Source organism: Pteronotus mesoamericanus, unplaced genomic scaffold (assembly GCF_021234165.1).
Source record: "Pteronotus mesoamericanus isolate MK-2021 breed Mesoamerican mustached bat unplaced genomic scaffold, CSHL_Meso_final contig_75, whole genome shotgun sequence".
In the NCBI taxonomy this organism is placed as follows: Eukaryota; Metazoa; Chordata; class Mammalia; order Chiroptera; family Mormoopidae; genus Pteronotus; species Pteronotus mesoamericanus.
In genome coordinates this window covers 3,177,261-3,249,349 of record NW_026555249.1, presented here as the reverse complement: position 1 = coordinate 3,249,349, position 72,089 = coordinate 3,177,261, and positions in this window count along the sequence as shown.

The window sequence follows — 72,089 nt, the reverse complement described above, 5'->3', positions numbered from 1 at the left end:
TTAAGTCTGATTGCTACAAAGTCCTACAGCTTTTCTAACAGCAACCAAAAGGATGAGGGCTACATTGAGAGGTCAACATAGAAAAGCCTATAGAGTTGATGTATTGGAAATAAAATATCTTACTTTTGAAGATTTTTCAAAATTAATGGACATGTACATACCTCGTAAGTGCCTCTTCAAGACCTTGGAAAAGTGAGGATTGTAACAGTTTATGCTTTTTTAGTTTCATGATAAATCCTCCTTAAGCTATTAACCACATTAGTAAGGACCTCAATTATGGAAGATTATAAAATGTTGCATTGAAAAAAAGTTTCTCTTTTTTCTCTTGTATTTTTAAATATAAATTTGTCAGAATGCCCTTTTAGAACAAAGAAATAAATGATCCATGATCTGGATTTTGTGATACTAGTCCAAATATACTGTCAATAAACAGAAAAGGATACTTTTAATTTTCAATGAGTGATACTAGTGGCTGACCTCCAGAAAATAGATTTTTATCTGTGTGCAATCCCCTTGGTGGTTTAGGTGATATCATCTATTCCAAGTTTTTATTCTGTAACTTTGTTTTTTTATGTATATTTTAATTGTACTGATGATTCAGAGATATGAAACATCAAAATTTTAATTAACACAGACTTCCCAGTTGGATGGGGGCTAGGGGTATCAAGGACAGAGATTTCTGTGTAAAAGAGAATGTTTCATTTTTGAGAGGAAATATTTGACTCTATATTGTTATGTTCTAGTTGTTAATAAAACATCTTATTATAATTTTAAAAGATTATTCATCTAAATTATATACTTCATTGCATCGTGAAGGAAATAGCTCACTCTCATACTTAAGAGAGAAGGAGAACATACAGAAAATAAACTCACTCAAGCTTAAATTTGTTAATTAAGCCTTAAAATTTAGACATTTCTGTGAGTGTCATGAGATAAATTATTGTATCATTCTGAAATATAACCCCGCCTTGACAAAAAATAATCGAGCATTCTAAATCTCTAACCAGTATTGTAATTTAATACTAGTATATGCCATCTATATATAATTTAGATTTAAAAAACAGTCTTGCCATGATTTAAAAAAAAATGTTTTCAATGTTAGTTTGAGGGCAGTGTCTTGGATTTCTCTTACCTAAGAAAATGTCATTAAGGCTCCATGAGTGAGGTTTTGTTATTTATTCACCAAAACAAATATTGCTTCAGACCAGCAAGTTGTTTTGTTAAAACAGTGTCATTTCTCAGTCATTTATCAGGAACACTGCTCAATGTCAGTTTGCTGATATTTAAAACAGATTTCACATCCTTGGGACATTTAATTTATATTATTTTATTCATAAGCTTTTTCCTCAGTTATACCAACATTTCTTTATGGGCATTATACATCACTAGATAGGAGACCAGGGGATATTAAAAAACAAACAAACAAACACACACACACATTTTAGAGGATTCTGTTTAACCTAGGATATTCAAGAAGTGATATAAAGAAAAAAAATTAAAACTGAGAAGGTCAAATCATCTTCAACTAGGTTTAAATATATATTGTGTAATAAATAATTGTGAAAGTTACACTTGCTCAAAATTTGTAATCCATTATTATTTCAGCTAGGTAGAAGATACTTTCATGGTGGAAGTTCTGATTTCTGTAAAAGCAGAATAACTTTTATCACACTAATCTTACCTCAAGTAACCATTATAAACTGCTGATAAATTACTATGAACAAGAGGTTGAAAGCCTTACGGAGGTTTTTATTAGAATGAACAGGAGATTACAAGCAGGCAAAATGGAATTAGACCCTTGAAAGAAAATTTTCACCTAGGGTGAGATTTATGTTTATAAAACTTTTGTTCTGAGTGCAGCACCTCACTGTTTCTATAGTACAAGATGGCTAGAAATCAAGCAGAAATTTGCAAGGATTTTTTTGCATAAACAGTCAGAAGATGGTGCATAGAGGCACTAATAAAATCTAAATGAGGAGAGATAATCTAGAAATGAGGGAACCATACAGGAACAATCTCCACAATCTTTATTTAAACTCTCAAAACTGTGGGCGATCCAAGAACTGTAAGAACTGAAGAACTGAAGAGAGCAATTCTTCAAAGAATCAAGGGGAAAAGAACCACTGCAAGGTTGACAGAACTGACCAGAAATTTCAGCTTCTGCTCATTTCAGTGGCTTGTGGAGTTCACATTCCTCCAAGTCAGAAAAATGTGTCAAACCCTTACTATGAGTATTAACATATGCTGGGCCTTAAAACGCTCCCAGTACACTTAAAAAGATGGGAGTAAAGAATTCATTTTCTGTGTACAATACAATTTTATATCTGTAATAGCCAAAATTGGGAAAAAACAAAATATATGCCCATCAATACATAAATGGTTAAATATTGTGGTATACCATTTAGTGATAAAAAGGAATCAACTACTGTTATATGCAGAATATGAATTAATTTCATATCATATTGTCAAAAATAAGGCATAGAAACAATACACTCTGTGATTGTATTGTATGAGATGTTTTGACAGTTAAAACTAGCTATGGTAGTAGCAATCAGAATAGTAAATAACTCTGTCGGGGTGTGGCTGTTTGACAATAAAAAGTCTGAGAACTTTTTGGAATAAGGAACATATAACATTTCTTAATTGGGATGACAACCCAAAACTCATCAAACTATATTGTATTAAGAATGTGCATTTTAATTTATGTGAAATTATACATAAACATTTAAAAGATGAAGTACAACAGAAAGGATAATGAAGGATAGAAAGACAAGGAGAATTCTAGATGAACATAAATAAATAAAGTTTATTTATAACTTTAATGCTTATACGAAGACAGAGGAAGGACTATTTACAGACATATTACTGTAAAGGTACATAGCGCGAATCATACTTTCTCATGAAAACATTTCACATACATGAAGGCCAGTATATATACTGATACAAAATATTAGTTTCCTGCTCTCAAAGTATAAATGTTATTGATGTTAAGAGATCTTTAGTTTATCTGTTTTTTAAAATTTCCTCATATTTTCAATGTGAGAGTAAATCTTTTAGGGTCGAATGTACTCGTATTACAAGAATTTGAAATTTTTGGAGAATATTAGGTGGTTAGCACATTTTTTAAAAGTTTGCCCAAGTTTTTTTAATGTGGAATATCCAGAGAAACGTTATCTTTTGTCCAGCAGCTGCACTGTCAAAAGAAAAGTAACCAATTTGTCATAAAATTTAGCCATCTGTTTTTCAAAATAGAATCACTCCCCACAAAATCTAATGTTTGAGTTTCTGCGGGGCCTCAGTGAAAGCATTCTGACAGCTATCTAACAGTAGGGTTGTATAAATATGTGAAAAGTATGTTTGATTGGAGAATAACATTGAACTTGGGGTACAAAGAGACAATAAATATTAGAGTGTAATTTTTACAGATTTTTCCAGAGTTTTATGGGCAGAACTGTGCCTTTGAGTGATTGAAAATTCTCTGAGAAATTAAGATGAAAAATAGCTTTTGAGATTAAACCCTGTAATACATCTTATCCATCTCTTCCTCTCACAGAGCTAACCACAAAAACCAGAGTATTTATTTTTGTTCACCAAAGTGGAAGTCACAAGCCGTGACAGCCCACACGCTGGCAGGTACTCTCAACTGCAAAAAGTAGCTCTCAGTCAATAATTACTGGATCATTGAAGCGTGTGCCAAGACCATCAGAGGCAACCAACTGTTAGGTTCAAGGAAAATAGACATTGAAAGTAAGGTCATTATATTTATTCAGAGATTTAAATTAGGGTGTCACTACTGCAAAGAAAAGAAATGCAATTAAGTGGAGAATTTACTGAAGATCTTGGAAATGAAAAATATAATTACTGAAATTAAAAAAACCCCTAATAGGTGGGTTAAGCAGTGGAAAGCGTATAGCTGAACAAAAATTAATGATGTGGAAAATTAGAAGGATACATTTTTCCAGCATACTAGGATAACATGGAAAGTAAAAAGGAAAAGGGAAGACAGGTAAAGAATAGATACAGAGGTGCCAATCTCTCTCTGGCAGAGTGTCAGAGCAGAGAATAAAGATAAAGATAGCAATGCAATTATTGAACTCATGAAAGCTGCTAATTTCCCACTATGAAAAGAAGATAGAATCCTCAGATAACAAAACTTCGCTGAGCAGCAATTGAGTTAATAAACAAACAACAAAAATAAATAATTATCCATTTTAAAACAGTGTGATAATTTTTTAAGACAAGGAGAAAATCCTAAAAGCTAGGGAAGTGAAAACATTAATTACCTATAGAGCAATAAGAATTAGATTGACTTTAGAATTAGTTTCACCAGTATTTGGATTAAAAAAATGAGCATCTTATAAAAGATATGAAAGAAAAAGACACTTGATTTTATAAATTCCATCCTCAGACAAATGATTTTGTATCTCATAATTCGAATAATTTGTAAGTTGTTAAATAAATATTTAGTAAATTTATCTCTACCTGGCTCTCCTTGACTCTGGAAAAATGTACTCTGCTGGAGATGAATAGATGAATGTAGGAGAAAGAAAATAAACACAAAAATAATGTTAAGTAAATTAATGAAGTAATTTTTGTACAAACAAACATTTAAAAGAACATACATTTTTGAACTAATCTAGAAACAAAAGTCAACAGTGTGAGTTAAGGGGTAGAAGGATGTAAAATTATGATGAAGTGCTCACTTCGTGAAGATAATGGTCACATGAAGTATGTTAGCATGACTACGTTGGGCTGTAGAGAAACTCCAAATAGCAATAACTAAAACAAGGAAGCTAGTTATTTTTCTCATGTGAAAGTCTGTAGTTAGACAAGTTGGCACTGCTTGATAGCTCAGCTCTGCTACTTTCCCAGGGGGTTTATTTCCTTGTCACCAGCCCCCAACTGCCCGCCCTGGCTGCACCCCCTAGAATTCACAATTTACCTCATGACTTCAGGTATTGGTTCCAGTTCCAAAAGCCACCTATACGTCATCCAGCAAAAATTCTGAAAGGACAAAGAGGTGAGAATTTCTAACCTCCTTGTCAAGACTAGGCATGTGGTTCAGCAACATAGACTTGCACTGTATAGCCTTTGGATCGTTCTTTACCTTCCTAAAAAATTAAAAGGGTTTGTTACTATGGAAGAGAAGAAGAGTTCTTGCACCACTAGCTCTCTCTGCACAATGTAAATGCCAAACAAGATGAAGTAAAAATAGAATGAAAAAAAAAAAACTTGATCAATCCAATGAAAGAATGGAAGGCAGGGTCAGAAAACAAAGAGAAAGCAAAGGAAAAAAACACAGATGGACTATGAAAATAGTCTCCATGAACATGTCTAAGTTTTTAACATTACTTGTTTTTCTTGCAGCATGTAGCATTCATTTTCCTCTATTTGTACCTTTTTATGAATGCCAGATTATTATTTTCAATTATTCTCTCTCAGTTGTGATCAATTTGGGATCAGTATTAATATTTCATTCTTCTTGCCATCATTTCTATAACACAGTGGACACTCACTATACATTTGTTTAATGATCATTAGACAGGTAATTGTTTAAGAACTTGGGCTTTAGAGTAACAGTGCTCACCGATTATTTGAAAATCTACAGAGAAGGTGCGATGTCATTTAAAGTTATTTAGCATCCAAAGTGCCTCTTCTTTGAAGGACAAATAAGATATATTTTGTAGTCCAGTGGGTACACAGGTTCTTTGATCTAGATTTTTTTAAAAAGATTTATTTATTTATTTACTTACTTATGTATGTATGTATGTATTTTTAGAGAGAAGAAGGGAGGGAGAAAGAGAGCGAGAGAAACATCAATGTGTGGTTGCATCTCACGTGCCTCCTACTGGGGACTTGGACTGCAACCCGAGCATGTGCCCTACGATGGGAATTGAACCAGTGACCTTTGCTTCACAAGCCTGTGCTCAATCCACTGAGTCGCACCAGCTAAGGCTGATCTTGATTTTAAAGTAAACACTGGACAGGAGATAGGAACAAAAAGCTATATCATTTTGGGTATATTTTTTGTAATATACCTAAACCTTGAGAGTTTGTGATTTTTCTCATTAGATATTGCTGATATAGTTCAATTTTTTGAAGCAGAAATTGTAGCGGGAAAATGTGAAATAAATTTTGAATAAAAACAATGCGTAGTGAATGAAGTAAAAATAATGAGTGAGTAAATGGCTTCAAATATTTTTACCTTTATAATGTACACAGGTGTGTGTGGGTGAATATGTGTGCACACTTCCATATACAGGTAATCTTTGCTCTGGAGAAAAAAAATACATTCTAGATTTTTGTGAAGATACAAAGGCTTATCCGTTTTTATTCCTGGAAGAGTAGTAATACATATGGCGTAAACATAAGCTGTATTCTTCAGTAATGCTGCTGAAAGTATTGCAGATGCTGTTTCCAATAAGAAAAGATTTGAAAGAGCTTTAAGTAACCCTTACATGATCAGTGACATACAGAAACACAGAGGACAGGGCTGCTTAGGCATAGTCATATTAATAGAAAGTTCAAATAGTGATAGCACACTGGAAATGGAATAGAAAAGACAGAGAGCTTATGATGGAGGTTGTGAGTTTTTCATAATTGTGGCAGTTATTTTAAGAGTGGATATATCTGTTACATTCAATGAATTTTCCAATGTAATTGGGTTCAGTTTGTTGTAAATTTTTTCTCAGTAAAGTTTTAAACAGTAAAATAAAACTTTTACTATGTCACCAAGGAGCCTTTCTTGTATTGCATAAGTTCACAGAAAAAGACAGAAATTTCTCACTCATTGTTACCCTTAAGGTGGTGAAGAGGTGTTAATCACGGATGGAGGCAGGGTACTACTTTGGTGGGGGAAGAAGGGGGCAGCCAGCCCTTCACCTGCATGGTAATACAGGGATTTAAATCTACCGTTATTCAGGCCACTCTTCCTGTTTTGTGTAACAAGAATAGAAAATGTTCTACTTAAAACATGGGCTTGTCATCCCAATGAGGCTTATTTCTCTTTAAAAAGAAATTGTTTTTAAATGCCGGCAGTTGTTTCTTTATAATCATTTTTTCTTTTCTCCTGGTCCTTTCCCATCATCCATTCCTGTACATCCTAATCTTCCCTTCCATTCCATACAAGTTTACTTTTTAACTTATATACACAAATATATTTTAAAATACTTATGACTGTATTTATGATTATGATGAGTGCATAAAAACTCATTTTTCTGGCTAGGCCTGCAGAAGATATGGAACCAAAGATCATACTGAACATACAGATCTTAACTTCTATTTATCATCCACCACTAAAATCAATCACTATTCCTTGTAGAAATATCTAACTCCAGGACTGAAGGAGAAATGCTTATTGTGCCAGAAAGGAAGGAAGTGATTAAAGAAAAATTGAAAACTGCCAAAGCTTAGAAGAGTCCTTTTGAAAGGGGACCCTTCCCACCCTAGCTAAATCTGGTACAATTTAAGGATCAAAATAAATAACAATAGTAATGGATTAAGTCCTATAGACCAAACTAGAATCAATGATTTCATACAGAAATAAATAAATAAATAAATAGGTATTGATTGTCTACGGCTATTATAACAAAGTTCTATAGATTGGGTGGCTTCAACAACAAAAATTTATTTTCTCATAATTCTTGAGGTTTTAAGTTCAAATCCAAGTTTTACAAAGGTTGTTTGGTTCTAACATCTCTCTCCTTGGCTTGCAGATGACAGTCTTCCCCCTGTGTCTTTACATGGTCTTCCCTCTGTGAAATGTCCCTGTACTAATATCCTCTTATAAAGACATCAGCAATATTGGATTAGGACTCATCTATATGACCTCATTTTAACTTAATTACCTCTTTAAATATTCTATCTATAAATACAATCACATTCAGAGATATTGAGGCTTAAGACTTCAGCATATGGATTTTGGCCACATTTCAGACCATAACAAATAAGAAGTAAAGCTCTTTAGCAGAATACCAATTAAAAGAAAGATGTATAAATAATGATAGATATAGAAAATCTCTACTTGGCTACTATAAGAGTACTTAATGATTTAGATGGTAGCTTCCAGTGGAGGTTAAGGTTGGCAGGTGCAGGTTTGATGAGGAACAGGACATTGATTTAATCTTAGAATATTTCTCCACAATAAAAATATTCAATTTCAAAGGGAGAACTGGTGACATTTTAGTGGAAAAACCTAGAGAACACCAGCATGTCCAGGTGGTCAAGATTAACACTGCTCTTGCTGGTGTTTAGCTAGGAAGAGGGGAGCAAAGGGAACTAGACACTGTGCTTATTAAAATGGTAGAACATAAGTCTGCTTGCTAGCCAGGAAGCTATAGCTTCACACCCCAGGGGATCACAGCATTGCTCAGTCAAGCAATCAAGGGATTAAGACTCTCCTTCCTTTTCAGTACACTGATTGTTGGGGGGGATAAGGGTAGGTGTTGGGCCATAGAGACCTGTCAGTCTAACTGGGAGGCAGACCTATCCAAAACCCATAAAATTTTGGGAAGCCAATTGGTTCTTTTGAAAAAGCATCTGGTCCATCCTAAACCCAAATTTATATAATCCCAAAGGAACAAAGAATCAATCTCTCTCTCTCCCCTTCCCCACCTGGTGATTAGCTCGCCCATTTGTGTGCTCCTTCACCAGGGAGCTCACGAACATTTGGGTCTAGTAGCTCCTCGGCTCACAGCAGATGGTGTGGGGACCAAAAAGACTAAGCTCTCTCTCTCTTTTGCCCACCCAGTAACATGCCTCTCCCATGTACTCATGCAGTCTCTCTCCACAGCCATGTGACCTTAGAAGTCATGGTTGGCAGCCACATGGACTGTACCATGGGAGTAGCCAAGAACATGCTAAGCTACCTGGATGGGGACTGAGACTGCGTAGCAGCCATCTATGTGCTTCAAAAGACTGAGCTTTCATATGAAGTAGAAACTCTGGACACTGGCTTTTGTGATGGCCTTACTGAGGACACAGTTGAACTTTTCCATAGTGGGAGAGAGGGAGATGAGACCCAGAAGGCAGCTTCATTTTCCACATGAATAAGCATGCCACACCACAGTCTCCCATGAATGGGTCTTTGGAATGCTTTCCTTGTGATTCTGTGGAAGAGCTTTGATTCCCACCGAAAACAATCCCACCTCTGATAGCACAGGTCAACTATGCCTGCTAAGAACATAGTGTGATTTGGTTGTATCCTTGCAAATATAGCATGGCTTGGTCAAGACTTTGGCCATGAGGAAACATTGGATAGGTGCAGTTTGAGAAACTTGATACAGAAAGTAGGAATGCATTCTTTAAAATAATGAGACATTAAAATGAGGAAAAACTGAGGGACATAATCACTTTAGAGAAAGATGAGGGACAAGACAACTAAATGCAACCTGTATTTCTGGAAGGAATATTAAACCAGAGAAGAAAATACCTTTTTAGGACCAGTGGCAAAACATTAATGGGTGCTGTGTATTGGATACTAGAGTGTATCAATATTGACTTTCTCTATTAGTAGGTTATATGTGTAGGTTATTAAGAGAGTATCTTTGCTTTGGGGGAACACTGAAGTGTTAATAATTCTCTCTCAAATGATTCAGAAAAAGACCAAGAGACGATATTGAACATGTGTATTTTGCATGCGTGTTTGTATATAAAATTTTATAAAATGTAACAAGTTGAGGTATATCAGTAAACAAAGGTATGATAAATTTATTGTATTATATCTACAAATTTTTATATATTTTACAGATTTAACAACAACACTTTTAGGTAGTATACTTTTCTTACTAATTTTTGCCATAAATTCATCAATTAATTTAAAAAATTTTGTTTTAATATATAGCTTTCTTAACTTAGAGCAATTCGGTAACTTCAATATTCTGTCCAGCTTCCTCTTAATTAAACTAATTGGACCAAAGTTAAGCACGCTTTATAAATTATTAAAATTTAGTAATAATTATATAATCATCCAAGTTGATGAGTTGTCAGTTGGTCTCAGCTTAGAACTGAAGTGAAAAACATCATAGTTTTAAATAAGTGTAACAAATTCATTTGGAAAATTAGTACCAGAATTCCTGATTATTGTTTTTAGTGGACTCATGTCTGCCTGCTCTTGGAAATGGAGAGACATCTTTTAGTTCCAGCTGCTAAATTAATAAAGATGTATGCATCTCATTAATCCATATTTACAAAGAGGTTTACTCTGGCAAATTAAGACCAGACTATTTTGGCCACCTTGATTATGAAACATTTTTAACAAGGAGGTCAAATAATGATCCTTTTACTTTGGAAGACATTCCTTAGCAGTACAGTCATATACCACTTAATGACTGGAGTATGTTCTGAGATATAAGTTGTTAGGTGATTTGTCATTGTGCAAACATCATAGAGTGTCTAACACGAACCTAGATGGTACACCTTAGTACTACCTTAGTACTTAGTAATGCATATAAAATTGCATTTTATAGAAATTACTTTTATAGAAGTGACAGTGCAGTAGGTTTGTTGACACCCATACCAACACCAACAAAATGAAATTAATTATAATATAAGCACCGAGAGTTGGTTTTTTTAAAAAAAATGTTTGTAATATAAGTGCCTGTCTTAAGCTTTGACCCCTAAGCATCTACTCCAAATGGACATCCACTTCAAAATTGAATCCACTTCAACAAAGGCTATCTGGGATAAACACATTGGCGGTCATAGGACTAGATAAGGATCCGGGCCACCTTACCCAATGCTCTTTGGTCTTAGAGATCTTGGTTGATTAAGGTAACTGACCAGTTGGACTACTTATTTTCTCTCTTCCTGCACTTTAAAGGACCACTCATGTTTTATTTTTATTTAATTAAAATTTTTAAATTACATCTTACATTCAATAATGTATTAATTTTAGCTGCACAACATAGTGGTTAGACATTTATAAAATTTACAAAGTGAAGTCTGGTAAGGTTAGTACCCATCTGACACCGTACCTAGTTATGACAATATCACTAACTATGTTCCTTATCCTATATTTCACAACCCCTTGACTGTTTTGTAACTGCTGACTTGTACTTCTATATCCCTTCATCTTTTTCACCCTGCCCACCAATGCCTTCCCATGTCAACCATCAGTTTGTTCCCTGTATCTATGAGTTTGTTTCAATTTTACTTATTCATTTATTTTGTTTTTCAGATTCCACATATAAGTGAAATCATATGGTGTGTGCCTTTCTCTTTCTGATTTGTTTCACTTAGATAATACCCTCTAGGTCAATTCATGTTGTCACAAAGGATAAGACTTCATTCTTTTAAACAGCCACGTAATATTCCATTTTATATATTTATGTACTATTCTTTATCTGGTTGCCTATTGATGGACACTTAAGTTGCTTTCATATCTTGGCTATTGTACATAATGCTACAATGAACACAGGGATGTGTATATCTTTTCAAATTAGTATTTTGGATTTCTCCAGATAAATATCCAGAAATGAAATTGTTGGGTCATATGGTAGTTTTGTTTTTAATTTTTTTTGAGGAACCTCCATACTATTTCTCATAGTGGCTCCACCAATTTGCACTGTTGGGAAACTCCCTGTCTGGTTTCAGGAACTGTAATCCCACTGACAGGCTAGAGGGCTCCAAGGCTGGAAATAATCAAGGAGACCTCGGGAAAACAGGTCACTGAGGAGACGTAACCTGTCTCCCTGGCAGGGACTTCGCCCCTCACATCACTCCTCTTGGCTGTGATGGCCAGTTTTTGACGACTGGTAAGTTTTCTCACAAGGAGAAACAAGTTAAGACAGATATCAGCTGGTATGGGCAGCAGCAGGAGAAGGACTTGGGGGACACGGAGAAAGGGCAAAAAGGCACGCACCCTTCGACTTGGCTTGGACACGGGAGTCCTCATTCTATCTGGAAGAAGTCTCCTTGTCTCTTGGAGTCCCCCTCCCCCTGCCTGACTCAGGCTCGAAATGACACAGGAGGCAGTCCTAAAATAGATCTGGCAGTCCCCAGGAGAAATCTGGCCTAAAAGTAAATTCTTTAAAGCATGCTTTGTTTCTCCCTCAAAAGCCCTAGCCAGCTCATGCTGGGAAGGAAATTTACATTATTCACCAACCCTAACCCTACACCCTTTGGCGCTCTCATGTGTACACTCTCATGTTTACTAGTCCCCTCTCGGACCCCTGTAAATCGATGTGTTCCTGCCATTTGTTTTCTTCTAAACATTATCTATTCTCTGTAAACATTAACATATCAATGTAATTAGATAACGTGCATTTCTATTACGTGGCCCCACTGATAACCTTTCAATAAAAGCCTTTGAACAAAGGGACTCTGGGCCTTCCCCACTAGAAGGAAGAGCCATGCCCCCTCTCCTGGCAGACAGAGAAGTGTTTGCAACAACTCGTGTTTATTCCCCTGCATCCTTGACAACCTTGGGATGGGCTCTGTGGGACTCAGAGTCCGCACTCCCACTTCACCTGGCCCAGGCCAGTAACCCTCAGATCGCGGGGCACTGCAGTCTCCGCGATGCTCTCCGTCTCCGTGGCAGTTGTCACCCGGACCAGGGACAAACAGCGACCTGTGCCACTCCCCCACAACATTGCACAAAACTTCCCTTTTCTTCACATTCTCGCCAACACTTGTTTGTCAATGTGTTGATGATACCCATTCTGGCAGGCATGCAGTGATGTGTTCTTATGGTTTTAATTTGCATTTTTCTCTCATGATTAGTGACATTGAGCACCTTCCCATATGTCTATTGGCTGTCTGTATGTCATCTTTGGAAAATGTTTATCAAGGACCTCTGCCATTTTTAACTGGATTTTTTTATTCTTTATATATTTTCTCATAAGTTGTATGAGTTCTTTATACATTTTGGGTATTAATTCCTTATTAGATGAATATCTTCTCCTATTCAGTAGGCTGTGTTGTCATTTTGTTCGTGGTTTCTTTTGCTGTACAAAAAAATTTTAGTGTGATGTAGTACCTTTTGTTTATTTTTTCTTTTGTTACCCTTACCCAAGGAGACATATGCCCCCAAAAATTTGCTAAGAGCAATATTAGAGAGTGTACTGCCTTTGTTTTCTTATAGGATTTATATGGGTTTGGGCCCTATGTTTAAGTCTTTAATCCATTTTGAATTTATTCTTGTATATGGTATAAGAAAGTGATCTAGTTTCTTTTCCTTGCATGTACCTGTCCAGTTTTCTCAACATCATTTATTGAATAGGACTGCCTTTACCCCCTTGTATGTTCTTGCCCACTTTGTCAAATATTAACTGATCATAAAGACGTGGGTTTATTTCTGGGCTCTCTCTTTTGTTCCATTGATCTACATATCTATTTGTATGCCGGTACCATGCTGTTTTGATTACCATAGCTGTGTAGTCTAGTTTTACATCAGGTAGCATAATATTTCTAACTTTGTTCTTCTTTCTCAAGATTACTTTTGCACTGCTCTTATGTTTTAAATTTTCCAATAAAGAGTAAGCCACCAGAAAGCTGAACCCCAGGCCTGTGTGTGCTCTTTCTCTCTCTTGCCTCAAACTTGTTGTGTATCCTTTGGCATGTTTTGTGTGCTCCGGAGCCCATAAGTAATAAACTCTTTTTATTTTCCTCAAAGGCGTCAGTTAAAATGCTCATATGTTCACAATTTTACAGGAATTTTTTATTTTCAAAACCAATGTCACATATAATGTTAAATAATGTCACGAAGTTGAATCAAATCATCACTCTTATGCTATATCACTACATTTTTAAATTAGTAAAGTTGATATGTTTTAATAAAGTTTATTTCAGGGATAACTCATAATTTATTTTTCTTTTTAAAAAATTTTATTGTATTTTTTCCATTACCATTTAGTCCCTTTATACCCTTTCCCCCTGCAATTACCACACTGTTGTCCATGTCCATGAGTCATTTTCCCTTGTTGCATAATTTCTTAATATTATTTGAAGACGATTAGTTTCCTTGGTCTGTGATAACAAATTACTATAAACTGTGTGGTTTATATCAAAATATATTATCTTATAGTTCTGGAGGCTACAAGGCAGCAATTAATTTGTAAAGAAATACTTTACCACAATCATTTGTATGTTTTGTTCTATAACTATGAAGTGCTTTTAAATTTCTATGTATTCCTCAGTTCCTTAACCCCAAAGTCCTCTATACATGATGGATTGATATTACTAGATTCCTTTATTCCATAACTACTTGTTTTGATTGTCTTGGGTTGAGGTGATAATAACACACAGCCATATTAAATGGTATAGATTGTTATTTTTCATCAAGGTTCTGACATCTTTGTATATGGTAGTATGGATATCTGAATCAAAATTTTACCATTAATTTTAAAATAATAAGATCAGTTCTCTTATTGTGATTCATTATTTTATCAGCCTATTTCATTTTTCTCAACTCAGTCCTTAGACATGCTAATTTTGAAATAAGTATTGTGTATTTTGGTTTTTAAAAAATAATTAGATACTCTGTTCTAAAGAGATAATTTTATGTTATGCTATAACTTTATTTATATTATTAATTTGTTTATCTAACAGAATGCATTTAGGAAACAAGGGGAAAAATCTGCTTTCCAAGCACAATTATGTCTTTAGGTAAGCTAGGGTAGACTGACAGTTCCCAGCCTATGCTGTGCCTAACACCTGCCATCAAAGTTCAGAACTCGTCAGTGGAGAAATAGACAAATTGCTTAAATATTTATTTCCTTTTTGGCTGATTAAAAAATTTACTGTGTATAAAGCAACACCAACATTGTTTATTTTTCATTAAATACAAAATGAATAGGTATTATTCACTCAAATTGACTGGTGAATAATGAAAGAAGTAAAAGCTTATTAGTGAAAGCTTTATTTTGTAAGATATTTTAACATAATGAAGACACAGTCATTTACATTATGCTAATAAAAATTTTAACAACTGACATAACATATAACAGTAACTGGAAGCATTTTGCCATTCATTTTTTAGAGTTCCATATTAGATTTATCAATATATCAATGAATTATACATGCATTCATTCCCTTCTCTCATTGAAAAGTATTTTTCTAATTTCATTTTCTTATTTATTGAACTGACTTCCAGGGAATATTTAGTAACTCTGAATGGCACATTATACATTTTAATTTTATAGTGTACAACTTTATTAAGCACATGATTAGTGATATATTCTATAGAATATTTTAAGATGGTCATTTAATTCTTTATTCCTAAGATCCTAGGAAAATTTATGTTCCTTAACACCACCTACTCTTAAATTTCTTATTTCCTTCAAACTAAGAAAATATTGTCAATTTATATATCAATATTCAGCAAAATTACCTTTCAGAGACCTACATTTAAAGGAAGAAGACCTAGAACAAAATATGGGAATGCATAAAACAATTGGTTGACATGTGGATCCAGAGCAGATTTGATGATGCTAAGTAATAACTGTAAAAAAGACTAATTTGAATGGTATAGCAAAAAACTGGAAAAAAAATGGAAATTAAACATTGCTTTTGAGATTAAGGTAAAAAAAAAAGAAAATATTGATTAAATATTTAATGCCAAGGTCCTCCTTGATGTAGCTTCTACACTTCAGAAGTTAATATGCTACGTGCCTCTGTTAAATAAGTTATCTAGAGAGCTTCGGAAACTTAAACTCAGAGTGCACAAAACCTTATGATTATGATTTGGCTTTATACTTTTTTTAATGGAAAAGTTACAAATGAAACTCTTTTTATAACAAATGGGAAGAAAGTATGCATATTCCAAAGAGGTATTTCTTAAGAAAACATTGCACACACACTACAGATTTTAGTTTCAATTGTCCAATGGAGGAACGCATACATAAAATTTCTAAATATAATATTAACATTGTGCCAATTTAAGCAGGAAAATGAATTTTAAGATTTGATTAAATTTATTTATTATTTTGTTGCTAAAAGAACTCTTTCATACAGAAATAAAACTAGTCCATGCATAAATACTCAGTACATGGGAGTTTCCATTCCATAGAAGATGGAATAGACACGATTTTCACTATCCTTTTGCTTAGTAGAAGTCAAATCCCTGCACATTATAGATAAATCAAACACAAGAAGACTTCGGAAAATATTTCTTGGAAAATATTTCTTGGATAATATTCTTCTAAAGAGTTTTTTTCAGAAAACAGTAATTTTCTTCAATTTGCAGAGTTTATTGATTGATGCTTTTAAAATAGTTAAGGCTTTCTATATCTTAAGATGATTTATTTACAAAATAATTAGGAAACTGGTAATAATCTTAAAATTAGATACTATTCAAACTGATCCACACACTCAAATTTTCAAGTAAGTTTTAGTTATAGGTGAAATGAGGGTGTGTAATCACACACTGAACAATTTTTCTCATCATTGATTTGTTGAAAAAGTGTTAAATTCAGGTAAGGAGCCAACCATTTATTTATTCCTCAAACATTTATTGTGTTCTGTGTGGCTTTAATATGTCACTTGTTATGCCGAGTTCTGACACAGTGGTGAAGAAATGAGCTAAATCAAATGCAATGACTAGACCTCAGGCTGCACATAGGGTAATAAGGGATTGAGTCTGAGTGAAATAAGATACGAGTGACAAGCATGAGTGAAATATTGGGATGGGTACAACTGGGCCAAGATTCGCACAGGTTGGGTTGTGGGCCTTTGTGGATTGGCTCTTCCTAAGAGACCAGTTCTAAACAGAAACAGAATAGTTTCTTTATAGAATGAATTAGGGGTAGAGGGTCAGGTACTTCAGTGGACAGCAGCAAAATAAGGAAAACAAAATGAAACAAAACAAACCTGAGTTTTAAAATCATATATAAATGCTTTCAGACTGGGAAACGCAATGGTTGGTGTAAAATTGAATGAAAACCTAGTCTTGTGTAAGAAATTTCTACTTTTATATCACCACCACCGAAAAAGAATTCACATCAGCATACAATTTTAATACTTATGAAACTGGGATTTAATGTTTTGAGGAAGAGAGTGTCACAATACCATTTCCATTCTTATCCATAGAAGGAATAATTTCCTTCTAAGCTGTAGAAATACATATTTATTCTTGCTCCTAGATTACCAGTTTTCTCAGGGAATGCACTCCTTTGAAAGATGATTATTGCATGCATTGAATGTTTTAACTCTTCAGCTGATAGTATAGCTGATAATAACCTTCAAGTTTTGGGCATTAATTTTAAATTGTCTATTAGAAAATAAATGCATACTCAGCATTGGCAGGACATCACTTCTTTATTTACACATATTTTAATTAATACAGGAAAGTCCACTCAAGTTCTCTTTATAGCCAGTTAAGAGAAATAGCACAGTGAATAGGATAATATGGAAAGAGAATACAAATTATAGGTGGTGAAATTCTCCATACTAATCACAAATACACAATTCTTCTACATCGAATTCTTAGAAATTGTAAACCAAGTCTTGAACAAAATGGTAATATGAAGTTATTAGAGACCCTTCTATTCAGACAACTTAGTAAAGGTAGTTTAATTCTGGTAAATTTTAAGTTAACCTATAGGACATTTAGCTAGTCTTAATTATGGGGCAAGGTAAATTAATTTTTTTGACAGATATATTTTTTTAATTTATAGAAATACAGGAGTAAAATGAGTAAATATAGTAATTGGCTTAATAGGAGACCATGTGCGACTAAAAGAATATACTGATTTTTTCCTATAACATAAGCCTCTGAACTCTTGACATAAAATAATAAAAGTTAATAAAATGCTTGCTTTAGATCACTGTTAAAAAAAAAAGTTTACTTTGTTGTTTTTCCCAAGTCTATTTCTTTATTTCCCAACTTCATATTGAGGTTGATTCAATTATATTAGAATGAGTACTTTTCTATATTTTGCTAAACACATACACAACTAGGTGGGTTATATTTGGTTTGTTTTAAGAGGTAAATGCTGCTCCTTTAACCAGGGCCTGAGGAGGGAGCGCGCGTCCCATGGAATGGCAGCAGGCTGAGGTGTCACAGCAATAAGAGGTAAGCTTTGTGTTTGCAATGACACTAGACTGAAGGCTTTTTGTTACCTCAGCATAATGTGGGGAAAGACAACTAGTTCATCCATTTTTCTTAGCCTGCTTTTTCCCCTCAGGATAATGACTTTTCAGTATGTGTTGGCACACGTGGCTTTAGTTCAGGGGCTGACCAACTAAAGCCCACACAGCAAATCTGGCCCCTGCAGGTTTTTGCATAGCCTGGATTTTACATTTTTAAATGGTTAAAAATAGTCAAATGAAGAATGACATCTCCTGTCAGGTGAGAATTTTGTGAAGTTGTGCTGTTAACGTCCATTGTAAAGTTTTGTTGGAACACAGCCATACCAATCTATTTACATACTGTCTTTGGCCGCTTTCATGCCGAGTGGTAGAGTTGCCTAGTTGTGGAAGCAGAGACCGGACGTGTTTCATGCCCCTCAAACCTAGTCTTCCAGTACATGTGTTCTAATTTTAACTAGCCCCTTCTCACCACATGCTTACTTACCACAAGCCTTTTGGAATCTACTTTCCTTGTCCAAACACAGCACAGCACTTGAGAAAACTCTGGGGAATGGAGTTCTTGGAGGAGCTGCTCTCTGCTGTCTTCTCCTTACTTTGTCTTGTCTCCCAGGCGTATCTCTGCTTCACTGTTCTTTCGGCCACACCTGTGCTGTCGGCCCTCTGTGCTCTCCCTAACCTAGTCCCCCATTTAGTGCAAAATTGTACTCTATTATGATTATTCTATTTTCAGTTTTGTTAATAAATATGTGGGAATTTGTTTTATCTTCTATGTAAGTGCCTATATGCTGCACCTGATTTCGCTTCTTGGATGGCAAAACCTAAAATATTTATAGCTGACCATTTACCAAAAAAAAAAAAATGCCAACTCCAAATCCAGTTCTTTCAACTTTAATTATTGCATATTTTCCACTGTATGAATACGCCTCCAGTTATTTATCTATTTCTCTATTGATGGGCTTTTAAAAAAATGTTTAATGCTTTGTTTTTAAAAATAATGCAGTAATGAATATCCTTGTTAATTCTTTTGGTGCACATATACATCTTTTGTTTTTTGTAAGTTAAAAATAATATTAAAAATAAAAAAGAATCATAGAAGTTATTAGAATAGTAATATTCTGTATATTTTTACCATATTACAAACAAATTTTCCTTTTGACTGTATATGTCATTTTACCTGAAAAAATAGAAGTTACAGTATATATTTTCCTTGCTGCAATTTACTTCATAGTGTTTTTTCCCATTTGTTTAACATGCTTTTTTCTGATGTGCAAAACTGTTTACATTTAAAATTTATATATACGTGTATACACACTCACACACCTATATACATATGTACTCATTTGAGAATAGCCATCCATTCTTCAAATTTTTCTTGTAGCTCTTAATTATTTTTAATGTTATACAATTTTAATGTGACCTTATCACTTAATTCATCTTACATATTGTTTGATCAAATATTGAGTTGGCCAAAAAGTTTGTTTTTCCCATAAGTGGCTCTAGTAGTGCTCAGTTGTCTTTAACTTCATCCAAAACGATTTTGTTAGATTGCATTGTGACAGCTGTCACATCAATGTGCATTTAAAAAAACTTATCAAAATTGGTGAATTTTTGTGTAGCCACTTCAATATTGAAGATGGAAGAAAATATGCAACATTTTCAGCATATTATACTTTATTATTTCAAGAAAGGTAAAAATATAACTGAAATGCAAAGAAAAAAATGATTTGTGTAGTGTATGGAGAAGGTGCTGTGACTGATCAAACACGTCAAAAATGGTTTGTGAAGATTCATGCAGGATGTTTCTTGCTGGATGATGTTCTATGGTCTGGTAGCCAATTGAAGTTGATAGCAAATATAATTCAGACATTAATTGAAAATGATCAAAGTTATACCACATGGGAGATAGCCAACATACTCAAAATATCTAAATCAATAAAGTTACTGGGGATGATGAAAAATGTGTCTTTTATTTTATGGAAAAAATATTGAAATTTTGGCCAACCCAATGTTTTAAAAATGTTTTGTTTCCCCTTTTATCTTAAGAAATGTGTAATAATTTTTTAGTTTTTTTTCATGCAGATGTTCTATCTGGGTATTTCTATTTTGTTTTCCAGCTCACAGATTCAGTCCTCTGCTTCATCCAATCTGCTTGTAATTCTTTCTAGTGTATTTTTTATTTCAGATACTGTATTCTTCATTTCTTCCTGGTTCTTGTTTGTAGTTTCTATTTCCTTTTTTATACTGTTATAGTTCCCACTCAGTTTCTTGTAGCTGTCAGTGAGGTCCTTGAGCATCCTTATAACCATTCTTTTGAATCTGTATATAATAGATTGCTTGCCTCCATTTCATGTAGCTCTTTTACTGGGGAATCTTCCATTCCTTTCAATTGCAGGTCCTTTCTTTGTCTTCCCATTTTAGGTGACTCTTTTTGTTTGTTTCTGCAATTCCATATGCTCTGCTTTACCAGCTGCCTTCATATGGTGAACTGCTGTGGTAGCAGTCTTGTGGGACTCAGTAGGGAGGACTCTTTGATCTCCTTGTCTGGATACTCAAGGGTTGCCCTTTCTTCTGTTTGTGTAGGCTCTCTTGTTATACTTGGGCTTCACCTGTTGGTGGCTCCTTTGTTGGTGGGTTCTCCTCTCCAGCAGCTTTACTGGTGTTCACAACTCCCACCTTATCTTGTATACTGTTGTACAGTTATTTTTGTACACCAACAATAGAATATCAGAAACAAAAATCAGGAAAAAAATTCATTTACTATAGCAACAAGAAAAATAAAGTATCTATGAATAAACCTAACCAAGGAGGTAAAAGACCTATACTCCAAAGACTATACAACACTGAAGAAAGAAATCAAGGAAGACACAATTAAATGGAAGCATATACCATATTTGTGGATTGGAAGAATTAACTTCATCAGAATGTCCTTACGACTCAAAACAATTTATAGATTCAACTCAATCCTTATTAAAATACCAATCACATATTTCACAGATATAGAACAAACATTTCAAAACCTTATGTGGAACCATAAATGATCCTGAATAGCTGCAGCAGTTATGAGAAAGAAGAACAAAGTAGGAGGGATCACAATGCCTGATATCAAACTACATTACAAGTCCACTGTAATCAAAATACTCTGGTACTGGCATAAGATCAGACACATAGACCAATGGAACAGAATAGAGAGCCCAGAAATAAACTCACGTCTCTGTGGTCAATTAGTATTTGACAAAGATACAGAAACATAAAATGGAGTAAAAATATCCTTTTCAAAAAATGGTATTGGGAGACCTGTACATTTACATGCAAAACAAACAAACAAACAACAAAAACAAAACTTGGCCACCAACTCACACCATACACAAAAATAAACTCAAGATGGAAAAAAGATTGAAATAAAATCTGTAACACCATAAATGTCCTAGAGGAGAACATAGTCAGGAAAATCTCAGATATCCCACGCAGCAATATTTTCACCAATATACCCCCTAGAGAAAGAGACATAAAGGAAAGGATAAACAAATGGAACTTCATCAAATTAAAAAGCTTCTGCATGACTAAAGAAAACATCAACGAAATGAAAAGGGAACCAACTGTATGGGAAAATATATTTGCCAATGATACCTCTGTCCAGGGTTTGATCTCCAAAATACGTAAAGAATGCACACAACTCCACTCCAGGAAGATAAAGAATTCAATTTAAAAATGGGCAAAGGACCTAAACAGACACTTCTCCAAGGAGGACACACAGAGGGCCCAGAGACTCTTCGCATCACTAGCCATCAGAGAGATGCAAATTAAAACCATAAGGTGATACCACTTCACACTGGTCAGAATGGCCATCAGAAACAAATCAATAAAAGAATGCTGGCAAGGCTGTGGAGAAAACTGTTGGTGAGAATGCAGACTGGTGCAGTCACTGTGGAAAACAGTATGGAATTTCCTCAGAAAACTAAAAATGGAACTGCCTTTTGACCCAGCAATTCCACTGCAGAGATTATACACTAAAAATCCCAAAACACCAATTAAAAAGAACTGATGCACCTCAAGGTTCATAGCAGCACAATTTACAATAACCAAGTGTTGGAAACAGCCTAAATGCCCACCAGTAAATGAGGGGATCAAAAAACTGGTACATACACACAATGGAATATTCCTCAGCAGAAAGAAAGAGGGTGCTCCTACCCTTTGCAACAACACGGATGGAACCGGAGAGCATTGTGGTAAGTGAAATAAGCCAGGTGGTGAAAGACAAATACCATATAATTTCACCTATCAGTGGAACCTAATCAACAAAAAAGCAAGCAAGGAAAATATAACCAGAGACATGGAAGTAAAGAACAAACTGTAACCAGAGGGACAGGAGAAAGGGAAAACAGGAGGGAAGAAAGGGAAGGGTCAAGTCAAGGAATATGTATAAAGGGACCCATGGACAAAGCCAAAAAGGGGTAGGATCGAGGGTGAGAGGTGGGGGTGGAGGGAAAATGGGAACAACTATACTTGAACAACAATAAAAAATAATAATATTAGAATTAGATTTTAGAAAAATTACTAAAATTTATAAGTAAGATATTTTATTTAAAATATGGTATTTGTTGTTTATACCTATAGGTATATTTCGGTGCAAAAAATTTCAGATTTTACTTTATCCTCATTTGTACTTGCAGCTTGAGGGAATGAAAAGATAAATACTGGCTCAGGCCACTTTTTAAAAAGAAAGTTCATAGCTCTAATTAGTTTAGGAACAGAAGAGTATAGCCAGAAACTGCTCCCTAAAGAAAGAAAAGAAAAAGAAAGAAGGAGAAATGTTTAAGAATTGATATAGGGTTAAAAAACTGAAGCTCATGTGAGTGCACACACACGCTTACAAAGAGACCATCATTACTGAAGTATATGTGAAGTTCTGAAATTAATATCTCTTGTCAAGGCATTTCAAATGTGGAAATGAATATCTGACATAAATGTTGGAATAGAATTTTGTAATCTGTTTTTGAATTCTGAATAGTAGGTATAATAGCTTCTTTAAAAATTGGAGCAAGCTAGCCAGAATTTTTCTAAAGAAAGAATCAGAACTTTTCCATAAGTCAAGAGATATAACCTCATTATTTATAATACTTAATATTCAAAGGAGAGGATGGTTCTATTTTACTGATGTAAAGTACGTAAAATGCAAGAACTCTTTATATTCTGCCACAGAATAATCTAATAGCTCAAAATCTAGGACAAGTATCAACAAACATTTTGAGCAAACAAAGGTTCAGAGACCTACTATTTTAGGCTTTGCAGGCCAAGAGGTAAAATTGAAGATACTGCCTAACTCTGTCGTTGCCACAACTCAGTTCTTCTGTTGAAGTGTGAGAGCAGTCATAAAAAGTAAGTAAAATAATTAGTATGTCTGTGTTCTAATGAAACTTTGTTTATAAATATATTTTGATTATTCTTTTGATTTTCTGCAACTCTAAAAGCATTCTTTGTTCATGTGCTCTGTACACAAGAGAGACAGAAGGCTGATTGACATGGGAAATTTGCCAACACCTAATTGAGACTCTTAACAAATGAGTAATTCTGCAATGGGCATAACATTTAGAGCTATAAGTTTATTCCAAATAAACTTTTTAAGATTAAATAATTAAGATTATTTCAAAGTGTTATGATACAGTTTGGCCTGAGCTGTAAGTCTGTTGCTCTCTCACATGTGTACCCAAGTTGCATGGCTTTGTCTGTAAGTTTCCCAACTAATGGCATTTGGTACTAGATTTCTGACAGCTTTTTGGAAAACATATTATTCTAGCTACCATAACAGAAGAGAATGCATGCCCAACTTCACCGAGTAAACACATCTCCTCAAAGAAACAATCTGCTAGAATTTTCAGAAAGACCAGCCATGTTTCAAAAGTTATTCAGCCTGTTATCTTCATCTTCATTTTCTCTTACTGTAAATGAACCCGACCACTCTTCTTTTCTTTTTCTCTGTGTTAAGTTGAATGATGGCTCTCATTGGTTCATGGAAGCTATGAATGTTAAGTTATTTGGAAAAATAATGTTTGCAGAGGAAATAAGTTAAGAATCTTGAAATAAAAAGAGCATCCTCGATGGTAAAGGTAGGCTCTATATCCAATAACAAGTAACCTTAAGAAAAGGAGAAGACCAGAATGGACGAATGAAGCCATGAGGCAAGCAACCAACAGCCACTAGAATTTGGAAGAGGTAAGTAATGAATTTCTCTAGAACATATGGAGAGGGTGTGACCATGTCAACACCTTGGCTTTGGACTTCTGACCTCCAGAACTGAGAATAAATATTCTGTTCTTCAAGCCATCAAGTTTGTGGTAATTTGCTACAGCAGCGTCAGGAATCTAATATAACTCTTCACTTACCTCCTAAACAGGTCGTAATAAAAAATTAGACTTGATAATCCTAAAATAACTTCTATTTGATTTTATATCAATGAAATAAAAGGGAAACTAATGGAACTATTTTATGAAAACTCAATGAAAAACAGTTAAGACATTTTAAAGGGGTACAGCTGAATCATGTAAAAAAAAAACAACAACAGCTTTTCACATCGGCAACTCTTCTGAATGTTGTAGAAACAAGATTCTAAAGTATCAAACAATGAACAATTTAATAAACAACTTAGGGAAATTGACAAGAATGTACATCTTCTGTATTTAAATGTAAGCAACTTGAGAGAAGATTTTGTGATTTATTCATTTTTTAATATCCACAAGGCCAAATATAGTGCCTCCGCATAGCAGAAGGTCAGTTTGTGCTTGGAATCGATGAGTCTTGGGAACCACCATAGTGATGGCATTTTGATTACTCTTGTGTTTTCACTTAAGATGAGTAGTATAGTGAATAATTTGTCAGAGCTTATCATACCTTTTTCTTTTGATCAGAACTGACACTCAGAGTTTTTACAGTACATAAAAGCAACCTTGAAGCCTAAAATCAACTTAAAAATACAGAAATGCTGCTAAATATGATGAAGGCCATAAGAGTTTTCCATGAAACTTTCTCTTGCTGACAACAAAACACCTTTAAAAGTTCCTCAAATACTTGCTTTACTATAAAACTGTTAATAAATTTGTGCTAAGAAATTAAGGACTTTCAATGAATCAAGAAGTTCACCTTCTAACATATAGTTTTATACTATTAACTGTCTTCTTTCTTATACACTGAAAGAAATCACAACTGCCTCCCCTTGTTGCTCTAGCTGTTGTCTATGGACTGTGAAATAAATCGTTAAAAGTCAGTGGACAGTGACGTCTGAGTCATTATTACTCAAAGGGAAAGAGACCTTGCACTGACATTGACAAGTGCAGTTTGGCCTATGCAACTGTGGTAAAAACATGAAAATTTTATTTAATGTCAAGTGTAATCTTATTTACTCCAACTTCACAATTATTTGGGACAGATTAATATTATTTTATGTAGTCTTCATATTACAATGGACATTTTTTCAAGTTTCATTTTTATTATAAAACCATCTTTGCCTGTGTAATTTATTTGTCCAGGGAAAAGTAAGAAATATGCTCGAGGAAACATTTTGGCTTGAAACTTGAGATATATTTAATTCATTCACAGCTGATTTCTATGCAAGGAGTTCTGAATAATGGAATGAAAAATGCTTCTATAACTGAAATTGATCCTCTCTCTCCCTCCCTCCCATCTTCCCCTTAATTAGAAAAGAAAAAGTAGGTCTTTTTTTCTGGACAACCTACTTATAAATGCAGTATGAAATGGACAAAAATCCCAAATATGTAATAAACTTTTCCTTAAAAAAAACAACCTGTTATTTATCTAGATTATGGCTATTTAGGAAAAAAAAAAGAATTTTCAAATATTCTAAAATGTTAGTAAGATACCTTCATTCTGAAAGAGGAAATATCTTGCATAACAGGAGGTAGACACACATTGCTAATGCATATAGTGGGTTTGACAATTTCCTTGAAATCTGAGAATTTTAGACTATCTCCCCACTACTCATTAACTGAATTTAGTAATAGCTACAGAGAGCTCTACAGATGTAATCTTATATTCATTAAGTATTTGTTGATTTTTGTTGCATATTTATCTTATTTGAGATTGCATTTACTAGATATATCTGATCTGGATGGAGAGGCATTTTGACTTCTGAATTGAAACACTGTATGATTCTTTCTACTGTAAAACCAGTGTAGTATTATACAATGTTGCTTGGAACATGCAGGGCTGGGATGTCTAACCACATGGTCATGTGTGCACTTTAACCTCAGATTCTGCATTTAGGAATCAATTTATCTTGGAGATAAGCTATATGAACACAATGTTGAATAAGCATCTGAACCAGAGTCCCTTGATTATTGCCATGGAGCAAATGTGATCTCTGTTGAAGAACTTAAATAAACTGAAACACATAAAGCCAACAATAACGAACATTGAGATTCTGGAATTTTTGAGAAAATAATTTACTTGAATTGCCAAAATACGTTTAAATGGTAGGTAGCATGTTTGCCTGGGTCATAGTCAGAAAATTTCAGCCACTAATTAGCTTTATGGTTTTGGGATAATCTCCTATCATTTTTAGATATCTTACTTTTACAAATTTCTTGAAGTTTCAGGTAAATAACTTATAAATTCCTTACAAATTAACATTATATGATTTTGTAAGAATGTTGTATCCTTTAATATTTTTAGATATTCATACCTGTAATCAATTTACATTTAACATGACATTTGAAAACTTATTTTTCTCAACTTTGTTCAGGTTATTATCACCATAATTTAGAGAAAAAAATGGCAGACCAGAGAACAGAGCCAGAATAATATAACACATATAACAGTGGCGACAGCAACAAAAACTCAGATTTACAAACTCAAATGAGAAAGAGGAGTAAACCATTCTTATTTCTAAGCATTTCTCAAAAAGTGGCAAGATACCATTGCTTTTTGTAGAAAGACAAATAATTATCAGCCAAGGAAGTTCAAGCACATCATTGCTAACAGTTGTATTTTAGTTAGGCCATTTCCTTCAAATTAGAAGTGCTAATAATTTTTAAAAACTTCCCATGTGCAAGGAAGTTGAGAAGTGACAATAGGAAAAAAATAATTTCTTTCCATTTTATGGACTTAACTATAGGTTTTGATTGAATTATACAAATTTTCACTTAAAGGTCAAAAATTACCAATTACAAGCAATTCTCCATGGTTCATAGATACATATTTTACATATATATAAATGTACACATACATAGAACTTAACCCAATGAGTCATTAGTCCTTTCATAATAAATCCATGGACAACAAAATATTGGATCAAAATATTGGGTCAAATCTCTACATAAAACTGTAACTCTTTATTGAAACAAGAGAAAAAACTATAATCCCTTTTTTAAAGAAGGATAAATGAGTCATTTTTAGTGTCAGCACATAGAGTTCCTCCACTTTTGTTATCTGGGTTAATATCTATGATTGCAATATTACTTTGGATGGCTCCCATCTCATGATCTGTTGAGAGGTAGGGAGAACTAGGAACATACTTTCATTGAGTGTATCATCCCCTGACATACTTTTAACAATGACTGGAATAAGGAGAGTCTTGGTGAAACAGACAACAGGACATTGGATTTTTCTAGACATCTGTGATAATTGATTTTTCATTACAAAATAACTCTTGATTTTCTTTAGTTGGTGTAAATTACTGCAATAGTTTATCTTGATAAAAACACTAAAGCCACTGTATCCAACTTTTAGTTTCCATTATCTCCTATATAACTTAGAATTCCTGTCATCATTTCCCTCATCATCTGTCTTACCACTGACCAACCCATCAAAGTAAAAAAAAAAATATCAGTACAAGAAATTTATAGGAATTTTGTAGACACACTTAATTCCTTGCTGTTGAAAGCCACACATTTCTTACCTAAGAGATGGAGGAGGATGGGAAGCAATGTGTGGAAGCTGGAAGGCTTACTTCTCTTCGTGTGAACTTGTTAACTACATATCTCAAAGTATCAACATGTTTTTGTCTGTTTTTTTACTCCACTCTCTATTTCGGGTCTCTAAATAATGCACTATTTCTCCTAACTCAAAATGAGCTGTTATAGTAGCAGGTCATACGATTTTATTTAGTCCTTTTTTTGCATCCTACTTTTCTCAATATTGGTTTCTTAAAAGCAATATTGCCAATACAACATTTTTATTTTTTAAAAAGATAATATATATTAAAATTATACCATATGGGCCTATGGATATAATTATTGATAAAGAAAAATCTCAGGGCTTGTTTTCCTTTCTGTTTGTATTACCTGAGGGTTAAACATCTACTATCTAGTGAATATCATCCTTTGGAATATTTGGGTCCATTTTATAATTTCTAAATAACCAAAACATTGCTGGTTAAAGAATCTATCATTTATTTATAGATCAATGCAACTGTGTAGTACAATTGTTCTAAAATTCTTAGCAAACACATGGCGATGAGCCTACCATTGATTGACTCACATCACAAGCTGTCATCGAAGAGAGTTAAAATTATATGTATGGTGTATAAACAGAAGAAGTTGGAAAGAGAAAAATCCAAAATACTTATCTTTTTTTCTGAGTCATTTCCAGTAATGTTCTGTAAAACAGTTGTGGTTCTGGCTATGAAAACTTATTTACTGAGGAAAGAACAGGATGGAGATGTGTTTGTATGGCTTTTTATTAACACTTTGTAAGCTGCAAGTGGGTGATTATTGATAGATGCAACTTGTAGGTAAAGAAATAAGTGGAAAATATAGAATAAAAACATAATTGTCTTAAATCCATGTAAATCATTGGTAAAAATAATAGGCTAGTATAAAAAGACAGTTTCATACTTATTTCCATCAAGCCACAAGAATCATAAAAAGTAAATTTATATAAACTGAGGGAATATTGGCATTAATTTCATAGCTAGCCATTGTGTTTTGAGTTTGAAAACATTTTTGATATAATCAGGCCTCAAGGAGCTAATGCAGGCAAGACTTGATAGATTCCTCTTCCAACTTGGCTATCTTGCATAGCTCCAAAAAACCTCAAATTTTGCTTAGTTGGAAATGCTGCGCACTCCTCTTCCCCCACCAGCTTCTAAATAAGCCCTAAGGTTACCTCATGTCCGATACTTCTCATCCTGAATTGGTGCCCTGTGCAAAGATAAAACACTGTGGATTTGTAAAAAGATTATGTCACACCTTGTAATTAAAAACAAAGAAAAACCATTGGCTTTGACTAATGTTTTGTACTCATTAGTAAGTCCTGCTTTTCCACGAGGAGATTGTTAATTTTGTTTTTTCCTCATAATGATTCACTTCACCAACACAACTTCTGATTCTCAGCTGATGGTAAAATTTCCCTATGGCTCAGTCAAGACAGCAGAGCTTAAAGTTCCTGGAAGATGAGCTTTTTAGATTTGATCTCTGCAGCAGTAATATGCAGAGTAAAAATATCATATTTCTAGTGCACAAATGGTGATTTCACTAATTATTTAAATCCAGCCTCCAGTTGGCACACATCAGTAAGCTCTGGAGAGACTCCTCCAACTTCTTATTTGCAAACTATGCTCTCTTCTGCCAAGTAAAATTTGAAACGTCTCCATCAATTTGAATTCAAATAAAGGATATCACCTCCTTTCCCTGATAAATATATTTTATCACATTAGTATTTAAATATGGATTTGTCCTCTTAGCAAGATGGGATGTGTGGTAAAATAGAGAGGGGAAAAAGAAGAAAAATACTGGGAAGGAATTTTAGTTTCCTGAAGAAAACAATCTTGAGCTCATAGGTGAAAGCATAAAAAGGAAGAAGTGAGGATATATTATTAATATGCCCAAACTAGTGAAATATTTAAATGAAAATATTAAGGATGTTGTGAAATATGCATATATAAATGTTTCTAGCCAAACACTAGAAAACTATTAATCTTTCAATATTCTAATAAAAATCTAATTTTCATCTCTACCTATTTATTCACATCATCAGGTTTTTTGTTTAATTCTCCCTCCTCAAAATAAAAAAAGATTTTATTGTACTATGCACTAGCTTTAACAATTTTATACAAACTTAGCTTAGTTAAGCTTGCGTTTACTGCATCCAAGGGTTGACATTACTTTGTCTTGATTTAAGGATATAACTTTAGATACAGGATCCCAAATAAACACCCTAAGCAACTTGCAGCAACACACAGGCCTTTTTAAAAAGGCAGATAGGGTTATACTTAGTGAATGTGTGTATGTATGCATTTGGTATGAAAGCAAAGATAAGCTCTATGTGGGGACTCAATATTAGGATGTTCCCCTACATACAACTTACTACTAGACACCCTTAGAATTGCTTCATCATTATATATTCATTGTTTTAAATTATCATTGGTTTAAGAAGATGAAGGAAAAGAATGAGAGAGAGAGGAACACAGGTACAAAGAGAAAAGATGAGTAAGTTTCTATCAGTAATATCTCTCAATGTGAATGGAATAAATGCCCCAATCAAAAGACACAGGGTAGCTGAATGGATAAGAAAACATGACCCACACATGTGCTGCCTACAAGAGACCCACCTCAGAGCAAGAGGCCTACACAGATTGAAAGTAAAGGGATGGAAAAATATATTCCAAGCAAATGGGCATGAGAAAAAGGCCGGGGTTGCCATACTTGTATCAGACAAAGTAGATTTCAAACAAAGGCAATAAAAAGAGACCCAGAGGGGCACTTTATCATACTTAAAGGAAGAATCTATCAAGAAGACATAAACATTGTAAATTTATATGCTCCCAATAAAGGAGCCCCCAAGTTTATAAGGAAATTGTTGGATGACTTCAAAAAAGATATAGACAGCAACACACTGATAGTAGGGGATTTCAACACCCCACTGTCAAAAATGGACAGATCGTCCAAACAAAACATTAATAAATATATTGTGGTGCTGAATGACACACTGAATCAAAGAAACTTAACTGACATATATAGAACCTTACATCCCAAAGAAGAAAAATACACATTCTTTTCAAATGCTCATGGCAGTTTTTCAAAGATAGACCACATGATAGGACACAAAGCAAGCCTCAGCAAATTCAGGAAAATTGAAATAATACCAAACTTTTTCTTGGACCACAAGGTCTTGAAACTGGAAATCAACCTCAAAGAGAAACTTCAAAAACTTGCAAAATCATGGAGACTGAAGAGTAGACTCTTAAACAATGAATGGGTCAATAATGAGATAAGAGAAGAAATCAAAAAATTTCTGGAAACAAATGAAAATGAACAGACAACATTCCCAAACCTATGGGACACAGCAAAGGCGGTCCTGAGAGGGAAGTTCATAGCAATACAGGCTTACCTAAAAAAGATAGAAACATTTCAAATAAAAGACCTAACACTACAACTTCAAGAACTGGAGAAACAACAACAAATAAATCCCAGAGCATGTAGAAGGAAGGAAATAGTCAAGATTAGAGCAAAACTGAATGACATAGAGACAAAAAGAACAATTCAGAGGATCAACCAATCCAGAAGCTGGTTCTTTGAAAAGATAAATAAAATTGACAAGCCTTTAAGCAGACTCATCAAGACAAAAAGGGAGAGGACCCAAATTAATAATATCAGAAATGAAAGAGGAGAAATAACAACTGATACCACAGAAATACAAAGGATTGTCAGAAACTACTATGAACAATTATATGCCAAGAAATTTGAAAACCTTGATGAAATGGACAAATTTTTAGAAAAGTATAATCTTCCAACACTGAAGGAGGAAGAAACAGAAAGCTTGAACAGATCCCTAACAGCTGGGGAAATTGAAGCAGTCATCAAGAAACTCCCACACACAAAAGCCCAGGGCTGGACGGTTTCCCAGGAGAATTCTACAAAACATTTAAGGAAGAGCTAACCCCTGTCCTTCTCAGACTATTCCAAAAAATCCAAGAGGAGGGAAGACTCCCAGACCCTTTCTATGAGGCCAGCATCACCCTAATCCCAAAACCAGATAAAGACCCTACAAAGAAAGAAAACTACAGGCCATTCCCCTGATGAACATAGATGTTAAAATCCTCAACAAAATATTGGCAAACCGCATCCAGCAATACATTAAAAGGATCGTCCACCACGATCAAGTGGGATTCATCCCAGGGATGCAGGGATCATTCAATATACGCAAATCACTAAACGTGATACATCACATAAATAAAAGAAAAGACAAAAACCACATGATCATCTCGATAGACGCAGAAAAAGCATTCGATAAGGTACAGCACCCATTTATGATCAAAACGCTCAGCAAAATGGGAATAAATGGGGCATTCCTCAACATAATAAAGGCCCTATATGGAAAACCTACAGCCAATATCATACTCAATGGGCAAAAACTGAAAGCTTTCGCACTAAGATCAGGAACATGACAAGGATGTCCGCTCTCACCACTTCTTTTCAACATCATATTGGAAGTCCTAGCCACAGCGGTCAGACAAGAGAAAGAGATAAAAGGCATCCAAATAGGAAAGGAGGAAGTAAAACTATCATTGTTTGCAGATGACATGATAGTGTATATAGAGAACCCTGTAGACTCTACCAAAAACTCCTCCACCTAATAAGTGAATTTGGCAAAACAGCAGGATAAAAAGTCAACATTCAGAAATCAAAGGCATTTTTGTACACCAGCAATGGAATAGAAGAAGAAATCAGAAAAAAAATACCATTCGATATAGCAAGAAGAAAAATAAAGTACCTAGGAATAAATTTAACCAAGGAGGTAAAAGACCTGTACGCAGAAAACTATACAACATTGAAGAAAGAAATTAAGGAAGACACAAATAAATGGAAGCATATACCGTGCTCATGGATTGGAAGAATTAATATCATCAAAATGTCCATACTACCCAAAGCAATTTATAGATTCAACGCAATCCCTATTAAGATACCAATGATATATTTCACAGAAATAGAACAGACATTTCAAAAATTTATATGGAACCATAAACAACCCCGAATAGCCACAGCAATTTTGAGAAAGAAACACAAAGTAGGAGGGATCACAATACCGGACTTCAAACTCTACTACAAAGCCACTATACTCAAAACAATCTGGTACTGGCACAAGAACAGTTCCATAGACCAGTGGAACAGAGTAGACAGCCCAGAAATAAGCCCAGGTCTCTATGGACATCTAATATTTGACAAAGAGGGCAGAAGCATAAAATGGAGCAATAATAGCCTCTTCAACAAATGGTGTTGGGGGAGCTGGACAGCTACTTGCAAAAAATTGAAATTGGATCATCAGCTGACACCATACACAAAAATAAACTCAAGATGGATAAAAGACTTAAATATAAGTCACAACACCGTCATAGTCCTAGAGGAGAACATTGGCAGGAAACTGTCAGATATCCCACGCAGCAATTTTTTCACTGATATGTCTCCTAAAGCAAGGAACATAAAGGAAAGAATAAACAAGTGGGACCTCATCAAAATAAGAAGCTTCTGCATGGCAAAAGAAAACATCAGCAAAATGAAAAGGGAGCCAACCATATGGGAAAATATATTTGCTAATGATACATCAGATAGACGTTTGATCTCCAAGATATATATAGAACTCACTCGACTCCACTCCAGGAAGACAAACGATCCAATCAAAAAATGGGCAAAGGACCTGGGCAGATGCTTTTCCAAGGAGGAGATACAGAGGGCCCACAGGCATTTGAAAGGATGCTCAGCATCACTAGCCATGAGAGAAATGCAGATCAAAACCACCATGAGGTACCACCTCACACCGGTCAGAATGGCCATCATAAACAGATCCACAAACAGCAGGTGCTGGCGAGGCTGTGGAGAAAAGGGAACCCTAGTCCACTGTTGGTGGGAATGCAGACTGGTGCAGCCACTATGGAAAGCAGTGTGGAATTTCCTCAGAAAGCTGAAAATGGAACTGCCTTTTGATCCAGCGATTCCCCTGCTGGGACTATACCCTGAGAACACCAAAACGTCAATACAAAAGAACCTATGCACCCCAATGTTCATAGCAGCACAATTTACAATAGCCAAGTCTTGGAAGCAACCTAAATGTCCATTAGTAGATGATTGGATCAAAAAATTATGGTACATATACACAATGGAATACTACGCAGCAGAAAGAAAAAAAGAACTACTAAACTTCGCAACAGCATGGATGGAACTGGAGAGCATCATGCTAAGTGAAATAAGCCAGGGGGCAAAAGACAAATACCATATGATCTCACCTATAACCAACAATACAAAGATGCAAGGAAAATAAGACCAGCAACACTGAAAGCAAAAGAAACCAACAGAGACAAGAGGGAAGGAAGGAGGGGGTGCGGGGAAAAGGAAGAGAAGGGGAAAGTCAAGGAACATATAGCAAGGACTCTTGGACAAAACCAAAGGGGAAGAGCTGAGGGAGAGAAAGAGGGAGGGGGCAAGGGAAAGTGGTGAGGGGTAGGCAGAGACAAATGTATTTGAAAAAATAAATTAAAAAAACAATAAAAAAAACAAACATTCTTAATATCCAGTACTAACAAAGATGTGGGAAAAAAGGAATTCTCGTATATTTTTGGTGGGACTATACACTGATGCAATTTGGAGGGCAATATGGTAATATGATATTAAAAAAAAAGAATTGCTTCATCATTATGTATTCATTGTTTTAAATTATCTCAATCCATGCATTAGCACATATATACCAGTGGCATAACATTTATGTTACTGCATGTTTGCTTAACCCTATGTTCTTTTGAGAACCAACATCTATCAAGAATTTCACGGGCTAACGTTAAAGGAAATAACAATGCATAAGTTTGTCTGCTGTTGCAACGAACGCTGTTTGTTCTGTGGACAGTACCACCTACCTGACTTCTCCCTCATTTTCCTCATATTCTGACAACTATACTATTCTGAGCTCTAACCATATGAGTCCCAGACAACCCTTTAGTTCTTGCATGAACTTAACACTGAGTATGATTGATTAACATTTCCTTGATTTTTTTTTCCAAATAAGAGACAATAGGTTTAAAATATGAACTTCTGGACTGGTTGGAAATTCTGTTACCACCTGAGGAAGAAGCTTCTCCATTGGTCAAGAAAATGGTAGCTGAGTTGGAAGTCATGACAAAATTCAAGTCCTCGTTTCTAATTAATACTGAGTTTTAGTAGTTTTAACCACTCTACCCAAGGTTAGCTTTTCAACCCATCCACCAATTATTAATGTAATATCATTTTGGGGGTCCAAATTTGTCTGAATGGAATTTAAATAACTTAAAAATAAATTAACATTTGTTTTCAGGTGCCAAATACCGAATGAAATGTGTGTTGACCCTGTGGGAACCAAGTATTCTTTCTGTTACAAAGGGGGAGAAGGTTTTTTTGGTTGTCACCTGGGAACTTTTTAATTTATTTTGTATTTTTTTAATTTTTTGATTGTTCAAGTACAATTGTCTCCATTTTCTCCGACCACTTTCCCCCACCCCACCCACCCCGCTAATAAATAAAATAAAAAATAAAATTAGAAAAATTGAGGAACTGCAAGGAATTACTTAAAAACTTTTAATTTTAGTTAATATGAATTTTTAAAAGCAATAAAATATTAAAACAGAAAATCCCAGATATAGATTATATAACATCTTTTATTAGATTATTTATTTTTGAAATAGGAATTCGGGCAAGTAAATGTAGGTAATGTCTTAAGCACTGGGAATATGTAGCAGCTGAGAGAGGCCTTCGCTTTATGGTATAAACTTGTGGTAGGGCTGGTAGTGGTTCAAGGTTGTCCGACAATATAAAAATAAATACAATAATTTCAGAGATAAATAAGCTCTATGCAAGAAATAAAATAAAGACAGTGAGACATGTATAAATGTACAAGGTGGGAAATGGCGATAATTTATATAGAGAATCATAACAAAGACTGCCAGCTGCTGACCTAACACCTACTTTTAAATGTTTTCTTTACTGAAGACCTCTGACTTAATTTGTCAAGCTTAAAAATATTTTTACCAATTTACTTTGCCATGAGACTAAATTCAGGCCAATTGGAAATACTTGAAAATGTGATATAGAACTTTGGAAGAAGCTGCTTTTAAAAAGTTAGCTCAGTTGGAGATGTGTCCTCTGTGCTATTAGAGAACCTTTAAAATACACTCCTCCCCCTCCACTCAAATAGTCAAGTAAACAAGCCACCATCTCAATCTTACTCTGCCTACTTATATTATGAGAAGCTCATTTTTATTTACTTATATCTTTATTTATTTAACTTTGTTTATGTTGGTTACATATAGCCAAGATCAATCTTAACATGTATTCAGGAAAACTGTCTCTGACAAGAAACTAATTTAGGCGAAGACATCAATGTTAAGAAGGACCTACACTTAGGAGCAACTACAGAATTTATATTTCATGATAATAATATTTACAGTCCAAACAGAATTATGGAGAGGGAGAGTTTAGTAAAAAGACAAAAAATTAGTGACACATGTAGGATGTAGAACCTACTTATGTGCTGATGGATTAGACATGCTTGAAGCCATCAAGAGGGGTCATGTGTTTATTGTGGCCAAAGGCTCTTTGTCCTCTCTTCCTACTGAAACTTCTCAAGTTCCTTTTGGTTTTTCTCCTCAATATATTGACTTCATGCATTATGTTTATTTTATTTTATTCATTTCTTTAATGGCGACTGCACAAATCTACGCAAGGTTCTTTATTTATTAAGAAGTAAAATTCATACCCCCGCCCCCATTGACTAGGCACTATGCTGGGTATTTAAGCTGTAAAATTAAATGTGGTCATCCTTAAGGTAGTGATAAATTGGGAGGTAGTCATTTAAGCAACACAGTGTAATGAAGTCATATAGATAAAGAGACAGTGTGTTGTGACTAGAGTTGCTTTAGAAGATATTCAGAGTTGTTGCAAACCAAGCTGAAATTAAGGTGAGTGGTGTGAGTTTTGCATAAGTATAGGGAAGACAATTCCAGATAAAAGCATCCACGTGATTAAGATGCATGGACACAAAAGGGTCTAGTTATGCCCAGGGAATCTTGCACAGTTCAACAGAAATGGAGTGGGTTAAGAGGGAATGTCAACAAATAGGGATTAAAAAGCAAACTAAATTTTATGGCATATTAAGTGAACATTGAAGGCCGTTGGGTTTTGAAAGTTGGGGTTCTCACATAACACAAGTAGGCCAGGAAGGATTGAAATGGTAGCTTGGGCAATTATTTGAGTAAATATGAAAAGGTTGTATGCAGGCAAAGAGGGCATATCTCCAACTGAGCAAAATACTTCATCTTCATTGTGTTTCTTGTTATTCTGTCTGCCTTTGAGGTCTTAGTAGAGTCACTAATTGTGTCAACTGTTCTACTTATTTCCTCTTGGTTATTCTTTACAAGTACCCAAGAGGGGATATATATTTTTTCCCATTCTAAATGTAAAACTGTGGCTATGTAACGAGCTGAGTCACACACCTTGAAACTGAAAAAGATGGGTTTTAAATCAAGAAATTTTTCCCCCCACAACAGCTTCTTGATTTATCAAAACTGTTGTCTAAAAAAAAAAATTATCACTTCATTAAACTCACTTCTCTCCCCAATTTACTTCCTAGGCATTTCCTCCACTCACTTCAAAAGGTAACCTACACTTCTTTATTGTTTATTTTCTCTTCAACTCAATGTCTGTTAACCATTTTGCTCACTGATAGAATAACACTTTACTTATTTTTCAAGCTCACATGTATATCACTGTTTGCTTCTATATCGATTATCTATAAAAAGTACATCATTTGTATTATAAAATTTATTAAACAATAGATATACTTCATGAATTTCCTAAAATTGTATTGCAGTGGCCTCTCTATGTTTATTTCCCCTACCAGATTATTTGTTTCTGAGGGTAGGAAACATGTGTATATCTTTCTTAAATTCCAAGTTCTTTACCAGCACATCGCCTGGCATATCCTAAAGTGTTCAATCAATACTCACTGATCTAATAAATGATGTGTTCTTGAATCTACTCCTAAACCATCAACCTGTGAGTCTACTGATCTTATTTAATTCAATTTTGTTCCACAATCACCTGTCACAGTGGCTTGACAAATCAATTAAATTAAAATTACATTAATGAAAGGACAGACCAAGATTGATGTGATTTGTATTTTATAAATGTGACTTGAGTATCTTTATAGAAGAATCATTTTGGGGGCCTGAAATCTTAGAAACACCTTCAGGTTGGTTACTGAACCATTTATAAATTTAGAAAAAGCATATCATGAAAAGTCAAGAATTTTAGCATGACAGCAAAAAATTTAGAATGGAAATCATAGAGAAAATCTCTTACTGTCTCTCTCCGTATGTGTGTATATGTGTACAGAATATATATATAATCATTGACCTGGTGAAGAAGAAAAATAAAACAAAAAATTAAAACCTCAGGACCAGTGTGGAAAGGAGAAGTCCTGGAGGTCAGGATTCACCAACCATCATAAGACATGAAACCAGGTAAATATAAGTGATAAAATAAAATTTGAAGTAACGGAGTTCTAAAAAAAAAAACCACATATATTTTGTAAGGTAAAGATTAGTAGAGAAAATCAGGTAGGGATCTTTATATGCATCCTCACACACAATAACAAAAGACATTTAAAAATATTAATTAAAACAATAAAGAATATTACAATCTTATCTAATTGCAAACAAAGCAATAACAAAAACAACTAGATGGAATATAAAATGTTGCTTGGAGGTATACAAAACATTCCCTGTGGGCAGGACAATAAAACAAATAAAAGAACACCAAGAAAAAAAGTTTTGTAGGAGTGGACTATCACCCACGTTCTTATAATACTATTTTTCTTTGAATAGTAGTGAGCAAATGACCAAGGATAAATTCAGTTTTTTGTTAATTCAAAGTTTTTTAAAAAGCCAAATTAGGGAGGCTGACGAAACAAGGTGAAGGAATCAGCCAAAGTACAAACACGCATGACCCACAAACCTGGAAATCAGCGCGGGGGCGGCCCGAGGGAAGGGTGGCAGGGCTGGGAGGAGGAGGGCCAAGCGGGGAAAAATGGGGACGTCTGTAATAGTGTAAACAGTAAAAGGAGAGTTAAAAATAAAAATAAATACAAAACACAAATTAGATAGAATTTACTCAGTGTCCCAGCTAAATTACATTGTAGTTTCTTCATTCCATATGGAAGTGTGTGCACGTGTGTTTGTGTATAAATTGAATGTAGCTTATATTCTGTAATATAGTACAGATAACATGAAATATGATTTTTGTAAGTAAAATTCAGAAGTGAAAGAAAGTATAGGGATTCTAATATATATTGCCAACTTTTTCAGAGCACTGAAAATACTATACCAAAATAGGTAAATTATATTTTAAGGAAGGTAATTAGAATAACAAAATTATGATATCTAGAATTAATTTTCTTCACATAGACAAAAAGTTTTGACCACAGAAACTATCATTAACCACAAATAATAATAGAATGTTCTTGTACTTTCTACTGCTGAATGACTTTATTAATTTCGTACTTTATGGTTTTTGTTATTGAATCAAATAGAACAGTCTCTGAGATATTTATTGCATTCGAGGAAAATGAAAGTTACTTTTTAAAAAAATCTCAAGGTAAGTTGTGGAACTGCTTTCTATCTGTAGCTCTCGCTGGTCTGTCGCAGAACTGAGGTTAAGTAAATCCCAGGTGCCTGGAGCCCTGCAGGCCCATCCCACAGAAACAACTGTGAGATGTGTCTCTTAATCAGGAGTCCCATCCTGCTTCTGGCACTCTGTGGCAGGCGTGTGTCAGCACTGAGAAAGCATCCAGCTTGAAGACATGCCTTTTAACATGAAAATGGATTTTGTTAGGACTTTTCTTTGGGACTAAATGCAATGTTGCAATTTATTGAATGCAGATTTATTCTCATCAAGTAGTCAAAATTTTGTACCTTAAATTGAATTACTTTTTGCTTTTCTTTAAAAGAAATAATAAAAGTAACAATAATCTGTGTAAATTGCTAAACCTCAAGGCCCTCTCTGTTTTAAATTATGTGAGTTTCCAAGATCAGCAATAGCAATGTAGCTCCATTATAAAAGTAACTCACCAGGACAATATGCACCAGGGGAAGTGCTAATCTTTCCCACGATAACAGTTAAGGACTCATATATGAAGACATTTTTTAAGTTAAAAAAATACTTTTCCCTAAATTTTCTTATCTGGACCTCAAAAAGTAGATAAGATCGACAGATATTATTTTTATAATTTATAAGGAAGGCAATTGAGACTTACATCTGTTAAGTGATATGCCAAGTGGTATGTGTACTCATGGTGGAGCCTGAGCTGAAACCTGTCTCCTGTTTCCAAGTTTCGCCAGGAGATAGAGCATTTCCAAGCAGAAAGAACTTAGACTATGAAATCAGAGTTTTCTATATTTGAATCTCAGATCTGCAAGTATGCTCTAGAGCTTTATCATAACTTCTCATAATATCCACTTCTTTGTCTACACTATGAAACTCACAATGCTACAATTTTTTAAGTTTGAGGTGAGGATTAGATGGTGTAAATTAATAGTACCTTGTTAATAGTTGTTTATGTGGCATTTATTTTAATTTCACATACTTTTTACACTACAATGACATTTTAATACTCTTATTAAATGTTGGTCCATGTGAAAATTTGCTAAAAACATTCCTGTGAAATGATAGGAAAGCCCACATTTACATGCAGAACACTCTAATTTGGCTTTAAAATGTGTAATAGGGAAAAAAGCAAAAGATTAATAACTGGAAAATCTAGACTCTTGCCTCCTTCCTGGTTATACTGTGTGGTGGTTAATTTTATGTGACCATTTGGCTAGACTGTTGTGCCCAGTTTTTCATAAAACACCAGCCTAGATATTATTATAAAGGTGTTTTTTAGATTTCATTAACATTTTAATCTGAGACTTTGAATAAAGCAGATTACTCTACAGAGTATGGGTGGGCCTTATCCAATCAGTTGAAGACCATAAAAGACAAGATTGAGACCTCTGAGGAAGAAATTCTGCCTTTCAGCTGCTTTTGTACTTCAGACTGAAACAGCTCTTCACTGGGTCTCTGGAGAGTCCTGACAAATTCTACTTGTTTGTTTTGTTTTGTTTTGTTTTTTCCCCAGGGTTTCAAATTAAAGCAAACAGGGAATTTGGAAGTTATTTAATACATAGGGAAAAAAGACATTACACAAATAGTAAGCATGATTACAATAAAAAACTTAACTGTAATAATATAAAGTAAGTATTGTGCACATCGTATATGTTGGGAACTAATCTAAAGATGAGGGGTAGCTCATTTAATCCTCAGAGCACCGTGTGATTTAGGTACTATTTTCCTCCCCACTTCATCAAGGAACTGAAGCCTATGAGTTTTAAGTAGTTAGTGTTAGGCCAAGCACTAAGTGGTAGAGTTAGGATGCAACCCAGGAATATTGATTTCAGAACCTCTGCTGTATGCCTACAACCACATGTGGAGGTGTTTCCAGAAAAATATCCAGCCATGTACATTGAAAAATAGAGACATTTATTGAAGAAGATACTTAAATATACAAGAAACAATGTACATAGGAAAATGATGATTCAGTACCCTTCAAAATAGGTGGCTTGGAACCTCACACAGTTTTCCCAGCATATCTTCCACTGTTCAAGACACTCTGCAAACCCCTTTGTTGGAATCACCATCAGCTGCCCCATCATATTTTCCTGAATTTCATTGATGGTCTAAAATCTCTCCCTTTTCAAAGGTGATTTTAGTTTTGGGAGAAGCCAGAGCCTCAGGGAGCCAAATCTAGGCTGCAGAGGGGCTAGTCACCTGGGTGATTTGATGTTTCACCAAAAAACTCTGCAGGAGACATGATGCATACACGGGTGTGTTGTGGTAATGAAGCTTCCAATCACCAGTTGCCCATAGGTACAGCCATTTTCATCATATTGGATCTCTCAACCAATGAAGAACTTTGAGGTAGTGCTCCTTATAAGGGTATACTCATGATGGACAACACCTTCCCAATCAAAAAACACAGATAACATGGTTTTGATCTTGCTGTGACTTTGAATCATTGGTGCTAAACTTTTATTTGTATTGTACTCCTTACATCGTCCTCAAAAGACTTTTGAGTCATCTGAATAGTTTTTGTGGAAGAATGTTCAAGCTTAACGCAGAATTTGATGCAGATTTGTTGCTGTACTTGCTCAGTCATTTTGAATGTGATAGTCACATAGTACACATGCTCACTCAGTGGCGTCTACAGCTTCCACTGACTAGTACAGTGAAATTGTCATTGTTCATGCATGTGTATTCCAGCCCCCTCTCCATGGCTGCCAGGTTACATTGATGTCATTGATGGACTTTTTCTGGACAAACCTCCCATACATACTGTATTTCTCTACTAAATTTTCTCTTTACATTTTCTAAACGATAATTTTTACATTACTTCTTCTTACCTTAGTTCTCCAAAATCTCCTCTATTCATTTTAATCTTCAACAGATGAACTTCTTTCCAATTCTATAGGGAAAAACGCAGACATACACAGAAGCATTCAGAAAAGACATTCTACAAGTTCCATACACTGTATCAGACAAGCCACATACATCAGTCTTCCAACATTAACCAAGCATATACTCCTCGGGCCTGTATTTCTAGCCAAGCCCTCTGCTCTCAACAACCCCTGGACTCTGAATTACAGTAAAAGTGCCCCTTTCCATATTCAACATCATCAATATTTCCAGAGCTATGGATCATTTCCCTAAACATACACATTTGTTGACATATTATCCATCTGAAAATAACGATAAAACACTCCGCACCACATGCTGTTCTTGCTGTTTTCTCATTGTTTAAACCAGCTGTCTCTACTTCCATTTCCAGTTGAAGCCACTCCAATATGTTTCTTTCCCTACTTCCTCTCTACCCTACTCCCCCTTCCCTCCACCCAGTTTATTTTCCTTATAATGACCAGAGAGACCTTATTTATGTCACTTAGTTTATATTACTTTGCTAGAAATGCTGCCCTAGTAGAAAAGCCAGCTTCAGAACAGCCCATTGGATCGGCCCTGTGATCTGGCTGTTTGCTTTCCGTATCTCTAGTTCACCATCCTCCAGCCACACTCAACACCTTCTTGCTTCTCAAATATAACAGCCAAGTTCCAACTACAAGACATTTACATTGGCTGCTTCCTCTGCCTTGATTTTTTTTTCAGCCAGTTATCTTCATAGCTAACTCCTTTCTGTTCTGATTTTTTTCTCATTTTACCTCATCAAAAAAGGACTCCTTTTAGCACTTACCCTAAAATAACAATCTTCTACCTTCCCTCACCCTCTCCACCTCTTTCATCTACTTCATTTTATCCATGGCACTCATAACCATTGAACACATTATGTATTTAATATATATGTGTCTATTGTGTTCCTACATAAATTTGAGAGCTCCTTGAGGGCAATTGCTTTGAACCTTTTGTTACTACTCTAATCCCAGCACCCGGACCAAGTAGTAGCACCCAGTGGTTGTTTCTTCAATAAAAAAGTGGATGCATGTTTCCCATAGCTTGTCCCATGACCCCCATCACTCAGTACAAATTACACTCTCCCCTGCTTGAGAAACATTATATTTGCTGTACCCTCCTCCCTCCCCCGCGAGTCTAATTGACCTCTTTCTCTCATGAACTCTCAGTGGTGAGATTCTGCAAATGTCACCTTAAATCAGTCAGGGAGAGCTCTTCCTCACTCTCCTACCAAAAAAAGAATAACTCTACCACCACTTTCTCCTCTCTGTGCCCCTTGCAATCTGTTATTCACTTGTATGTTTACTATTTTCTTGTTTGCTTTGTCACTCGTGGTACCAAAGGCCATCACTTTCTACCTAAGCAATTTTTATTCTATTGATTTTTCTTTCTCTTTTTTAAAATTTCATTGATTTCTACTCTTTTCTTCATTGATATGTTTCTTTCTGCTGGATTTGAATTGAGTTTACTATTACTAGTGTCTTGAGGTGAAGTCTCAGATTAGAGAACTTTCTTCATTTGTAATATAGGAATTTGCTAGTATATATTTTCATGTAAGTACCCTTAAAACTCAACATCCCACAACTTTTGATAGATTTTATGTTTCTTAGTTTAAAATATTTTCTAGCATTCATTGAGGATTACTCTTTTATCCAGAGATTATTTAGAGGTACCTTGTTTAATTTCCAAATATTTGTTACTCAGATACCTTTGAATAATTGATTACTAGTTTAGTTCTCTTATTGTCAGATGGCATACTTTGCATGGTTTAAATTATCCTAGGAGGCTTTGTTTTATGGCCAAAGTTATTGCTCTGATTGAGTATAATTTAGTGGTGATTTATACTATATCTCAGTTCTCAAAGCCTCTGATATGTTGCTTGTTATTTGTTCAAGCCATGCAGCTCAGTAAACCTGAGACTTGGGTCAGATTTAGTGTATACCATTTTCCAGTTCTTTGCCCCTTCCCCTCCAGACTCTTTAGATCACAGAGGCTTCTTCTCTTAGTGCCTTTGGCCAGAAAAGTTGATGTATCTCAAGGTGTTTTTCCCTTGTATGATTATGAACTTTTATATAACTAACTTCTACAAAGGAATTTCCAGGGGAAAGCAGCAAGGGAAAAGCAGGAGAAAAATAACAGGGATTTACCCCCCTCATACACTTCAGACCTCATGATTTCTTTTTCCTAGACAGAAAGATTTCCTATATTTAAAAGTAGAAAGAAGCGAGGCAGCGTGGCTGCATTGCCACCACCCCAGCACAGTGGCAGCAGACCTCAGGCACTGGGAGCTCCTGGGTGGTGCTGGGAGAGAGATGTAAAGAAACCAGGGAGTTCCTTCTGACCCTGCATTCACTGTCTCACAGAGAACTGATCAGAAAGAGATTGTTTCTCTTAGGGTTTTTACTGCCTGAGCCTGCAAGTATTTCTGGGATTCATCTACCTTCAAGTCAAAGCCAGAATCTATAAAGCTGAGAGTGACAGAAAACTCACTGTAGTATTTGTCATTCTTCAAGCTTTGACTTTCCACCCCAATCTTCCTGCTATTATTAAATTTTCAGAGTCCTTGGGTAGCTTTTATTTATGTTTTTAGTTTATAGTTCTTAATCATAATCAATGACAGGAATACCATCCCCACTAACTATCCCCACTAAGATTTGAACCCAGTGTAAATGATGGAAATCTATTGATTCAAATTCCCTTCAGAGTATACCAATACAAATCACTTAATTCCAGGGAGAAATACTGTGAATAAGATGGTTTCTTCTCATAATTCTGTGAGTAAAATATCTGATAAAAATAGAACTCAACAGAGACTTATCAAAAATTAACAAAAAGTAAACCCATCTTAAAAGACCTGTACAATAATTTTAACAGAAAATATTTGAATTTTCAGTGTTACATCTGTATGACACAAAATAAAATAGTCTCTATGTGATTTCCATAGTTCCCATTTGGTTGTTTCCTCTGCACTCATTCTTCAACTTTTCTACTTGGGTCATTTCTGAAGGGAGCCTTCTAGCCTAACAAAATAGATTACTCCCACACCAATAATTTGAAAACACCATCACTTCAGAAAATAATTGTATAAACACAGGCATACCTTGTTTTATTGCAAATCACCTTATTGTGTTCATAGATATTGGATTTTCACAAATTGAAGGTTTGTGGTAATTGCATCAGACAAGTCTATCAATGCCGTTTTTCTAACAGCTTTTGCTCACTTTTTGTCTCTGTGTCACATGTTGGTAATCCTCACAATATTTCAAACATTTCTATTATTATTAAGTTTGTACCTTTACTACCCTTATATGTCTAACAATCATAACACTGTTGCCCATGTCCATGAGTCTTTTTTCTTTTTTGCTCCATCCTCTACCCCCTAATCTCCCTCCAATAGCTGTCATCATGCTTTCTATGAGTCTGTCTCTATTTTGCTTGTTAATTCAGTTTGTTCATTAGATTCCATATGAGTGAAGTCATACAGTATTTCTTATTTCTGAATGGCTTATTTCACTTAGCACAATGTTTCCCAGGTTGAATAATGCCGTCACATGGACACTTCTCCAAAGAGGACATACAGATGACCAATAGACATGAAAAGATGCTCATAACTAATCATTCGAGAAATGCAAATTAAAATCACATTGAGATATCATGTTACACTTGTCAGAATGGCTATCATCAATTAATCAACAAACAATAAGTGCTGGCGAGGATGTGGAGAAAGGGGAATTTCTTCTACACCGTTGGCAGGAATGCAGACTGGTGCAGCCACTGTGGAAAGCAGTATGGAGATACCTCAAAAAATTAAAAATGGGTCTGCCTTTTGACCCAGTGTTTCTACTTCTAGGAACCAGCTGAAGGAGCCCCAAACACCAATTAAAAAGAACATAAACACCCCTATGTTCATTGCAGCACTATTTATAATCACCAAAATATGGAAACCGCCCATGTCCATCAGTAGATGAGTGGGTAAAACAACTATGGAATATTTACACGATGGAATACTGCTCAGCTATAAAACAAAAATGCCTCTCGTTTTAAATAAAAAGCTAGAAGAGATTAATCTTAGTGAGGAAAGCATTTCAAAAGGCAAGTTAAGCTTAAAGTTAGGCCTTGTCTGTCAAACAGTTAACCAAGCTATGAATGCGAAGAAAAACTTCTTGAAGGAAATTAAAAATGCCACCCCTAATGAACTCAATAATGATAAGAAAACAAAACAGCTTTATTGCTGATATGGAGAAAATTTTAGTGGTTAGTTGATAGGAGGTCAAACCAGCCACAACATTCTCTTAAACCAAAACCTATTCCAGAGCAAGGCCCTAACTCTCTTCAATTCTAGGTAGACTATGTGAGGAAGCTAAAAAAAAAAAAAAAAAAAAAATTTGAAGCTAGCAAAATTTGGTTTATGAGGTTTAAAGAGAGAAGATACTGTAGTTTCATAGTATGCATACAAGTTCAAGGTGAAGCAGCAAGTGCTGATGTAAAAACTGCAGCAAGTTGTCCAGAAGATCCGGCTAAGATAATTAATGAAGATGGTTACACTAAATAGCAGATTTTCAATGTGAACTACACAGCGCTGTATTGGGAGGATGTACCACCTAGGACTTTTATAGCTAGAGAGAAGAATTTAATGTGTGGTTTTAAAGCTTCAAAGGACAGGCTGCCTCTCTTGTTAGGGGCTAGTGCTCATTTACTTTTCTGAAAATCCTAGGGCCCTTAAGAATGTTTCGAAGTCTATTCTGCTTATGCTCAGTAATGGAACAACAAAGCCTGGATGAGAGCACATCTGTTTACAACATGGTTTGTTGAATATTTTAAGCCCACTATTTAGAAAAAACAGTCCTTTCAAAATATTACTGCTCATTGGCAAAGTCATCCAAGAGTTCTGATGCAGATGTATGAGATTAATGGTCGGTTTGTTTGTTTTGTCACGCTTGGTAACACAACATCCAGTCTTCAGCCCATGAATCAAGGAGTAATTTTGATTTTCTATTCTTATTATTTAAGAAATACATTTTGTAAGGCCAAAGCTGCTATAGATAATAATTACTCTGATGGATCTGGGCAAAGTAAATCCAAAACCTTCTGGAAAGGATTCATCATTCTAGGTTCCATTTAGAACATTTATGATTCTTGGGAACACAGCAAAATATCAACAATAATTCATTTTTGGAAAAAGTTGACTCCTAACCTCAGAGATGACTTTGAGGGGTTCAAGACTTCAGTGGAAGTAGTAACTGTGAATGTGGTGGAAATATCGAGAGAACTAGAATTACAAGTAGAACATGGGAATTGCTGAAAATCTCATGATAAAACTTCAGTGGATGAGGAGATGCTTCTTATGAATGAACAAAGAAATTAGCCTCTTGAGATGGAATCGACTCCTACTGAAGATGCTGTGAACAGTGTTGAAATAACAACAAAGGACTTAAAATCGTATATAAACTTAGTTCATAAAGCAGCATAGGGTTTGAAAGGATTGACTCTAACTTTGGAAAAAGTTCTACTGTGGATAAAACGCTGTCAGACAACATGATATACTATAGACAAGTCATTTGTGAAAAAAGTCAATCAGTGCAGCAAACTTTACTGTTGTTTATTTTATTTTATTTAAAGATTTAATTTATTTTTAGAGAGAGTGGAAGGGAAGGAGAGAGGGAAACATCAATATGTAGTTGCCTCTCATGGCACCCCCTACTGGGGACCTGGCCTCCTACTCAGTCAGGTGTCCTGACTGGAAATTTAACCAGTGACCCTTTGGTTTTTAGGCTGACCCTCAATTCATTGAGCCACACCAGCCAGGGCTGTTGTCTTATTTTAAGAAATTGCCACAGCCACCCTACTCTTTAGCAACTGCCACCTGATCAGTCAGCAGCCATCAAAATGAAGGCAAGACTCGTTACCAGCAAAAAAAATTACAGTTTGTTGAAGACTCAGATGATTAACATTTTTATCAATAAATTATCTTTTAATTAAGACATGCACATTTTTTCCTAGACAATTCTATTACACACTTAGTAGGATACAATATAGTGTAAACATAATTTTATATACACTGGGAAACCAAAAATTTATGTGACTTATGTTATTGCCATATTTTCTTTTTTGCAGTGGTCTGGAACCTAACCTGCAGTACCTCTGTGATATGCCTGCAATTGTAACAATTACTATGTACCAAGTGCAGAAGCTGTGAATCACCTTATTAATTCTTTACAACAGTCATACGAGTTGAGACAAAGTGCCTCATTTTACAGTGAGGACTCCAAGAGCTACAAAGCTGACATAGCTTTCCTTGCTAGGGTCCCTTAACTAGTCAGTAGGAGACTGATTCTAACCTGGTTCTGCCAAGCATCATGTCCCTCTCCCTTTCGGAAAAATGACTCTAATGACAATCCAAACCTTATCAAACAAGTCTTATGAAATGTATGCAAGCGTTTCATGTTCAAATAACATAGTTTATTAAGTCAAGATCATAAGTTAGAATGAATATAAATTAAGTGCATATTATAACTACAATGAATGGTAAAGTTATACCTAGGGAGTTTGGAAGAGGGTTTGATCTTAGATTTAAAGGATGTATGATGAAAAAGATCAAGTAAAAGAAGGGCAGAATAAGGGACAACAATATTATAAATATTTGTTCTGCAAGATAACAAAAGAAAATATTTTTCCTGGATATGTGTGATTGACACCTAAATCCATGGGTACAAAATTAAATCAAAGTACAATGTGCTTCTAAGCACTTTGTCATATGTTCTTGGATGTACATTTAAGAAACTGCGTTAAGGATCATAAAGGATTGTGGTACAAGGTATCATAGAAAAGTCATGACATCTGGAATAAATTCTTTACTCTCCCAAAGTGTCTAAAAATTCACATTAGAATTTTGAAATATTCCCATTGCATATTGTCTTCACTCTCAGAATTAAACTTTCATATGCATACATATATAAACACATTATCTAATATATATGATATTCATGAGAAATTACATTTAGAAATAAATATCTCATTTTAAATTCTTTTTATATCTTTATAAAAAGTTAGCATTTCTGTAAGTTAGCATAAATAGAATTATTAAAATTAACCTTTTACAAAGTAAATATTTTTAATTAGATTGAGAAATATAGTCACCAAAATCTGCAATATTTATCTTATATTAAAACTGTATGATATAAATTTAGTTTATCTTAATTGAACATAATACTAAGGGTTAAACTCATTTTTTAAAAAATGCAAATTTCAAAGAGAGAGAGTTAAACTTCAAACCTAATTTAGTTACAGTTTTAACTCTACTTTTACTAATATGTTCTTCCTCATGGGGCTGACCGTCATCATTATCATCGTCAGCATCATATTAAAGTTATTTTGAATGCATACTGTTTTTGAAGTTTTTTGCTAAATATCTATTTCTTATTTCAATATGGCAACCTTATTATGAAACAGGTTCATATCATTCACAAATCAGACAACTGGAGCTTAGACGAGATGCACACTTCTCCCCAAGTCTTACAGCTAGCTCATTTGTGACATTCCTGGAAAAAAACTCAGCTATATCAGACAGGAGGCATGCTTTTAAACTCCCAAACAATAAACTATAATTGTTCCAGTTAGGAGCCCACTCTGGCTTTCTAGGCTGTTAATGCAAAACATTGGTATAAGTGTGGCATTGCTTTGTAAAGAGGGCAAATGTTCTGAATAAATGTAAAATCATTAGTCTAAATAAAATGACACAGGATTTTAAAACACTTGAACTTATTAGTTTGTCTTAGTTATTTCCATTTTTCAATATAGTATGTCTGCCTACTCATCATTACTGGCAAGACATACAGAGCTCCTGTGTCCCTGTTTCCAGCACATTTAATAAGAGTTTACAGGAAATACCAAGTAACTATAGAATGAGTAATTGTTTTTCACCTCTAACAACAAGCAAACTGGAACTTTTTCTACTGTGGTATTTTAAGAACATCCATCCCGGAATGATAATGACATAAAACACATATGAACATTTAATATATATGAATATATTTAACATATATTGTTAAATAAAGGTGTCCAATATGTACGTTGTCAGACAATAACATCAAATAAGGGCTTCATTTACATATAACATGTAAAGTGATTCCTTTCTAGGCTTCTTACACTTCATTAAATGTCCAAAAGAGATAGAACAAAGTTATTGTCTATGTTCCAATAGGAGAATAAGGTATTCTTATCAAATGGAAAAAAAAGCACATACAAAGGTCTATATTTTCTAGTTTTGTGTAAGAAAAACCAACATATGAAATATTTAACATACATTTTGCTTATATCTGCCAAGAACACTGAAAGTCTCCATGAGAAGACGATAGATGTGGTTGCCGGTAGGGTATAAAAGAGGTCAAAGTTTGATCATGTGTTCTCGGTGCGCCTACCTAATGAAGCCATCTCACTAAATAGATACTTTCAGTTCTAGACCATGCTATAAATTACAAATCCCCAATTCTTTTTTCCTTGGAGTTACTTACCTAATTAATCATTAAGAGCAGTTACTCTAAGTAATTTTGTTAAATTTATATTAATCCTCTTAAACATAGTGTCATGCAAAGTTACGATTCCCCCAAAAAGGAGGATGGAGTCATGTGTAAACAACAGAAAAAATAAAAACTATTAAGCAATGCTTGCTTAATTTTCTAAAAGATACAGTTATGACATAGAATATGAAAACAGCTCATGTGCAGTAATTAAATTCAATAAATGATGCCAGGGAACACATGTCTATGTTTAAGGCTGTAATATATGAAATATTCAATATTCATAGACTGAGTATATGAGAAGCCAAGACTGCAGTCCTCAAATTCCTAACTGCCTTAGGAAAAGCTCCAATCCATGATAAAATTTCCATCAAAGATAGAGAAATAAGAAAGATGATATAAGGTATTTATGAAAAATTAAGTCTATTATTTGAAAAACTGTCATTATTCTGAAATTGCTATTTTTAAATTTTTGATATTTCTTTCATGACATATTGGTGATAAATAAATCACTTTTTTAGAAAAGACATACTAACCTGGAATAAGCGGTTCCTCATTTTTCTAATTGGTTCAAAATCCCAAAAGTTTAAGAATCACTATCCTACAGAAATTGTAAAAGACCAGGCTGTGGCAACCAGGAATGATATTTATAATGTAACACAGGTAATAATCATATATGCTCATGAATAGATCTGGTTTCAGCTAAGGCCCTACCTGGAATTTATACTATTCCCTTAAAATGAAAAGAATTTAAAATCTCACTCTCATTTTTACACATCAAGATAAAAAGAGTAGGCAGAAAAGGATGGCCTCAGAGTCACACAGTTGCAAGTTTACTCACCTAAAACAGAAGCCATTTTCCTGCCTGAGGGAATTAGAAAAACTTCATTCTTTAGCAACAGTTACAGGAATTCTGCATTTAAAACAGGGAGTCTCAATAATTGTGCAAAGAATTTAATGCTTTTGTTTAATGAAATCATCATTTCTTTGGTCACAGAATCACAGGAAAGTTAAGAACTTGCTGAAGAGTTAAAACAAAAACAAACAAACAAAAACAAATCTTAACAGACCAAAGATCATACTCTTCAATATAAAGTTTCAGATTAATCCTACTAGGTAGAACTTTTGACTTATTAACAGGAAAACCAAACCAAACCAAACAAAACAAAACAAAAAACCTTTACAAATGCTTCCTTAGCCAGAATACTTTTTTTTTTTTTTGGTTATAGCTAATATGAAATTGATACAATTTTTTTGAAATCAAACATATAAAAAAAGTTATTTTAGATATTTTGAAAATTTATGATACTAATTTTATAAAAGCTCTGTACTATGCCCCATGTGTTATGATCATAATTAATGTTCAAAAGCATGGCCTATGCCAAAAACTATATAGTAAGCAAGAAAATTGATGTAAAGAAATGTTAAGGGAGACATTAATTAAATATTCAGTATGCATTGTTATTCTGTATTTTATCATTCTCTTTTTGTCGTGATGTATCCTTTTTCTCATGTTTCACATATCCTGGCTTTTCTTTCCTTTAGGTCTTGTCATGTTGTGATGTATGCTGAAGGTCCAGTGATTCTTTTCCTAGGAATTTTATGCTACTCCGATGCTATTAACAAATCACAGGAGAATAATTCTGTTTTTGCTGTTATTTATTCACAGCCTTTTGAAAGAACTCATGATCCTTTGCAAGCAATTACTCTCCCCCCACCCCTCACTCAACCTAGAACCAAATGTTTTACTCTAACTTTTTTTGTCCATTTAAATGAATTAAGTAAGCTTTTCTCAAGAAGGGGCCAAACCTCATTCAGTCGTGAAGTGAGCAGTGTTTTTTACTACATTTGGTTCCATTAGTCTCCATGAAATCCTTAATAAGACATGATGAAAGTCTCATTTTGCTGCAGCAAAGCAAAGGTTTCACAGAATTGATTTGATAAAAAGTTTCACCAGGTTCATGAAGTCTCTTCTAAAGTGGTCTCACATGCTCATGTGCACAGCTCAACTATTTTATATCTTATCATTGTACAAATGCTACTTCTGAACAACTTAGGATTCTTTGTAAAATTCCTGAATAGATTAGAAAGACTTAGATTTGAAAAAACTTAAGGGGCCCATTAGAATAATATTTTATTATACAAGGTGGGGCAAAAGTAAGTTTAGAGTTGTGAATGCATGAAACACAGTTTATTATTGTATTATTTATGAGTGATTGTATTGTTTTTCATACAAACAACTGTAAACATAGTTTTACCCCACCTGTATTTGAAACCTGTTTTATAAATGAGATCTTAGAGAAGGAAAAATTGTTTAAACTAAAGTGTGGAAAATAGATTGAAATGGCATTACTGGAGTCTAAGTAATTTTTTTCACACAATGTAATTTTGTGAAATTTATTTGTGATCTTTTGCAGATAATCAAAATCATATTAATTATTCAGTTGTTCCTTGTTTTAACAAATACTTTTATTTATTTATTGTCTTTTAAGTCATATGTGTCTGTTCTGGGGAAAATGTTAAAATGCTTTGTGGTCTATTATCAATATTGTTTATACTATTTGGGGTTGAAATAAGTAGATACGCACGGATATATAACATGCTTTTTTTAGAAATGTTGTCCCGCGATTTGCTGAAGAAAGATCTATTAAACATATACCTGTGTCAATACCTGTATTGGTACTGTACACAAATAGATGACTGAGTTTAAATCTAAAGAAGAAAAACGAATACTGACAGTTTTATTTCTTTTCCAATCTGGTTGCCTTTTATTTCTTCTTCTTGTGTGATTCCTGAGTCTAGGACTTCCAAAACTATGTTAAATAGAAGTGGTGAAAGTTGACATATCTATCTTGTTTCTGATCTTAAGTGACATGCTTTTAGTTTTTGCCTGTTGAGTAGAATGTTGGCTGTAGGTTTGTCATATGTATCCTTTATGGTGTTGAGGTACATTTGCACTATTCTTACATTGTTCAAAGTTTTTATTATAAATGGGTGCCAGTATTTATCAAATTCTTTTTCTGCATCTATTTGTATGATCATGTGATTCTATCCTTGTTTTGCTTATGTGGTATAAAAATAATTTTTAAGTGGTTATATGCTACAAAAAGCAATGATACCCAGATATGCAATTAATTCTGTTTTATAGTTCTTTTAACCATTTAAAGAAAATATAGACCTGGCAGACTAAAATAAGGACTATAGTGTCAAATGTGGAATCCTCGAGAGTGAACTGACCTGAGGACAAGAAACTGAAGTATTATTTTTGTCTTTTATATTAGTTGTGAAAACCTACTTCCTGATTGTTTCAATATCTTATGCTATTAAATGCATGATCTTAATGCTCTATATAACAGATTCATCCAATGTTAGCTTTGTGTTTGACCAAGCTCACTAAAAGTCCATCATATGTGTATTATACTAAATTTTAGTTCACAATATAAAAATCTAATTAAGATAAAATGTCCTGAGCCTGCATGGGAGATGTGGCTGAATCTCATTCTTCATGTCTGGAAATTCAGCCACCAGTAATGCTAATGGTTCAAGAAACAGCAGAATTATGTTCAAAGAGTCTGTGTCTACTGTATTCATATGTTCATGTAGTATATATTATTTTTGGAATTTATATCACAGAATTTTATTAGGAATCATAAAGTGGTATATCAAAAATAGTTTTTTTTTAAGTCAGCTTAAATAAGATTCAGTTACAATTAGTGAAGGCAATTATTTTTAGACCTTCCATAGAACTGGAAGTGCAGCAATTTTTTTCAGATACATTTGATCAAGAACAAAATACTTTATTGTTATTTGTGCACGTATACAAACATAACTGCATGGCTACTTTTACCAACTAAGTCTTTGTTATGCCTTTTTCATGGGTTTTGCTTTTAATATATGTGGGTAAGAAATGACAGTATCTTTATTCTGGGATCTAAACCAAAGGGGCTTTAAATACTTGATCAATTCAGTTGGCCATTGGGGACCCTAAACAACAACCTCTTCTCATGATTGAACTTCATTCTGATGTCAACTGGGCTCTGGTCAGCCAGGTTTCATTGAATTTTCTCCATAAATCAATTGATCGGAGCTTGTTAAGAGTGTCGATAACATTCTCCTATGTACTCTGTTTATCCTGCTCTGACATTTATGGCCTGTTAAGCTTGTGCTCATGCACAGCTGACTGACAGTTTCTGATTATACAGGCGAGATTCATTCATCCAATCTACAAAAACGGGAATGTTTTATCTATAATAAACAAATACTTCATTTTTTTCCCCAAAAGAATATTTCTGGAATATTTGTTAGGTACTGCACAAAAGCCTTCAGTGTGCCTAAGTGAATTGGAAGGCGCATGAGCTTTGGAGCTCTTGAGGCCTGCTAGCTAACCCTGGCTAACCAGCTGGTTTTCTGGGGTTCTCACTACATATTAACTTTATCATCTGTAAAATAAAATGCCTACGTTCCTTCCTTTCAGTTTGTTATGTGACTTAAAAATATAAAATTCCTAACACTTTATCTAGTATGGGTATTTCAAAATTATTAATTTAATTTTCATCCTTCTTTAAAGTTTTGAGTACTGTCTGAACAAATGTATATTCTCTCACTTTTTAAATGGAAAAATGATAATATCATTGGCACTTAGAGCAAAAAGGTACACTGTGTACTTAATAGTGGCACAGTGATTTAGCCAACAACTCTTTTGAGAAATATTTATTACTTCTAGATGTTTGGGGTAGATGTTTTGTTCTCTAGTTTCTTAAAACTTTTCTGAATATTTTAATTAAATCATTTATAATTATAATTTATATTATTTTTTTCCTAATTTTTTAAGTTAAAATCAGTTTTGATGAACAAGGAAACAGCAGGAAAGCAATACTTTTTTTCCTGATTGGACCTTCACTATTTTGTAAGTGAGTTTAAAATGACTCAATACCTATGAAAAATTAAACATATTTATTAGAAGTTAGAATATGTTGGATATTTATAATGTAACTTTTTAATAATCTTCTCCCTTCCATCTCAAAAAATAGCCTATCCTAAAGCTAATTTTTTTGTTGTTTAATATAGAAAGATATTGGGGAAAAAAGTCAATAAGAAGTTAATGGAACAAAAATTATGGCATTTAAAAACATTATATATAAAGTATATTCATACTGCCACCCCATTTTAACTCATGGCCACAAAACCAACAAAGATATAATGCTAAGAAAGTAAAGAACAGTAAGATTACCATATTCAAAAACAAAATCATGTCAAGTATTACATAAAAACTTGTAAAATTTAGATTTTTCATAGAGAATGTATGGCTTTGAAATTAACCACGGATAGTAATCGAAGTTATATAGTCATTAACAAAACACTAGATTCTGTCTTATTTGTATGATTCATTATAATTCTCAGTTCTATCAAATATAATTACATGTAGATATCACGGAGCCATTAAACCAAGAGCTATAAAAAGGTTCATTCTGAAATGTATGTTAGTGTATGATATTTATAGGTTTGAGAGACTTGGATTCTCTTCTTTGAAAATTTTACAACAATATACTAAATAATTGTACTTCAAGCAATATGGTGTGCTCATTGGGATCTCTGTTAGTTACTTGCATCCAGGAACCCAGAATTTATAACTGATTCAGGTTAAATTACCCAAATCCCTGAGTATTTTAGAATTCTGAGAGGCAGAATGGTGACAATCTGTTACCCTAATGACTTGTAGATAATTATTAGTCTTTCTAAACTTCTGGATTTTCATTTGTAAAAATGTAATAAAATTTTACTTGCAATGTACTGTAAAAATGTGCCTAAACTGTCTAGAATTGTGACTGATACTTAGCAGTTGGTAAATAAATTTACCCTGTATTTCTCACATGACCAATAAATGAAAAATAATGTAGATAGCATCAATTCCAAAAGTCTTCTTTTTCAGGTTTTGTATTAAAGATTTCCAGTTCCTAATTTGTCCCCAGCCATTTCAATTATAATCTTCAAATACTATTTTATTTAATTTTGCTTTGGTAATTATCTTTCCCCTAGAATATTTACATTTTCTTAGAAACCTATGCTTTCTAAAAGATGAAATTGATGTGTTGACTCTAACATTTCTATATTGACAGTACCAATTTTAATTTTTAAATACATTCGTAAGCAAAAGTAGGTTTACAGTTGTTTGTATGGAAAAAGACATACAAATTATGTTTATCACAACGATTTCATTAACTCAGACTGTCACAACGGAAAAGAATGCCACAATGGCACAGGGCACTAAAGTACAATCTCGTCGGTGCTCAACTTGCCAGCCTTCATTGTTACATATTCCTGTAGTCTACGTTCCACATTCAAGCACACTATGTAGCACGGAGTTCTCTATATGCCTTCTTTGGCCCAACCCTGTATTTCTTTATAAAACGAGGTTAGGAGGAGGAATTCTTTTTTGATGCCACCTTTAAAAGCTGCTTCTTTTCCTCAGATGTTTGGTGATAATTCGTTGTTTGTATTTTTAAATTGATTTTAAACAAAGTTAATAATTATTAATTCTCAGTACAAATGGGAAGGATGTTTCTTCCTGCATTTGTAGCGAGTGCAGCTCTGATTCGGGGAACTCACCGTCTGACGATCGGTCGCGTAGAAGTGGTAGTTTCCTGCGTGCCCCAGTGCTATTGATTTTCCTGTCTGGTCCCGCAGCCACTTTGCTCTGCACAGGTTGCTGTAGGGCCGGGGAGTGAATGGCTCTGATATGCTGTGTGTTAAGCTGACACGCAGTCTTGTCTTGCCTCCAGGGCTTTTGTTTCTGATTGTATAACTATTTGTGGATTCTCATGGACAAACCCTTTCTTATGACCCTGTCATCTTTGTCACTGTAGATTCCTTAGCTCTGGTGGGTATTGCTGCCAACCTGTTCCAATATGTTTTACTTCTTCCAGAAATCATTCTCTGACCTTATTGCTTGCATAAATGGCTTTTTATGTTCCAACTCTGGTATCAAGTTTCTTTTCTTTTTGCACTTCTCTGTGTAACCCCTCATGCCCTACTTGATATAGCAGGTGTAATTCATTTCTATAGCAGAAAAAACAAAACAATAAAATCAAGTATATACGCAGGGTCCAAAAGATGAGTAGAGAAATTTTGGCTGCATATTTATTTGCAAAGTTTTCTTTCACGACACCTATCAATCCCAGTCAGCACCCGCTGAGGTGCCTATGTTTGACACGAAGAAGCTCGCTCTCCCTGTGCCCCTGTTCCTCCTTTAATTCAGAACACACAGCCTTCTCAGATTTTATAAATTTCTCCTCTCCCCTAGTATCCTACTTCTTCCTCTCGACTTCAGCTTAAGTTCTCCACCAATAAGATTAACTGATTTTCCCTTTAAATAGAAGAAGAAATGGCTTCTGGGTGTTCAGAACCATCACTGGGGGCTTTGAAGGGTGAAGTGAGAGTAAAGAAAAACTGTCCAACCAAACTGGAATCCATATAAATGGATAAATCAAATATTTATTTTGTTAGTGCCAAATATACTTTTATTGTTAATTTCATTTAGTTTATGGTGACAGAATCTGCATTGCAATTTTTTTTTCTTAACAAAGACCTTTTTCTTCTGTTTTCTCAGCTGGTTGTGAACCAAAGTCTTGGGAGGTGTTTAAAAAAAAACGTCAGCTCAGGGAATGAATGAGAAGTTCAGGAAAATCTGTATTGACATATCACATTTTGGTGAGATTTTTTTTTTATTTTTTATTTAATCTCTATTGTATTTTTTCCATCACCATTCAGTCCCTTTATACTCCCACCCATAGCAATCACCACATTTTTGTCCATGTCCATGAGTCCTTTTCCCTTTTTGTTCAATCTTTCTACCCCCTCACCTTCAGTGAGATTTTAAAAAGAGGGGCACTAAACCATAAGCCTTATTTACTGAGTCAACTTTTTAAACTATAATATTTTATCTTGAACTGTGTGTTGTAAAAAAAGATAATCACATGTATTTGAGATAAAATATTGCTGTTAACTAGGTACAATAAATCTATTGTGACAACAATCATAAATACTAGATTTTTTGAAAAGAATAAAATATTTTTATAGTATAAGGTAAAAATTAATAGTGAACCTAACCATTTTAAGTACTATTTTGGATATCTCATAATGAATTCTAAGTTTATTCAGCCAAAATATAAAAGTTAGAGTCTTTTAAGCCAAAGAATAAACTTTGAATATTACTGGAACACTTTAATCATAGATTTTTTTGTTTAATTCTTGAAATCAATAGAAAGGTCCACAATTTCTCCTATCTTTCTATCTTTCACTATGTCTTAGACCAGCAATTTTCAACAGGTGTGCCACAAAAATTTTTAAACATACAACATCTAACTCTTTAGTCAAAGACACTGACTCTACTCTCTTAGATTGTCAAATTTAAAAAAAAGTGACAACAGCAAACACAATAATAGCTATCCAGTTTGAATGAATTAAAATTGTACCTATATTTGTCAGATCAGCGAAAAATATATTTTTCTGGGTGCCACAGAATTTTAGGAGTTAGTTTCTGTGTGCTATGAAAAAAAAAAGGCTGTAAATTGCTGTCTTAGTCTACTTGTTTCCTTCCTTCATTGATGGCCCACTACTTCTCTTGGAGTCAGGGACATAGTTGAGAAACAATGGCATCATGAAACATCTCACTGACTTAGGTGTTTCAAGTGAAAAGATGCATGTATACTTTTCCCTCATGATAGATGTTATTTGTTATTTACTTATTTGCAGTACAAGAATCCCTACTCAGGAATGCTGACAGTTTAATTCCTCCTATCTTTGGTAAGTGGACATCCCTTCTTACTTCACAACATGGGCACCACGTTTCTTACAGTTTGGCAATAGAGGAAGATTTCACCACATCATATGTAACAGAGAAGGAGAAAAAATTCGTATTTACCTACAAGAATGTTTTCTCCATTAGAAAATTACCAATATAAACTATTGATTTTACTGCTGAGTCATTTCTATCTGTTTTTTAATCCTTCAAAAGACTGCCAGGATTTACTATATTGTTGACATTTGCAGACAAATATTTGGTATATTCTCATTCTATGTACTGCTTTTCAGATAAAAAAAATCACATTTTGCTCTTATTTACCATAACTCAACCATCATTCATTTGAATTTTATTAGACTGCTGCTTATTTTGAAACACTCATTATTGTTCTAAAGTATGTAAGTGGCATACTAAGTAGTTCAATATCCCATCTTTTAATTTTGTAATTAGAATGCATTCAAGCTGTGCTTCTGAGTTTTCCTAATGCCCTAAACACTAAATTGGAGTGTATTCCAAAATCATACATTAAACAGAAAACCTCTGAATTAGTAACTTAAAGTTTAGCTTCATACACCAAGGAATTGTACTCATTAGCAAGTAATTTAAATTCTTTCTTTTCCCCACCCCTTTAGCCCCAGGGGATGCTAAGCTTGTTTCTCAAACTCTCCTTCTGAAATATAAGGGACAAACATAGTACGAAAAGGATTTGAGGGCACACAGAGATCCGTTAGCATCCTTGTTCTCTGTTTGAACTCGGTATCAATCTTCTGTGTTAGGAAAACTGGGCTGTCATTGACAAGGCAGAAAGAGTCTTGAAAACTGGATCTGCAAAGAGGTTACTGGCTTTTGAGGAGTGGCTTTCATTTTAGCTCCTCTACTGGTTTGCAAAGGTTGGCATAAAAAAGTATCTTAAACAGCCCTGGCTGGTGTGGCTCAGTGGACTGAGCGCAGGCCTGAGAACCACAAGGTCTCTGGTTCGATTCCCAGTCAGAGAACATGCCTAGATTGTGGGCCAGGTCCCAGTTGGGGGCATGCAAGAGGCAACCAATCAATGTATCTCTCACACACTGATGTTCCTCTCCCACTCTTTCTCCCTCCCTTCCCCTCTCTCTAGAAGTAAATAAATAAAATCTTTTAAAAAAAGTATCAGACCAAATGCTTATTTTCTCACAATTCTGAGATCAAGGTATGGCAGGGTTGGTTTCTTCTGAGGCTTTGCTCCTTCGTTTGCCATCTCTCTGTGTGTTTTCACACATACTTCCCACTATGCCTGCCTTTGTCCTTATTTTTTTATTCTAGAAAGTTTACTAGTCATACTAGATTAGGGCTCACCTTAATGACCTCATTTTAATTTAATCACTCCTTTAAAGACCAAATCTCCAGATATAGTCACATTCTAAAGTACTGGGGGTTAAGATTTTAACCTACAAGTTTGGGAAGACACAATACTGCCAAGAATACACTCAATAAGCTTTCTCATCACTAAAGAAACGATCCTAATAGGACATAACATCATGGCTGACAGTGATGAGGCAGCAGAGCTAGAAGGTCACAAGGTGCTACGGCTCCCACAAGCACCACTAGGACTAGTGTTTCATTAGGGAACTGTGGGTGGTGATGACAGCTCTCCACATAAAAACATTTGTCCCATTGTGCGGGTAAGCTTCTGACCGTTAATGTCTCTTACAGCCTGGAAATCCCATAATCTTCCCTCTCAAAATAAATGTATGATTGAAATGGTAATATTTTCTACAAATGCAACATGGATGGAGCTGACATAGATGATATGAAAAAAGATTAAGTTTGCCTTCTGCAGTATTCATAGGCTTTACTATCCAGCACAAAAATACACGAGGAAGTGCTTTTTCAAGTTTTTGCTAAGCCAGATATCTGAAGAATGTTCAAAGATGTTTTACTGATCTATAAATGCTATGGGTTTTGCTGATGGAATAGCATATTTTGCACAACTTAAGTTCTTGCGTGCAAATATATAATTTACAATCATTCTATTCTAGGTTCTTTCCACCTAGTAGATTTTCCCCACCCAATAAATAGCTGCATGGGCTTTTGTGTTCTAATTTATGTATGTTGGCTGTAGATATTTAGTTGCTGAGATGAGCATTATTCCCAAGTTTAAATTTAGATACAGAAAAATAAACCATGTTAAAAATTCTAAAACTGTTTTAAATAGAGTAGCTAAAAATTCTGTATCTGTGCCTTCATCGAGAACCATTCTTTAGAAAAGTCTTTGAGGTGGACAGAGTTGTGTTTGGGATCAGCCAAAGCAATGCTCTTCTGACTGCTAGGGCTACTATCATCCATGTGCTCCCTCAGGCGTTGTCTTTTCCCACTCATGTGTTAGACTTTGTAATTTGTCAATTGGCCTTTAACTTAAGACAGCCCGAAATACAAACAACAGTGACTATTTCTCCCTAAACTATCAAGGGGTGTGGTGAGGTGGTGAGGGTCAAATTGCCAAATCCAAAAATATTATTCATCCACATTTATGCAGAAATATTTTTTCTCCAGCCTTGTGAAGCTCTGCTGTATCTTCTTCTACCAGACAACTGGCTTTTACCAGGTCTTTGGTAGCTTGATTTTTAACTCCCGTCATGTTATATTCCTAGAGGATTATACCATCAATTTTTGATGGCTATTTTTATTATAAACCCTCAAGGTACATTACACACTTGACTTTAAAACCTTCACTAGTATTCCACTTCTGTGACTTACTTCCAAGCCACACACTGAAATTTGTCCTGACCTAAAGCTACTCTTTAGTAATGTGACCCTTTCTATTCATCGCATTCCTTACTCAGTAAAATACTCATAATTTTGGAATATTTTGCATGTAGTTTCTCCTTCATCAAAAAGTCCCACTTACAGGTCTCACCTTTGCCGTGCCTAAAGCTTTGGCCAATCATAACATCTCCTGTTTAGTCCCTGCAGTCAGCCTCCATGACTGGATAAAGTAGTACTGCCAATGCCTTTTTTTTTTTTTTTTTTTTTTTTTTTGCCTCTGACTGACAACTTCCTTTCTTTTTCCCCTGAGATGTTATTCCAAATCTTTATAAATTTGCACAGGATATCTGTCCCATCCTGGTAATCTCTCTGCTCTCTCAGTAGAGAAACTGGCTTCATCTACCACAGATAAATGGAGATTACTGGGTAAGAAGCTTTCCCATTTTTTATCCTCTACCTAAACACCTATTTATGCCTACCCTTACCCTATGCCTCACCGTAAGTCTCCATTACATCTCTTTCATCCTCTCAGTGGCTGGGCCTGTGTGTGTCCTCGATCCTTATCACGTTTTGTCAGCAGGTTTTTTTTTTCTCCATCAACCACCTCTCCTCTCTATATATTTAGTCTTACCTTCCCCACTACTACTTTTCATCACCATGAAGGCACAGCTAACTCATGCTCTTCTTCAGAACAAAGCCATTCTTTACCTATGTTTTCTTTGAGAATTAATCATCACTTCCTTTCCCTCCCATTCACAGACAAGTTTTTTTAATAGAGTAGCCGCCACTTTCTCACTTTCTAAAACCTCATTAGCACTGAGTTGTCTGCCCACCTAACTCTTTCCAGACTGTTCTTTCGGAGTTGTCAGTGTCCATGTATGTGCCAAACTCAAAGGTCATTCTTCAGCACTCATTTCCCTTGGTCCCTGTGTGGCATTTTCAATGCTAAAAGTTCTTCATTTTTAATGATTTTTACATTCTTGGTAACACCATTTTAGTTTTTCTCCTGCGTATCCCGTTTACTTTCCTCCCAGTCTCAGTTCTTTGCTCCTTTCCCACCTGTCACTAACATGTCAATCTTTCTCTGTTTCCTCTATCAGCTTCTTATGTATTTAAACTCTACATTCTTGGAATTAGCTGTTATGCACCATGCTTTCTCTACCACCTGTTTACTAGTAACACCTTCACTGTAGCATTTTAGAATATTCCTGTTCCTTTCATGTTGACTGTTAGAAATCTACATATGAATGCTCTACAGAAATCCAAAACTCAGTATGCCGAACCAGAAGTCATTTTAACACCCCAAATTCCTCAACATTTTCCTGCGTGCTTCAGTTTATAAATGCGATTATTAGGAGCATAACAGGGAGGATTTAAAAGTCTAGGAAGTAGAGAAAGGCAGCCTGAGTTCACATTTCTGTACTGCAGCAGGTGAGCTATTTAACCATAGTCAGCCTGAGTTCTCTCTGGTGTAAAATGGGCGTCATACTATTGCCAACTTTGCTTGCTGATGCAGAGGATTAGAAGAAATAATTAGGGAAAAGCATTGGTGTCATTGGCTACTTGTCAGTCAATGAATAATGGAAAAGGCCAGATCCCTGTACCTCCCACTCCTATGTTTCATACTGGGAAGCAGTGGGCTCAGCTTAGAAAGCTCCAAGCACCAAAAAGCACGCTGTCATTTCTTACTCTCCTCACATCAAGATTTCATCCTTTGCCCCCAATAAAGAAGTGGCATTTGAAAGGACTAGAGTCTGAATTTTGATTCAACAGTCATAATGGTTTTGAGGACAGCAGTAATAACATTTATCTAGAGTTAACTGAGACCCACCCATTTTTCTCTGCTACCTAAATCCCCAAAGGTCACATGTGTCCTAATTTTACTCCTGACAACACATGGACCAGAGCATCCGGTCACTGCCTGGTGAAATTGTGGTTGTTGACAATTTCACCAGTGAGTATTTGTCAAAAATCAATGGTGGGGTGGGGCTGAGATGGTAGAGACGGATTATGTAAGTTGTGGGGGATTGTTAAAGGTCCAAAGTGGAGGTCACAAATGAGACAGCAAACCACCATCCATTATTGTTTTAAATTATTCTACCATCATGGTGTCTGGATGCCTCCTGCTTCAATCTGAAGCCACCATTACAGTCATGTCCTCTGTCACATAACAGTTATTTCACAATTATCTCTGTTTCTTGTTTCCTTCTTTGATTTCTCCAGACACTGATCTTTGTTAAGTTTAGTGTCTTCATAGAAAGTGCCATCAGGTCAGAATCTAATCATGACTTATTTTAAATTCTCCCATATCCTAAAGTACATCCATTACATAAATTTTGGTTGGTCACTTGGAACAAGGACATTTGGCCATCAGAGGGCACTTGCTGGTGTGTGTGCTAAAATTGTTCATAATTTCCCGCATGACACTCCTCATACAATCTTTTCCGAAATTTTTCCAAGTTTCACCAAAACTTAAATAATGGCAGATTCCCTCCAAATAAGAAGAATGTTGTGCTTGTTTTCCATTGTTAAGAGACACATTACCACACATTTAGCAGCTTTCATTGTCTCACGGTTCTGTAAGCTGGAATTCTTGGCACTCCGACTGGGTCTTCTGCTCAGCGTGCCACAGGCTGCAAAGGAAGCTTTAGCCGGGTCTTCGATCTCACCCGAGGCTAAAGGATCTCTTCTAATCTCACGAGTTGTTGGCAGAATTCCTCTCCTTGTGGTTGTAGGAACGAGGTGACCACTATCTTGCTGGCTGTCAACAGGGGGCTGTTCTTACCTCCATGAGGCTGCCTGTCATTCCCTGCCATTTGATCCTCTCCAAAGCATAGCCCCCTGCTTCTTAAGGCTGGCGTGAGATCCTCTTTCACTCCTTTTATGGATCGTACCCACCCAGCATACCCCTTTCAGTTAATTCAGAGTCAACTGATTAGGGGTCATAGTTCTTTCTGCCATGTAACATCATCATCACAATGATATCCCCTCATATTCATAAATGCCATTCACCCTTAAGGCTAGGAGATTACATAGGGCAAGTACACTGGGGGGTCTTATTAGAATGTTATAATGCTATATAGTAAATCCAAATATATATATATATATATATATATATATTAATTATAGATGTTCAGTAAGTTGGCCAATGGTGAGTAAACCGCAATTTGATACCATCTAATAACAATTTCAGATGCAGACTGCTGAAGTTTAAGTCCTTCTAAAACATAACTTGAAGTGGACAAGAATTAAATACCAGTGAGTAATTTAAGAAACTCTTTTGACAGGAATTTTGTCTTAGGGCAAATTTTAGCACCTTAAAATAATTAGTAAAGGAATCATAATTTACTCTGCTTACTTATTCCTTATAAATTCAAAACAGGTAGCTTTATGAGACCATATAATTTAATTACAAAGGATCAAAGGGTTATACATAACAAAGTCCTTAATAATAACTTTATGCCTTCATATTGTAGATTTCTCTCCTTTTTGTCACATTGTTCTAAGAAACCTTTCCAAACCCCTTAACAATTGCTTAAAATATATATTAATTTCTGCTAACTCTTAAGGTAATACAATACATTTTAAATTGTCCTTTCATATCTGAACTTAAAGGAGTAAATTTAAATAAAACTTATCATTTTAGGATGATGCCATAAATTCTAATTATTAACCTGGGAACAAAATAAGGATACTTTAGTTAAGGAGAAGCCTAGCAGATCATCAAACTTTTTCTCTCATCTTTACTATCTGTAAGAATCTGATGTGCAACAATCTTTAATTCTGTGGGCTGTGTTTCATACCACCTTAGGAAAATTGATAATATTTAGAGATGGTCCATTTGAATTGTTGACTAAATAAGGAAAAGACAAAAAATAAGTGCATTTCTTTCACACAAAATGCAGAAAGTTGAGTAATGAAGGACCCAATTTTACTGAAATACAAAGTCAAGTATATCTGAAAATTTTGTAAGTCACAAGGAAATGAACATTGCATTTTTTTCTCTAATGCATAAGCTGCAATAGAAATTTTATCTATTGTGAAGTTCTGTTAAATGTTGTACACACTGGTGTTAAATTGCAACATGGAACCTTGAGAAAATTAAGCTTTTTAAAAATTTTTCACTTACACAAGTCATGAAATTGAAATAAACTCATGAGTTCAAGGCACAATTAAAATATTTGGCAAAATTAACAATTATAAGCATTAAAGTGTACTTACACATAACACAATTACTACTTTACTTTTTAGTGACACACAATGCTGCATAGAATACATCATGCCCCAAAAGTCTTAATGTAGTTGTGATAAAATATTTTAAACTTAAATACAGTGAAAATACTATTAGATTCAAACATATTTAAAAGATATTGGAAATGCTCATTTTTATAGGAATTTTACTAGCAGAATCAGTACAAAGCTGATAGTGACCTGGTATAATGAGTGTGCAAGCCCCTTGGAAATATTAATAATAACAATTGAGGCTAGTGATTTATTTAAATACTTTTTGAAATCAAGGTATAATTCTAGTCTATAAATTAAACTCAAAATATGTTTGCTACTTTGGTCATTGACTTACAAACTTTTAACATTTTCAAATACAAGAAATAAAATATTCCCATTGATTTTATGTTCTTCCCTCCTTTGAGTCCTCCCTCTTTTTTCCCATTGATCACTTTCCTCCCTTTTCCTTCCTTCCCTTCCTTCCTTCCTTCCTTCTTTCCTTCTTTCTTTCCTTCTTTCCTTCTTTCCTTCTTTCCTTCTTTCTTTCTTTCTTTCTTTCTTTCTTTCTTTCTTTCTTTCTTTCTTTCTTTCTTTCTTTTCTTTCCTTCTTTCTTTCTTTCTCTTCCCTCTCCCCCTTCCTCCTTGCCAGCATCTCTTCTTTCTATTTTCTTTTGGCCAAATATAGGGCTATGGGAACAGGCATCTGCATTGTATCCCAAATACTGGATTACCTTCTGCAGTTTTATTCTTATTTAAATGGGTGTTGGACGAAAAGCTCAAAGGTAAATGAAAGTTAACAGTAGTTTTATAATACATGGAAAATGATGTACATTCAAACACAATTAATGTAATCTTCCACTTTATAGTAGGACTCCTTATATAGATAAAAAGTTTATCCTCCTGAACAGAGATGTGTTGCTAATAACTAAATTGCCATAGGTTATATGGGCTGAGTGGACTCCAGCACCTGTAACTCCTTCATGAGATTTCTCTTGATCACAAGTATCAGTGAGCATTTCATTCGGCCATTGATATACTAAGACCTAAGATTTAGGTTATATTGTTGGAGGTAATAGAGCACAGGGGACAAGAGAGGAGTTGTGGAAATACGAGAGATGGGTTCATTTTTTCTATGGTGGCTCACTTGGGCAAATTGCCTAATCACTTAGGACTTAATTATTTTTCTGTAAAAGGAAATAATAATAATAAAAAAATTGCTCATAAAGTGATACAGTGATTATAGGGTAGAGTGTGATATGTAAAATGTTTAACATAATGCCTGGCATACAATAATTTAATAAATACTAGTATTTTTAGTTTCTTGAGAAATAGTTCCATCATCCAGTGATTTTGGGCAATATTTTATCCTCCTGAAAAGAGATGTGTTGCTAATAACTAAATTGCCATAGTTATTTTATTTTATCCACATAAATTTTATCCACATTTTATTTCTTTTTTGAGAACTCACAATGCACTATTGTTAATGAAATGCTCTGGGGAAGCTTAAGGCCTCTTTTATGTATTTAGTTAAGCCTGACATTATGTCAATTATTTGATGGGGTGTCTGTATGTGTATGTGTGTGAGAGAGAGAAATTAATGTTCCATTTTGCTTTCATTCTGAAATAAACTGCTCTCTTGGTTTATGTCTACTTTACCTTTCTTTCATCTTAAATAAAGATCTCCCTGTTTTATTGTCTATAACAATATGAAATAATTTGAATTGGGTAAGTTAAAAATTGCATGTGAAAGCATTTTCTGTCAATGAAAGCAGTTCTTGAAATTCTACAGACAGAAATTTACATTTTCATTTTTCTTCGTAGTGGAGGTATGGGTTTTTTTTTCATCCTGATTGGCAAATCATATTTGTTTGGCAAAAAATAATTAGATTCCTGAAGATTTCTTTACCAAACCTCATCTGCAAATACTTCAAGTTTTGTTAGTACAAAATAGCCTCTCTTTATTTTATTTATTGAATTTATTGGGGTTCCATTGATTCACAAAACCACACAGGTGTTGAGTGTACAACTCAATAAAACATCATCTGCACACTGCGTGTGCCCATCGGCCCAAGCCAAGTCTCTTTCCCTCCCCAGTTTCCCCCTATGCCTCCCTTCCCCTACCACCCCACCTTCCTTTCCCTCTGGCCATCACCACACTGTCGTTTGTGTCCATATGTTATGTATATGTGTTTTTTGGTTAATCTCTTAACTTTTTTCATTCAGTCCTCCAACCCACTCCCCTCTGACAGCTATCAGTTATTCCATGTATCCATGCCTCTGTTTCTATTTTGTTCAACAGTTCACTTTGCTCATTAGTGAGATCATATGGTATTTATCTTTCTCTAACTAGCTTATTTCACTTAGCATAATAATCTGCATATCCATCCCTGCTGTTGCAAAAGGTAAGATTTTTCTTCTTTTTATGGTTGCATAGTATTCCACTGTCCCTACTTGATTATTTAAATTCCCCGTATACATTTCTCATTCATTTACCAAATTATGAAGTTTTTATATTGGGAATTTATTAGTGCTTTATTCAGTTATTAAATATATCCCACCCTTTAATATAAGGTAAGTCATTTAATGTTATAAGAAAACACTATGAAAATTTATCAAAACCCTATAAGTTTTAATATTAAATATTCTGTAATGCATGGGAATTTCAAGTAAAATTCAAGATGATTCTAAACTTAGAATAAATTCAAGTGTATTTAAAGTATGATTTCCCTTTTTCTTTTAGTTATAAACTGGGGATTAAAAAAGGGAGAAGGAAAGCTATTAGAAAAGATTTGTATTTTTAGTTAAATGACAATAATTTAATCAATAGACTGTCCTTCCAGATGTTACTCTTGTAGCATATTCGCAGCAGCTGTACACACTTTCTCATATTATAGGAGCAGCAAAATATCCTTCTTTGAACTTGCCTCCTTTCCCAGGGACAACATTGGCAAGTAGAAATGGTTCTCTGAGTGCAAACGAACACAGAGCTTCTGAAAAGAAGAATATAGAAGTGGGGGAAAGCAGAAGATTGCATGATGGTTTAAGGAGCAGTTTTCAGGAAATCAAAATCAAGGGGTTAAGTATTATTGTTTTTGTTCCTTTTTCAGAGTTCAAAAATATAAAAGTTTACAAAAAGCAATGTATTTTTTTTTCTGTTGTTATCATTTTCCTAAAGTCTCATGTCATGCCAGGAGAAAATTCAGGACAGACTGTCACGCAAGAATATAGTGACACAGGGCATCTATCTCCCCTATCTTCCAAGTCCCCCTCTTTTCCCATTTTCCTCGTTTGCCCCCTCCTTCATGTGCCATGTGGTGCATAATCGTTATTCCCTCAACAAATCTGCTCACAAAAAAGATTTTATATTTTTTTCATGAATTTACTCCCAAATGCTATCTCTCTAAAGTTTATTTGCATTTTATTTTAAACCTTATCTCAGACTGTGGAAGCAAAGAATTTAACACCCTGTTAAGGGGATTTTAAGCATCACTTGGCAGGCAGGGGTATGTTTTCTGCGAGCAAATCCTTTTTCTGCTTCTCAGAAATAATATTCTCTGTAGTTGCTTCTCCAGGTGGGAAGGCAAAATAGCTTAGAAATAAAATCACTGGGTTTAGGGATGGGCAGACATAAATTTGGATCCCTTCTTCTGCCAGTTACTGCTTGAGTGATATAGGAAAAGTCACTTAACCTCTCATTTTCCATTTCAGTTAGATGAGTTAGCAATCAACTCTACCTCAAGCGGCCGCTGTGCGAATTGAATAGGCTATTGAAAAGGTATATAATTAATAAATGGAAACTATTATTACTGTATTAGCTTGGTTTTGGTTGAAGAGTAAGCATATTCGATTTTCCTTTAATTATTAAATTATTTTGTAATAGAACAGTGTGGATCTGTCTTCTCTTATATGAAACATTAAAACTTAAACTATCCATCACCCAGATGGTTGCCTGTGTTGAGTCTAACACCCTCTGGAAATCTCTTCACTATTTCCACTTCAGTACCTGCCTGTCACATCATAGTCAGCATTTTCTCTGTTCTTTTTGCACTAGGATCAATACTTAACTATAGCTGCCTAGCTTCCTTCTGACAACAAATAATGCCTGAGAATAAGAACGCTTCAGACTCAGCAAGAATAAAGCGGATTAGAGTGCAAGCAAAGTCAACTATATACTCACCGGTTAACCTACTATCAGCAGCACTGAAATTCAGATTTCATACTTTCTCACTTCTCAGGGTTGAGATAATAGTGATATAGCTCATAAACTAAGACCTGGCTTAGTTGGCTTTCTGGACATGACAGACTAGTGGTGATATCCAGTGACACTTTCAAAATTTTCATGTCTCAAGATAATAATAGCTGGCTATCTGATAATATCTCAATATTAATCCTATTCTACGGCTTACTGGTTTCATTCATTAAACAACTCACATTCATTTAGCAAGCATTTCCTGGACGCCAACATTGTGCTTCTCATAAATCAAGACATTAAAGTGCTCACCCCAAATCTGAGTCTTTTTAAAATAGTCTGTTCCAATGTAGTCAGAGATAAATTCTGTATTATCACCACAACAAAATTCTCATTTTGCATTTTATTCTAACATTACCTCATTCTGTAATCATGCAATAACAAAATTGACTAGCTATAGAGTCTGGCTGATTCTCCCTTAATAATGGTTCCAAAATCTGCTACATTATTTAAAAAAAAATTTTGATTATTGTGAATTTAATTCATATTTCTACCACTTTATGTTAATACACTTGTGTGTTTTCTCCATGTGTTGCTGTTGGATCCTAAACTTGTGTTTATGTCTTTGATAGAACACATACTTGTAAAATATGAACTTCAGTCTCCGTGAACAATGCTGACTTCCCTAACTTCTCAGCAATTACAAAACAAGGCTTGTTGGGTTTGGGAATTATAATTCCACCAACAATATACTTATGGTAAGTATTTTTTATTGTTTCATTTAAATAATTAAGAAATTCAAAGATAAAACTAATGTTTATTAATATATCCAGGAAAAGCTGCATATTATTTTCATAGTTTGTTCTTAAGTTAGAAACTATGAAAATGAAACATATCTAATAGTTATATAAATGCTTCTTTATGTATATGGAAGTGAAATTAAAATAAATATTTTTCCTCACCTAGTATTATCTGTAAATCATCCAAATGCATTTTAATGTGTTTTTGTTTCTAATGGTTTTTGTTTGTTTGTTTTAATTGGGGTGGGTGAAAAGAGTATAGTATGATAA